Genomic DNA, 72,089 nt, shown 5'->3' on the forward strand with positions numbered 1-72,089 from the left:
TCAATTCAGAAAATTAATTCCAATTCCAATTTTCCTCATTCCTTAAAAGCATGTGTCTATGTTCCAATATCTTCATCCAGGGTCTTATATTTGTGGTAGACAGCAACGATCCTGAGAGGATAAATGATGCTACAGAGGAACTACAGAACATGGTGAGTCGTCTGTCCTTTCATTAATATTTCCACACTTTCCTATAGCAACTCTTAAGTTTGCTCTTGGCCACCGGAGAGGATAGTAGTAACAGTATAATGGGATCTTTCTGATTCCCTACGAGGAATGTAATAATACAGTAATATGACTGTTCTAATAGAGATAGGAGAGAGTGTTTACCTGTTTAATGTGACTGTTCTGATTCCCTGTGTTCTGTGTTATTGATCCTCCACACACGATGCAACATTACAGAGAAAAGTGTAATTACTCAGTCAGTACTGTGGCTGTTCTGATTCCCTGTGTTCTTTGCTGTTGACCCACAGCTTGAAGAGGACCAGTTGAGAGATGTAGTTCTGCTGGTGTTCGCCAACAAACAGGACCTTCCCAACGCCATGTCTGTCAGTGACATCACAAATAAACTGGGACTGAGGAAACTTCAACTGAATACTCCTGTAAGTATGACCATCTAGAATCTCTAAGGTTTCGCAAGCCAATTCTAACTCGCGTTAGCAAGAATGGCTGGAAGCCTATGGTATACACTAGCATGCTAGCTGTTACCATGCTAGCAGTTACCATAGACTTCCAGTCATTTAGCTAACACGAGTTAGCAATCACGCTAATGCAAATGAGCAACTTTCTTAAAACTGGCTCTGGGGAAATAAATAAAGGGCTTCATTCCCAAAATCCTGATGTATCCCTTTAAATGTCAAACATTACACCGCGCCTCAGATTGAATCACTGCCAAGATTTGCTAAATAATGCACTCTGATTGTTTGTCATCTCAGGGGTTTGTCCAGGCTACCTGTTAATGACTGACTGTTTTTCCTCTCTCCTCAGTGGTTTGTCCAGGCTACCTGTGCAACCCAGAGTTCAGGTCTGTTGGAAGGACTGGACTGGTTGGCTGACCAGCTTTCCAAGCGCTAACTTAGCTGAGTTGGCTCCGGAGTGAAGTTACCCTCGGTACAGGTCTAGGATCAGCTTCCCTCCCCCAATCATAACCTTAAGCATTAGTGGGGAAACTGACCCAAGATCAGTGTCTAGGAGTAAATTCATGCTATAACAGCTGCGCTCAGCCCTTCTTAAGAACGACCAGAACACGTTTACTCAAGGACAACCATACAATCAGAACAAAACTTAGAAGTCCCTTTCTGAAAAGTTTCCATTTAAAAATATTTTTTCTAATGTATTGCACATATTGTAACATGTAAAGTTATAAATGTTTTATATTAAAATAATTGTATCACTGCTTGAATGTAAGTAGATTCTTTATCAAACCCCTGTATTTATTTCCTGATTTCCAATTCCTCACTACCTCTAATAAAATAATGTGTTTAAATGTATCTGCAGTCGTTTTCTTTGTGGGTGTGGTCACTGTGCAGATGGAAGAGTAACAATTCAGAAACATCAAATACAAGACAATTGTTTCAGTAATTTCCCGCATCATCACTGCAGGGTCTGTGTAATGGAGACCAAGACTAAAACTCATCAGGGACATATTTGCGAACATTTTAACAATACAATATCGACATCTAAAGGTAGGACCTCACAATTGCATGGAGAATGTATGACAGCAGCATCCCTTGATTAAATAAACAGTATGTTATATAAAAAAATTAAACTACAGTATATAGCCTTAACATGAAAGTATTGATTGTAGAGTATAAGGTTGTGAGCTCTTGGATGTTCAGATACTACAATTTCAACAGCACTACACAATCCCAGTGCTTGCTGGCTTATTTTCCAAGAAACAGCATTGTGTTGAGATAGATATATCCCACTGGGCACACACTGGTTGAATCAACATGGTTTCCACATCATTTCAATTAAATTACGCTGAACCAACATGGAAAAGATGTTGAATTGACGTCTCTACACTGTGGGCTTCAATTTCACTGAGGGAGATGTAAAATTATGACTATCCAAGGATTAACCTTTACAGTGTGGGAGAATTATCTCTCAGTCCCATTTGTCTTTTTGGGGCCAATAAAGGTATTTAGTTCTGCTTTCCTGAACTAAAACCGACATGGCCTCACCACAGTGTTGTTTTGGTAATTATTATAAAGCTTACGTACGGTGCATTCGAAAAGTATTCAGACCCCTTGACTTTGTCCACATTTTGTTACGTTAGAGCCTTATTCTTAAATGTAATTTTATCCTCATCAGTCTACACCCAATACCTTATAATGACAAAGCAAAAATAGGTTTAACATTTTATACATTTGATAAAAAAATAAAAATTAATACCTTTTTGAAATAAGCATTCAGACCCTTTGCTATGAGACTCAAATTTGAGCTCAGGTGCATCCTGTTTCCATGGATCATCCTTGAGATGTTTCTACAACTTGATTGGAGTCCACCTGTGGTGAATTCAATTGATTGGACATGATTTAGAAAGGCACACACCTGTCTATATAAGGTCCCACAGTTGACAGTGCATGTCAGAGCAAAAACCAAGCCATGAGGTCGAAGGAATTGTCCGCAAAGTTCAGAGACAGGACTGTGTGGAGGCACAGATCTGGGGAAGGGTATCAAAAAATGTCTGCAGCATTGAAGAACACAGTGCCCTCCATCATTCTTAAATGGAAGAATTTTAGAACCACCAAAACTGTTCCTAGAGCTGGCCGCACGGCCAAACTGATCAATCAGGGTAGAAAGGCCTTGGTCAGGAGGTGATCAAAAATCTGATGGTCAGGGAGGTGACCAAACACCTGATGGTCACTTGACAGAGCTCCACAGTTCCTCTGTGGAGATGAGAGAACCTTCCAGTAGTACAACCATTTCTGCAGCACTCCATCAACCAGGACTTTATGGTAGAATGGCCAGACACAAACCACTCCTCAGTAAAAGGCACATGACAACCTGCTTGGAGTTTGCCAAAAGGCACCTAAAGGACTCTCAGACCATGAAAACAAGATTCTCTGGTCTGATGAAACCAAGCTTGAACTATTTTGTTGAATGCCAAGCATCAACTGTGGAGGAAACCTGGCACCATCTCTACTGTGAAGCATGGTGGTGGCAGCATCATGCTGTGGGGATGTTTTTCAGCTGCATAAATTAGAAGACATGTCAGGATTGGGGGAAAGATGAACAGTGCAAAGTAGAGAGATCCATAAGAAAACCTCATCCATAGCACTCAGGACCTCAGACTGGGGTGAAGGTTCACCTTCCTAAAGTACAACGACCCTAAGCACACAGCCAAGACAATGCAGGAGTGGCTTCGGGACAAGTCTATGAATGTCCTTGAGTGGCCCAGCCAGATTCTAGACTTGAACCCGATCGAACATCTCTGGAGAGACCTGAAAATAGCTGTCCAGCGACGCTCCCTATCCAACCTGACAGAGCTTGAGAGGATCTGCAGAGAAGAATTGGAGCCACTCTCCAAATACAGGTGTGCCAAGCTTGTAGCGTCATACTCAAGAAGACTCAATGCTGTAAACACTGCCAAAGGTGCTTCAACAAAGTACGGAGTAAAGGGTCTGAGTACCTTTTTTAAAACATTTGCTAAATCTTTAAAAAAAAAAAACGTTGTCATTGTATTATAAGGAATTACATTATATCATATTATCTCAACCTTCTAAGTGTTACAGATCGACTTTGATTATTTATTGGAAGTTTGTTTTATCCATGTTTTAAAATCTGTCAGTTTTATAGACCTAGGCAAAGGTCAACTCCCTTATCTGCTCAGAGAATAGTCTAGAAGTGACACAAATGTTTATAAAAAGATGAGTTTGTGTATGTTTTGTTTTTCTGTATAAATTAGAAATTATTCATAAAACTACTTCGAAACTTGAAAGATTACATGGTATTCTTGTCGCTTTTGACACTGTATTTTTCTTTTTCGATTCCTTGGCAGAAAAACGTCCACATTTCCTACTGTGTGTGTTTCTACAATGTTTTATTTTCACATACAATTTGGAGAAGAGCAAAAACAAGTGTAACCAACTTCATATAGCCACCCAGAAGAAAGGTACATGGACACCCACACTTCAGGTTAACTTGGTTTTCATCTGCAGTGAAATACATCAAACAGTGATGACAGGCATTGACAGGATGGTCACAGCCACAAGTTCACTGGCTTCTCACAGAACATCTCTCTCAGACTGAATGCACAGTGATCAAATAGTAAATATGTGCTATGTTCAGAAAATACCTAAAATACAGTAAGACATACCTGCAGTGAAAGGTATCAAACAGTGAAGACAGGCATTGATTGACCTGATGGTCACATCCACAAGTTCACTGGTTAGGTGGGACATATTTTATATAGGAGCAACAGTAATGATATACATGCCTTCAATGTGAAGTGACATCAATCCATAAATACATAGCACAAGTACAACCTGTTTTATATAAACCTTTTAAGGTAGTAAGAAAATAACATTCACTTAAGAAGTCTTGAATGGGCCTCCCGGGTGGCGCAGTAGTCTAAGACACTGCATCGCAGTACTATCTGTGTCACTAGAGATCCAGGTTCTGACGCAGCCGGCCGCGACCAGGAGACACATGGGGCGGCGCACAATTGGCCCAGCATCGTCCGGGTTGGGAAGTCAGGGATGTTCTTGTCCCATCGAACTCAAGCGACTCCTGTGGCGGGCCGGGTGCAATGCACACTGACACTGTTGAACGATGTTTCCTCCAACACATTGGTGCAGCTGGCTTCCGGTTAAAGTGGGCATTGTGTCAAGAAGCAGTGCAGTGCGGCTCGACTGGGTTGTGTTCAGGCGGTCGCACGGCTCTCTCCGTACGGGAGTTGTCGTGATGGGACACTGGTGTTCAAATTTGTGATGGGATCCAAATTTGGATACCACGAATTAGGGGAGAAAATGGGGTAAAAAAATGTAATAGAAATAAAAAAAATGATTGAATTACCAATAAATCAAATGCCTGCAATAGCTAGCGTGACATTACAATTCACTGACAGTGCAAGTTAGCACATCATTAACATGGCTAGCTAAGCCAGCAAACACTTGGTTAACTTGCCGAAATAGGCTTTAAATACATTAGCGACAACATAAATATATTGTAGCGACCCGCACAGACAGCTGTGTGTTATGTGTTAGGCTAGGAGGTGGTTGTGTTGTACTGACCAGTACCCGGTGTTCGCGGGGTCCGACCTGTCAATCAACCTGCTATCTGCCAATCACGGGAATGCCTGGAATGTTCTGATGCCGGGCATCCTGGTGGTTGGCGGAGTGGCGTGGAGGGGGTTGGGAGGGGGTGGAGCATTGGAAGTTAAGACCAGGTTCAGCCTTTGTTCTCTCTCTCTTACGTCTGGGTTTCACAAGAGAAGGTCACGATTGGCTTGTGGGTTATCTGTCATCTATTTGGCGTGTGCTACGGCCCAAACAGTAGCCTGTGTAAAGTTGGTGTAATAAACCGTCAATTCGTAAACTCAAGCCTCTGTCTGGACAATTGTTCATTTATGATCTAGTCAGGTCATTACAATATACATAGCCACATTGGCTATTGACTTTGTGATATAAGAAAAACGGTTTTCAAAAGACACTATTGTGTTACACTGTTTTAAACAGTTTATATGTACATAGGAATGAGACACGAACCGGCTTTCAACATATCTCTCTCAGACTGAAGAGCAGGCAGACTAAAAAATGGAAACGTTATTAACATCACACCTTTTCTGAAGTGAATGGTTTCACCCACTTTCTGCCTGAGAACAGCGGTTTTCTTCAATATTTACATTGCAGGCAGTGAGTGAGGTTGATGTAAACTCTACAATTTGACTTTGTCACACAAACCAAATTACCCCAGCCATTAACACAATTTTACTTCAGTCATCTACAAACACATAGTTTATGAGATTTGTTTTTTTTTTTTTTGCAGGTTGGCAGGTTTACAGCTTATTTCGTGCAATTCTATGCATTTTGCCATCGGGTGGGGAGAAATGTTGACCGTTTTAAAGCTAATTTCCCGCGAATCTACACATTTGGCCATGATTTATGCCATTTTGATAAGCGATTGGGTGAGAGTGATCAACAAAATAAATGAGGGACTCTGGAGATCAGCGCCCCTGGGCAGCCCAATTGATGACTTGTTTTTGTTATTCCAAAAATAAGATCCAGACCTGTGTCCTCATACTGTATGTAGCTAAACCGTGTTGACAGACAGTATAAAGATACTGGGGATTTCTATTGGAGAAGCAGTTTTAGCCTATCACGCTTGAAGGCGATGTCAGACCGACTTTGGCTAACTAAGCTCATGCGTATGAGCTACGTTAGCCAAAGTCGGTCTGACATACTGTCTGTCAACACGGTTTAGCTCCATACAGTATGAGGACACAGGTCTGGATCTTATTTTTTGGAATAACAAAAACAAGTCATCAATTGGGCTGCCCAGGGGCGCTGATCTCCAGAGTCCCTCATTTATTTTGTTGATCACTCTCACCCAATCGCTTATCAAAATGGCATAAATCACGTCATCGGGTTTAACAGTTGTTTCGTGCCGAACTGCGAATGTGGAGGCCGTTAAATCAAAGGCACTTGTTCGATATAAAATAGTTTAAGACGAAAATAATAACGTGTTAGCTTGTCACTTTTACGAGTTTGAAGTAATAACATGTTCTACTAGGACATATTTTATATAGGAGACATTGGCACCAATCTGGGCTGTGCCTTTAGATTTCGAGAAAGTATTTTTACGTGAATAAACAGGACACTAGGATCTAGATGGTTTGTCTTTATTTCATCACAGTTTATTTCTCTGTTGATTTGCTTGAATAAAGAGCATTGTGAAATTCACACACGAACACACACACACTAACACACACACACAGGAGTAGACCTCTTTCTCTCGAGAGCCGATGTCACTCACACGAAGCAACCTGGAAGCAATTTATGTTGCAGATGTAAGTAGCAAGTGCCATGATCTCAAGCAATTTTGCTGATACACGAAGCAATTCAAACGCAATTGAAATGGACTCACGAAGCAACCCAGATGCAACTGTTGCCAGCAACAACATTTGCTGTACAGGTTGCTTCGTGTGACATCGGCTTTATCTTAAGACAACATTTAGTTAACAGAGAATGAATAGCAGCATTGTAGACCAATCAGATTATATCTCTACAGATGAGAAACATTACAACTTCCTGTATTCCGAGGCCAACAAAGTGAACGTGACGTGGCTGAAACGTGTAGAGAGGAATCGTCGCAGTCAATTGACTGTTGTACCTGTGTGACCAGGCTGAAATGACAGTGCTCTGTGTTGGTGTCCCGTTACACATGTGGCTGAGTAGACTATATAAGCAGCGCAATGCAAACCAGTCGTATAAATCAGTGTGTGCTGCTGTCTACCCCTGCAGAATTGTTTGAGGAGCGAGATAGGCTGCTGCAGATTTCATTCCTTCGAATTATTTGAAAAAGCAAAACATATTTTTTTAGCAATAATGGGTGTTATGGTTTCACAACTCTTCTCTCGTTTCTTCGAGAAAAAACAGATGAGAATTCTAATGGGTAAGACTTATTTCCAATATTGTTAATGTCATTGTGTTATTATTACAATGTTGCAATGTCTGTACAATGTTACAATGTATTTGTTACAATGAGTTATAACATTTACTTTTTTTGATTGATTTGACATAGGCTTATTATTATATGAATATTATTCATATTACTTAGGTTTTAAAATGATCCATCTTGTTCCTACAGTTGGGTTAGATGCTGCAGGGAAGACCACTGTCCTGTACAAACTAAAACTTGGAGAAGTTGTCACCACTATCCCCACTATTGGTAAGCATTGATTGATATATAGGCTATATGCACTGATTGACAACGTTTGCTTCTTACATGTATTTGACCCAGCGCTGCTAGACAGAGCATAGCTGAATGTCCTTTGTGCTGATCACCATAGGGTTCAATGTGGAGACGGTTGAGTACAAGAACATCAGCTTCACGGTGTGGGATGTAGGTGGTCAGCACGTCATCAGACCTCTGTGGAAGCATTACTACCAGAACACGCAGGTAGTACTAACCCTAATACTCGCAACTAACCTGAACATCCTCAACTAACCCTAACAGCTTCAACTAACCCTAACCCTAACAGTCTCAGTTAACCCTAATACTCTCAACTAACCTGAACATCCTCAACTAACCCTAACAGCTTCAACTAACCCCAACCCTAACAGCCACACCTAACCTCAACAGCCTCAACTAAGCCTAACCCTAATAAACCTAAACTTAACAGCCTCAACTAACCCTAACAGCTTCAACTAACCCTAACCCTAACAGCCACACCTAACCTCAACAGCCTCAACTAAGCCTAACCCTAATAAACCTAAACTTAACAGCCTCAACTAACCCTAACAGCTTCAACTAACCCTAACAGCTTCAACTAACCCTAACCCTAACAGCCACACCTAACCTCAACAGCCTCAACTAAGCCTAACCCTAATAAACCTAAACTTAACAGCCTCAACTAACCCTAACAGCCTCACTTAAACACTCAGGTATCCTAACCCTAATAGCCTTAACTATGGGATCATTTCAAATCCCGTCAATTCAGAAAATTAATTCCAATTCCAATTTTCCTCATTCCTTAAAAGCATGTGTCTATGTTCCAATATCTTCATCCAGGGTCTTATATTTGTGGTAGACAGCAACGATCCTGAGAGGATAAATGATGCTACAGAGGAACTACAGAACATGGTGAGTCGTCTGTCCTTTCATTAATATTTCCACACTTTCCTATAGCAACTCTTAAGTTTGCTCTTGGCCACCGGAGAGGATAGTAGTAACAGTATAATGGGATCTTTCTGATTCCCTACGAGGAATGTAATAATACAGTAATATGACTGTTCTAATAGAGATAGGAGAGAGTGTTTACCTGTTTAATGTGACTGTTCTGATTCCCTGTGTTCTGTGTTATTGATCCTCCACACACGATGCAACATTACAGAGAAAAGTGTAATTACTCAGTCAGTACTGTGGCAGTTCTGATTCCCTGTGTTCTTTGCTGTTGACCCACAGCTTGAAGAGGACCAATTGAGAGATGTAGTTCTGCTGGTGTTTGCCAACAAACAGGACCTTCCCAACGCCATGTCTGTCAGTGACATCACAAATAAACTGGGACTGAGGAAACTTCAACTGAATACTCCTGTAAGTATGACCATCTAGAATCTCTAAGGTTTCGCAAGCCAATTCTAACTCGCGTTAGCGCAATGGCTGGAAGTCTATGGTATACACTAGCATGCTAGCTGTTACCATGCCAGCAGTTACCATAGACTTTCAGTCATTGCGCTAACAATAGTTAGTAATTGCGCTAATGCTAATGAACAACATTTTTCAAACTGCATGCATAGACACAGTTGAAGTCGGAAGTTTACATACACTTAGGTTAGAGTCATTAAAACTTGTTTTTTCAAGCACTCCACACATTTCTTGTTGACAAACTATAGTTTTGGCAAGTCAGTTAGGACATCTACTTTTTGCATGACACAAGTAATTTTTCCAACAATTGTTTACAGACAGATTATTTCACTTATAATTCACTGTATCACTATTCCTGTGTGTCAGAAGTTACATACACTAAGTTGACTGTGCCTTTAAACAGCTTGGAAAATTCCAGAAAATGTTGTCATGGCTTTAGAAGCTTCTGATAGGCTAATTGACATCATTTGAGTCAGTTGGAGGTGTACTTGTGGATGTATTTCAAGGCCTACCTTCAAACTCAGTGCCTATTTGCTTGACATCATGGGAAAACCAAAAGAAATCAGCCAAGACCTCAGAAAAAATAGTAGACCTCCACAAGTCCGGTTCATCCTTGGGAGCAATTTCCAAACGCCTGAAGGTACCATGTTCATCTGTACAAACAATAGTACGCAAGTATAAACACCATGGGACCACGCAGCCATCGTAACGCTCAGGAACGAGACGCGTTCTTTCTCCTAGAGATGAACGTACTTTGGTGCGAAAAAGTGCAAATCGATCCCAGAACAACAGCAAAGGACCTTGTGAAGATGCTGGAGGAAGCAGGTACAAATGTATCTATCTCCACAGTAAAAACGAGTCCTAAATCGACATAACCTGAAAGGCCGCTCAGCAAGGAAGCCACTGCTCCAAAACCGCCATAAAAAAGCTAGATTACAGTTTGCAACTGCACATGTGGACAAAGATCGTGATTTTTGGAGAAATATCCTCGGCTCTGATTAAACAAAAATAGAACTGTTTGGCCATAATGACCAATCATTATGTTTGGAGGAAAAAGGGAGAGGCTTGCAAGCCAAAGAACACCATCCCAACACACACGGAAACAAACACCCACAAACCAAAAGTGAAACCCAGGCTACCGAAGTATGATTCTCAATCAGGGACAACAATTGACAGCTGCCTCTGATTGAGAACCATACTAGGCCGAACTCAAAAACCAACATAGAAAAACAAACATAGACTGCCCACTCCAACTCATGCCCTGACCATACTAAAACAAAGACCAAAACAAAGGAACTTAGGTCAGAACGTGACAGCACCTCACAAAATACATGGCATTATGAAGAAGGAAAATGATGTGGATATATTTAAGCAACATCTCAATCAATCAATCAATCAATCAATCAATCAATCAATCAAATGTATTTATCAAGCCCTTCTTACGTCAACAGATGTCACAAAGTGCTCTACAGAAACCCAGCCTTAAACCCCAAACAGCAAGCAATGCAGTTGTAGAAGCACGGTGGCTCGGAAAAACTCCCTAGAAAGGCCAGAACCAAGGAAGAAACCTAGAGAGGAACCAGGCTATGAGGGGTGGCCAGTCCTCTTCTGGCTGTTCCGGGTGGAGATTATAACAGAACATAGCCAAGATGTTCAAATGTTCATAGATGACCAGCAGGGTCAAATAATAATAATCACAGTGGTTGTTGAGGGTGCCACAGGTCAGCACCTTAGGACTAAATGTCAGTTGGCTTTCCATAGCCAATCATTCAGAGTATCTCTACCGCTCCTGCTATCTCAAGAGAGTTGAAAACATCAGGTCTGGGACAGGTAGCACGTCCGGTGAACAAGTCAGGGTTCCATAGCTGAGGGCAGAACAGTTGAAACTGGAGCAGCAGCATGACCAGGTGGACTGGGGACAGCAAGGAGTCATCAGGCCAGGTAGGTCTGAGGCATGGTCCTAGGGCTCAGTCCCTCCGAGAGAGAGAAAGGAAGAAAGAGAGAAAAAAAGAGAGAGAATTAGAAAGCATACTTAAATTCACACAGGACACAGGATAAGACAGGATAAATACTCCAGATATAACAGACTGACCCTAGTCCGGACACATAAACTACTGCAGAATAAATACTGGAGGCTGAGACAGGAGGGGTCTGGAGACACTGGGCCAACAGGGCCGGACAGGGCCAAACAGGCAGGATATAACCCCACCCACTTTTCAAAGCACAGCCCCCACACCACTAGAGGGATATCTTCAACCACCAACTTACCATCCCGAGACAAGGCTGAGTATAGCCCATCTGACTCAGTTACAGCTCTGTCAGGAAGAATGGGCCAAAATTCACCCAACTTATAGTGGGAAGCTTGTGCATGGCTACCCAAAACGTTTAACCCAAGTTAAACAATTTAAAGGCAATGCTACCAAATATTATTTGAGTGTATGTACATTTCTGACCCACTGGGAATGTGATGAAAGAAATAAAAGCTGAAATAAATCATTCTCTCTTATATTATTCTGACATTTCACATTCTTAAAATAAAGTGGTGATCCTAACTGACCTTAGACAGGGAATTTTAACTAGGATTAAATGTCAGATATTGTGAAAAACTGAGTGTAAATGTATTTGGCTGAGGTGAATGTGAACTTCCGACTTCAAATGTAAATATCGTGTCCATGAGTTCATCTGTTTCTGGGGAAGTAGATAAAGGGAAATACATAAAGGGCGTCATTCCCAAAATCCTGATGTATCCCTTTAAATGTCGAATACTACAACTCGCCTCGGATTGAATCCCTGCCCAGATTTGCTAAATAATGCACTCTGGTTGTTTGTCATCTCAGTGGTTTGTCCAGGCTACCTGTTAATGACTAACTTTGTGTCCTCTCTCCTCAGTGGTTTGTCCAGGCTACCTGTGCGACCCAGGGTTCAGGCCTGTTGGAAGGACTGGACTGGTTGGCTGACCAGCTTTCCAAGCGCTAACTAGCTGAGTTGGCTCTGTAGCGATGTTACCCCTAGGTACAGGTCTAGGATCAGCTTCCCCTCCCCCGAACATAACATTAATCATTAGTGAGTTCATTAGAACGTGCGTTGAAGATGTCGTTCCCATAGCAACGATTAAAACATTCCCAAACCAGAAACCGTGGATTGATGGCAGCATTCGCGTGAAACTGAAAGCGCAAACCACAGCTTTTAATCAGGGCAAGGTGACCGGAAACATGACCGAATACAAACAGTGTAGCTATTCCCTCCACAAGGCAATCAAACAAGCTAAGCGTCAGTATAGAGACAAAGTAGAATCACAATTCAACGGCTCAGACTCAAGAGGTATGTGGCAGGGTCTACAGTCAATCACGGATTACAAAAAGAAAACCAGCCCAGTCACGGACCAGGATGCCTTGCTCCCAGGAAGACTAAATAACTGTTTTGCCCGCTTTGAGGACAATACAGTGCCACTGACACAGCCCGCAACCAAAACATGCGGACTCTCCTTCACTGCAGCAAAGGTGAGTAAAACAATTAAACGTGTTAACCCTCGCAAGGCTGCAGGCCCAGACGGCATCCCCAGCCGCGCCCTCAGAGCATGCGCAGACCAGCTGGCTGGTGTGTTTACGGACATATTCAATCAATCGCTATCCCAGTCTGCTGTTCCCACATGCTTCAAGAGGGCCACCATTGTTCCTGTTCCCAAGAAAGCTAAGGTAACTGAGCTAAACGACTACCGCCCCGTAGCACTCACTTCCCTCATCATGAAGTGCTTTGAGAGACTAGTCAAGGACCATATCACCTCCACCCTACCTGACACCCTAGACCCACTCCAATTTGCTTACCGCGCAAATAGGTCCACAGACGATGCAATCTCAACCACACTGCACACTGCCCTAACCCATCTGGACAAGAGGAATACCTATGTGAGAATGCTGTTCATCAACTACAGCTCGGCATTCAACACCATAGTACCCTCCAAGCTTGTCATCAAGCTCGAGACCCTGGGTCTCGACCCCGCCCTGTGCAACTGGGTACTGGACTTCCTGACAGGCCGCCCCCAGGTGATCCTCAACACTGGGGCCCCACAAGGGTGCGTTCTGAGCCCTCTCCTGTACTCCCTGTACACCCACGACTGCGTGGCCACGCACGCCTCCAACTCAATCATCAAGTTTGCGGACGACACAACAGTGGTAGGCTTGATTACCAACAACGACAAGACGGCCTACAGGGAGGAGGTGAGGGCCCTCGGAGTGTGGTGTCAGGAAAATAACCTCACACTCAACATCAACAAAACTAAGGAGATGATTGTGGAGGGAACAGCAGAGGGAACACCCCCCTATCCACATCGATGGAACAGTAGTGGAGAGGGTAGTAAGTTTTAAGTTCCTCGGCGTACACATCACAGACAAACTGAATTGGTCCACCCAGACAGACAGCATCGTGAAGAAGTCGCAGCAGCGCCTCTTCAACCTCAGGAGGCTGAAGAAATTTGGCTTGTCACCAAAAGCACTGACAAACTTCTACAGATGCACAATCGAGAGCATCCTGTTGGGTTGTATCACCGCCTGGTACGGCAACTGCTGGTATTGACACCTACACCACCCGATGTCACAGGAAGGCCATAAAGATCATCAAGGACAACAACCACCCGAGCCACTGCCTGTTCACCCCGCTATCGTCCAGAAGGCGAGGTCAGTACAGGTGCATCAAAGCTGGGACCGAGAGACTGAAAAACAGCTTCTATCTCAAGGCCATCAGACTGTTAAACAGCCACCACTAACATTGAGTGGCTGCTGCCAACACACTGACTCAACTCCAGCCACTTTAATAATGGGAATGGATGGGAATTGATGTAAAATATATCACTAGCCACTTTAATTAAACAATGCTACTTAATATAATGTTTACATACCCTACATTATTTATCTCATATGTATACGTATATACTGTACTCTATATCATCTACTGCATCTTTATACAATACATGTATCACTAGCCACTTTAAACTATGCCACTTTGTTTACATACTCATCTCATATGTATATACTGTACTCGATACCATCTACTGCATCTTGCCTATGCCGCTCTGTACCATCACTCATTCATATATCTTTATGTACATATTCTTTATCCCTTTACACTTATGTGTATAAGGTAGTAGTTTTGGAATTGTTAGCTAGATTACTCGTTGGTTAACACTGCATTGTCGGAACTAGAAGCACAAGCATTTCGCTACACTCGCATTAACATCTGCTAACCATGTGTATGTGACTAATAACATTTGATTTGATTTGATTTAGTGGGGGAAATGTAAAACTAACCCAAGATCAGTGTCTAGGAGCAAAGTCACTCTATAACAGCTGTGCCGAGCCCTTCTTAAGAACGATCAGGACACAACGTTTACTCAAGGACAACCATACAATCAGAACAAAACTTAGAAGTGGCTTTCTGAAAAGTTTCCATTTCCATTTTTTGGGGGTAATGCACTTCAATGTATTGCACATATTGTAACTTGGAAAGTTATATAAAATATATATATTTTAAAATATCACTGAATGACTTTAAGCAGATTCTTTATCAACACCCCTGTATTTATTTCCTGACTTCCAATACTACCTCTAATAAAATCATGGTGTGTAAATGTATCTGCAGTCGTTTTATTTGTTGGTTTTGTTTCAGTAACTTTCCTTGTTGTCTCTGAAGGGTCTGTGTAATGGAGGCAAAGACTAAAACTGAACGGGGACATATTTGCGAACATTAGAAAAAGTTTACGTTTTAACCTTTGTCTCCTTCTCAAAATGTGCATTAGCCAATTATAATCGTTGACATAGTTGCACATGATCAAACGCTATATGTTAGCTGCTTCCATCAGATAACCATGCAGATTTAGCCAGAGAGTAACAGGTAAGGAGAGAAGCCCAAAATATAGTTCCCTCCAGCAGGTGATGTTTTTCATTTTTTTCACCCACCATGTAAGGACTTTTTGTATGGCGGTCAATGAGTGTCTAGTTTAACCAAAAACTAAAATGCTTTGTGGGGTTTATTTATTTGAATAGAAGATTCATGATGGTTAAGTGGGTGTACTGATATAAGTAGGACACATGACATCCCCGCAACTTTGAGAAAAAACACTTTATATCGGAGTAAGTCTTTGAATGATTGCGTCGGAGGGGAAGGCTGCCGTCTTATCAACAATAATTTGTTTTGTACATAATGTTGCTGCTATCGTCTCTTATGACCGAAAAGAGCTTCTGGACATGAGAACTGCATTTGCTCACCTCAAACTGGATGAAAAGTTCTTCTTTAATGAGTCGGACGGGAGGGATATAATACAGACCCGACCAGGACTAGATCCCCGTTATTCGCTGGATAAGGAAATGCATATTTCGCGGAAAGAGAACAGGGTGACTTGTGAGGATCAGGCGACGAGTGGCTAATCTTCTATCCTACTAGCTGATGTTCAATCGCTGGAAAATAAGTGGGACGAACTGAAAGCAGGTTTATCCTAACAACGGGACATTGAAAACTGTAATATCTTATGTTTCACTGAGTCGTGGCTGAACAACGACATTAAGAACATACAGCTGGTGGGTTATACACGCTATCGGCATGACAAAACAGCAGCCTCTGGTAACACACGGGGCGGGGGCCTATGCATTTATGTATCCAACTGCTGGTGCACGATATCTAAGGAAGTCTTGAGGTTTTGCTTGCCTGAGGTAGAGTATCTCATCATAAGCTGTAGACCACACTATCTACCTAGAGAAGTATTTTTAGTAGCTGTCTACATACCACCACAGACCGATGCTGGCACTAAAACCACACTCAATGAGCTGTATACACCTATAAGTAAACAGGAAAACGCTCATCAAGAGGTGGCGCTCCTAGTGGAAGGGGACTTTAATGCAGGGAAACTTAAATCAGTTTTACCTAATTTCTTGTTAAACATGTTAAATATGCACCAGAGGGAAAAAAATTCTAGAAAACCTTTACTCCACACACAGAGACGCGTACAAAGCTCTCCCTCGCTCTCCATTTGGCAAATCTGACCATAATTCTCTCCTCCTGATTCCTACTTAAAAGCAAAAATTAAAGCAGGAAGCACCAGTGACTCTGTCTATAAAAAAGTGATCAGAAGAAGCAGATGCTAAACGGCAGGACTGTTTTGCTATCACAGACTGGAACATGTTCCGACATTCTTCCGATGGCATTGAGGAGTACACCACATCAGTCACTGGCTTTATCAGTGCATTTACAAGTGCATTGATGACTTCGTCCCCATAGTGACTGTACGTACATACCCCAACCAGAAGCCATGGATTACAGGCAACATTCGCATTCAGCTAAAGGGTAGAGCTGATGCTTTCAAGGAGCGGGACTCTAACCCGGAAGCTTCTAAGAAACCCCGCTATGCCCTCCGACGAACCATCAAACAGGCAAAGCATCAATACAGGACTAAGATTGAATCGTACTACACCGACTCTGACACTCATCGGATGTGGCAGGGCCTGCAAACTATTACAGACTACAAACGGAAGCACAGCCGAGAGCTGCCTAGTGATACGAGCCTACCAGATTAGCTAAATACATTTTTATGCTTACAACCGGGCAAGTAACACTGAAACATGCATGAGAGCATCAGTTGAGCCAGACGACTGTGTGATCACGCTCTCCGCAGCCAATGTGAGTAAGACCTTTAAACAGGGCCAGATGGATTACCAGGACGTGTACCACCTGGCAAGTGTCTTCACAAACATTTTCAACCTCTCGCTGTCTGAGTCTGTAATACCAACATGTTTCAAGCAGACCACCATAGTCCCTGTGACCAAGAACACTAAGGTAACATGCCTAAATGACTAGCACTCACGTCTGTAGCAATGAAATGCTTTGAAAGGCTGGTCATGGCTCACATCAACACCATTATCCCAGAAACCCTAGACTCACTCCAATTTGCATACCGCACCAACAGATCCACAGATGATGCAATCTTTATTGTACGCCGCACTGCCATTTCACACCTGGACAAAAGGAACACCTATGTGAGAATGCTATTCATTGACTACAGCTCAGCATACAATACCATAGGGCCCTCAAAGCTCATCAGTAAGCTAAGGACTACTCCTCTGTAACTGGATCCTGGACTTCCTGACTGGCCGCCCCCCAGGTGGTAAGGGTAGGTAACAACACATCCGCCATGCTGATCCTCAACACGGGGGCCCCTCAGGGGTGCGTGCTCAGTCCCCTCCTGTACTCCCTATTCACACATGACTGCACGGCCTGGCACGGCTCCAACACCATCATTAAGTTTTCCGACGACACAACAGTGGTAGGCCTGATCACCGACAACGATGAGACAGCCTATAGGGAGGAGATCAGAGACCCGACCGTGTGGTGCAAGGACAACAAACTCTCCCTCAATGTGATGAAGACAAAGGAGATGATTGTGGACTACAGGAAAAGTAGAACCGAGCACGCCTCCATTCTCATCGACAGGGCTGTAGTGGAGCAGGTTGAGAGCTTCAAGTTCCTTGGCGTCCACATCACCAACAAACTAACATGATCTATTCCCCCTCAGGAGACTGAAAAGATTTGGCATTGGTCCTCAGATCCTCAAAAGGTTTTACAGCTGCACCATCGAGAGCATCCTGACGGGTTGCATTACTGCCTGGTATGGCAGCTGCTCGGCCTCCGACTGCAGGCACTACAGAGGGTAGTGTGTACGGCCCAGTACATCACTGGGACCAAGGATCATCCAGGATCTCTATACCAGGTGGTGTCAGATGATGGCCCTAAAAATGGTCAAAGACTCCAGCCACCCAAGTCATAGACTGTTCTCTCTGCTACCGCACGGAAAGCGGCACCGGAGTGCCAAGTCTAGGTCCAAGAGGCTCCTAAATAGCTTCTACCCCCAAGCCATAAGACTCCTGAACAGCTAATCAAACGGCTACCCAGACTATTTGCATTGTGCCCTCCCTCCACACCTCTTCTAAGCTGCTGCTACTCTCTGTTATTATCTATGTATAGTCACTTTAATAACTCTACCCACATGTACATATTACCTCAATTACCTCGACAACGGTGCCCCCGCACATTGACTCTATACCGGTACCCCCTGTATATAGCCCTGCTATTGTTATTTACTGCTGCTCTTTAATTAATAATTTGTTATTCTTATCTCTTACTTTTTTTGTTATTTTCTTAAAACTGCATTGTTGTTTAAGGTCTTGTAAGTAAACATTTGATTTGATTTGACTTGTCTCGAGATGGCTATGTATATTTATGGTACGAGGCTAGTAGCATAGCATCTCTTCCTTGAATACAGGCGGTTGACATCAACAACCCTCATCAAATGTTGAAATATTATTAAAATAATGAGATGTATCCACCAATCCAAAGAAATGATAGGTTTGTGGACAATGACTCCCGTTGTTAGGGAGGAGAGATAAGTATCTTATCAGTTGATATGATGTTGTTGTTTATCTACCTTAGTTCAATGCACTTACTGTCAGTCGGTGTGGATAAGAGCGTCCGGTAAGTGACCAAAATTTTTATGTAAAAACAAACACTTGCAAAGCATGCTTGGTATTATTCATATGAGCTTCGCCCCCAAACAGGTTTTGGCCGGAGCATACCAGATCCAAATCTCAACGTAATTTTGCTTACTGGGATACATCTTTACGTAAATTAACTACACTGAAGAAAAATATAAACTCAAAATGTAAAGTGTTGGTCCCATGTTTCATGAGCTGAAATAAAATATCCCATAAATGTTCCATAGGCACAAAAAGCTTATTCCTCTCAAACTTTGTGCACAAATTTGTTTACATCCTTGTTAGTGAGAATTTCTCCTTTGCCAAAGATAATACATCCACCTGACAGGTGTGGCATATCAAGAATCTGATTCAACAGCATGATCATTACACAGATGCACCTTGTGCTGGGGAAAATAAAAGGCCAATCTAAAATGTGCGTTTTGTCACACAACACTGCCACAGATGTCTAAAGTGATGATGGAGCATGCAATTGGCATGCTAACTGCAGGAATGTCCACCAGAGCTGTTGCCAGATAATTTAATGTTAATTTATATTCCATATGCCGCCTCCAACGTCATCTTAGAGAATTTGGTAGTACGTCCAACCGTGCTCACAACCACAGACCACGTGTATGGCGTTGTGTGGGTGAGTGTTTTGCTGATGTCAACATTGTGAGCAGAGTGCCCCATGGTGGCGGTGGGGTAATGGTATTTTATCAATGGCAATTTGAATGCACAGAGATACTGGGACGAGATCCTGAGGCCCATTGTCGTGCCATTCATCTGCCACAATCACCTCATGTTTCAGCATGATAATGCACGGCCCCATGCCCCATTTGTGGTTCCCGAGTGGTGCAGAGCTAGAAGGCACTGCATCTCAGTGCTAGAGGCATCACTACAGACCCTGGTTTGGTCACTGCTTCGATCCCGGGCTGGAACACAACCGGCCATGGTCTGGAGTACCATAGGTCGGTGCACAATTGGCCCAGCATCGTTCGGGTTAGGGGAGGGTAGGCTGTCATTTTAAATAAGAATTTGGTCTTATTTCTTGGCCTGCATACTCACCAGACATATCACCCAATGAGCACGTTTGGGATGCTCAGGATGAACATGTACAATAGCGGGTTCCATTTCCTGATGATATCCATCAACTTCGCACAGTCATTGAAGAAGAGTGGGACAACATTCCACAGGTCACAATCAACAGCCTGATCAACTCTATGCAAAGGAGATGTGTTGTGCTGCATGAAGTAAATGGTGGTCAAACCAGACACTGACTGGTTTTCTGATCCACGCCCCTAACTTTATTTTTTTAAGGTATATAATAATAATAATATATGCCATTTAGCAGACGCTTTTATCCAAAGCGACTTACAGTCATGTGTGCATACATTCTACGTATGGGTGGTCCCGGGGATCGAACCCACTACCCTGGCGTTACAAGCGCCATGCTCTACCAACTGACCAACAGATGCCTATCTGTATTCTCACGTCTCGTGAAATCCATAAATTAGAGCCTAATTTATTTATTTCAATTGGCTGATATCCTACTATGAAATGTGACTCAATAAAATATTTGAAAATGTTGCATATTGCATTTATATTTTTGTTTAGTATAATATCATAGGCAGGGCTGTAGCCAAGGTTAATTTACTGCATTTCTATACTATACATTTTCCATATTGACTGACCTTCATGTCTTAAAGCAATGATGAACTGTCGTTTCTCTTTGCTTATCTGAGCTGTTCTTGCCATAATATGGACTTGGTCTTTTACTAAATAGGGCTATCTTCTGTATACCACCCCTACCTTGTCACAACACAACTGATTGGCTCAAATGCATTAAGAAGGAAAGAAATTCCCATAATTAACTTTTAACAAGGCACACTTGTTAATTGAAATGCATTTCAGGTGACTATGAAGCTGGTTGAGAGAATGCCAAGAGTAAGGAAAAGCAGTCATCAAGGGAAAGGGTGGCTACATTGAATCTAAAATCAAAACTCTATTTTGGTAACTACATGATCCCATATGTTTGATTTCTTAGTTTTGATGTCTTCACTATTATTCTATAATATGATTGGTATACATATACACTGCTCAAAAAAATAAAGGGAACACTAAAATAACGCATCCTAGATCTGAATGAATTAATTATTCTTATTAAATACTTTTGTCTTTACATAGTTGAATGTGCTGACAACAAAATCACACAAAAATTATCAATGGAAATCAAATTTATCAACCCATGGAGGTCTGGATTTGGAGTCACACTCAAAATTAAAGTGGAAAAACACACTACAGGCTGATCCAACTTTGATGTAATGTCCTAAAAAACAAGTCAAAATGAGGCTCAATAGTGTGTGTGGCCTCCACATGCCTGTATGACCTCCCTACAACGCCTGGGCATGTTCCTGATGAGGTGGTGGATAGTCTCCTGAGGGATCTCCTCCCAGACCTGGACTAAAGCATCCGCCAACTCCTGGACAGTCTGTGGTGCAACGTGGCGTTGGTGGATGGAGTGAGACATGATGTCCCAGATGTGGATTGGATTCAGGTCTAGGGAACGGGCGGGCCAGTCCATAGCATCAATGCCTTCCTCTTGCAGGAACTGCTGACACACTCCAGCCACATGAGGTCTAGCATTGTCTTGCATTAGGAGGAACCCATGGCCAACCGCACCAGCATATGGTCTCACAAGGGGTCTGAGGATCTCATCTCGGTACCTAATGGCAGTCAGGCTACCTCTGGCGAGCACATGGAGGGCTGTGCGGCCCCCCAAAGAAATGCCACCCCACAGCATATTTTTCATCCATTAAAATAACATCAAATTGATCAGAAATACAGTGTTGACATTGTTAATGTTGTAAAGGACTATTGTAGCTGGAAATGGCAATTTCTAAAAATGGAATATCTACATAGGCGTACAGAGGCCCATTATCAGCAACCATCACTCCTGTGGTCTTAGCTAATCCAAGTTGATAATTTTAAAAGGCTAATTGGTCCTTAGAAAACCTCTTTGCAATTATGTTAGCACAGCTGAAAACTGTTGTCCTGATTAAAGAAGCAATAAAACTGTTCTTCTTTAGACTAGTTGAGTATCTGAAACATCAGCAATTGTGGGTTCGATTACAGGCTCAAAATGGCCAGAAACAAAACACTTTCTTCTGAAACTCATCAGTCTATTCTTGTTCTGAGAAATGAAGGCTATTCCATGTGATAAATGCTAAGAAACAGAAGATCTCGTACAATGCTGTGTACTACTCCCTTCACAGAAGAGCACAAACTGGCTCTGACCAGAATAGAACACCGCCACTGTTACATGTGCCGAATACAACAGACCTTACAGTGAAATCCTTACTTACAAGCCCTCAACCAACAATGCAGTTTTAAGAAAAATAAGTGTTAAGTAAAAAATAGATAAGTAAAAAATGTGTTGGGGGGCACAGGTTAGTCGAGGTAATTGAGGTAATATGTGAATGTAGGTAGAGCTAAAGTGACAATGCATAGATAGCTTAGTGGTGTTGAACTCTGAGCTGTAGTCAATGAATAGCATTCTCACATAGGTGTACGTACAGTCACTGTTGGGACGACGTCATCGATGCACTTATTGATGAAGCCAGTGACTGATGTGGTGTACTCCTCAATGCTATCGGAGGAATCCTGGAACATATTCCAGTCTGTGCTAGCAAATCAGTCCTGTAGCTTAGCATCTGCTTCATCTGACCACTTTTTTATTGATCTAGTCACTGGTGCTTCCAGCTTTAGTTTTTGCTTGTAAGCAGGAATCAGGAGGATAGAATTATGGTCAGATTTGCCAAATGGGGGGCGAGGGAGAGTTTTGTATGCGTCTCTGTGTGTGGAGTAAAGGTGGTCTAGGGTTTTTCTTCCTCTGGTTGCACATTTAACATGCTTATAGAAATGAGGTAAAACTGATTTCAACTTCACTGCATTAAAGTCCCCTTCCACTAGGAGCACTACATCTGGATGAGCATTTTCCTGTTTGTTTTTGGCCGTATACAGCTCATTGAGTGCGGTCTTAGTGCTAGCATCGGTTTGTAGTGGTAAATAGAAAGCTACAAAGAATATAGATGAAAACTCTCTGGTAAATAGTGTGGTCTACAGTTTATCACGAGCAAAACCTCAAGACTTCCTTACTATTAGATTCCATGCACCAGCTGTTGTTTACAAATATATACAGACCGCCACCACTTGTCTTACCAGAGGCGGCTGTTCTATCTTGCCGATGCAGGGTAAACCCCGCCAGCTGTATGTTATTTATGCCATCGTTCAGCCACAACTCGGTGCAACATTAGATATTACAGTTTTTAATGTACAGATGGCACAGATACAATGATGAGGCCTCTTTCCATATCTATGCTATGGCCCTGCCCCCATCCTCACCATCACCATCAAGCCTGCTGTCTGGATTGACAGAGGTACAGCCTGGCGTTGCTACCCGACCACCTCGCACATCAAGTGGTGGAGTAGGAGGAATCAACCTAACCTGCCTCATGGCACTTACCTGTGTGAAGCTAGCTACAATAAGCATTAGCCACAATAATGGAATTTACGGTTTTCATTCAAAATAATAGTTCCTCATTGAAACTGATCAGAACAGATACAAATAGTGGAATAATGTTATATTTGGACTAGATAATGCTAAACAGGGTTGGAATGTTGTATAAATAAATCCAATAATTAATTAATTTGACAAAAACCATTAAAAAAACACTTTAATTGGGGAGGATGGGCTCATGGCAATGGCTGGAGCAGAATCAATGTAATAGTATCAAATACATCAAACACGTGTTTGATACCATTCAAATTGCTTCGTTCCAGCCATTATTTTGAGCTGTCCTCCCCTCAGCAGCCTCCACTGCTGTGGATGTATTAGATAATTGCATTTGGGGCCTACATATATGCACTGTACAGCCTTACCTATGAAGTTTGCACTCATGAATTGGGCATCCGCCTACTACTCAGTGACACCCAAAGATTACAATTCCAAATTAAGTAAGCAAAGAGTTGATAAGGTTGTATGGTGCATATATGTATTCCCCCATTGCAATTGTGCAGTCTAATACATTTAACAGTTTTTTTCATTGACAGTTCATTGTCAAATTAATAAATTATTGTATTTATTTGTAAGTTATATAACAACAGTCCAAACTTGTTTAGCATTATCTATTCCAAATATGGCATTATTCCACTATTTGTATCCGTTTCGATCCGTTTCAATGGGGGACTTTATTTTGAAGGCGAACAGCAAATTCCACTATTGTGGCCAATCACTCTGACTGCCACATCAGTCGCTCCTATCGTACGTCTACTTCCTAGTCTCCGACAGCCAATCGCTTGGCCGTGATTCCAACAACGTAATTTACGGGGCTCATCAGGCTAGGTTGCATCGAGCCTGCATTTACTGGGGTCCATAGAAATCTTGACAGTTTCACAGGTGAGAGAGACGTCGTGGGTTAAGCTGCTAGCTCCGGGGTTGTTTTACTTTCTCTTTCAGTTCACCGGTCCTACCATACGCTTCGAGTCTGGGGTTGCCACAGTCAAAAAACACGAACTCCAAGTCCTATCACCACGGCACCATGAGCAGAAAGAAAAAGGACTGGAAGACAGAGAAAGGTAAGAAGACTTATTTTGGGGTTGGGGACCATTACAATGAATTTGTACCATCATCTCTCTCCATGTCTCCCATGCCTTTACAGCTTGACCGTCTCACATAGACTATCTATCTGACAGTCCAGGATATCGGTGAGCACCGGCTGTTGATTATAAGGCACTTATTATAGGGCTGGCTACATACACCAGCATCCCGACATATGCGAGCCCGCGAAGCCTACAGATGTTGCGCTAAGCAGGATGCGCCTGTGCCTCTGCCTGGTACCGAACCATATAAGACAAACGCACAATTACCACACCGCTGCTGTCATAACAGTAACCCACGTTTAGTTTACACACATATATACACACGGTGCGTTTGGGGACTTTAGCAAGGCAATACAGCAGCTACTCGAGGCTTGTCTAGTAGGCCGTGTATTTCTGCAAGTTCACCTGTTAGAATGAATGACAATGGCTCTCAAGAAAGAGCCCGGCTGATAAATAAATAGGTAGGTAGGTAGCTAAGTCTATCATAGCATGAAGGGGCTATTGTAAACAGTTAGCTTATGTGTAATATGAGCCCAATGTGTTGTCTATGATACTATTTTATTATTATGAATAACATATTTTGCTACATATATAGAGAGGTAATAATAACTGTTATAGTTACAATGTTGTCAGGATTTATCATGGGCTTAAGTGTGTTTTATTTGTCTATTTTCTTCTAACCATTCTTAAACACTTTCCTCAGGTCCGGTAGATTAGCATACTGCAGTGTATATATTTATTACTCTAATTTGAACCAGGCAAGATGTAGCCCACACACAACCCACTGCCCAGTAGGCTATTACAAAACAATCGTCATTTCTAAGAATTCTGTACCATTATAAAGTGTTAGGCCTCGTCACACCATTATAAAGTGTTAGGCCTCGTCACACCATTATAAAGTGTTAGGTCTAGTCACACCATTATAAAGTGTTAGGCCTAGTCACACCATTATAAAGTGTTAGGCCTAGTCACAGCATTAAAAGTGTTAGGCCTAGTCACATCATTATAAAGTGTTAGGCCTAGTCACACCATTATGAAGTGTTAGGCCTAGTCACAGCATTATAAAGTGTTAGGCCTAGTCACAGATGCTCTCATTCTAGCTTACAATATGTTACTATAAGGCACTTTACGTTTACATTTTTGTCAGTTAGCAAGCACTCTTATTCAGAGCGACTGACAGGAGGAGCAAGTAGGATTTAGTGCTTTGCTCAAGTGGGGGCTCCCGAGTGGCGCAGTGGTCTAAGGCACTGCAGTCCCTGGTTTGAATTTAGGCTGTATCACATCCTGCTGTGATTGGGAGTCCCATAGGGCAGTGCACAATTGGCCCAGCGCCATCCAAGTCATTGAAAATAAGAATTTGTTCTTAACTGACTTGCCTAGTTAAATAAAGGCTACATTTAAAAAATAAAAAAAAGGGCACTTATGCAGATTTTTCACATAGTCGGCTTGAAGATTTCAAATCAGTGACCTTTGGTTACTGGCCAAGTGCTGTTAACCGCTAGGCTACCTGCCGCCCACCAACTGTAATCAAGGTTCTCCCCTGCTCTGTTTTGTAAGTTTGCCGTATCATATGCACTCTTAACTGGCTGTTCACCTCCACACACCGTATAAACAGGGATGGCAGGTAGAACAATCTCTGACGTAATCAAAGAGCTGAAATAACTCCCTTTTTGTTAGTAATGAATAGTAATGCAGACCAGATCTTTCAGTGTTCCCCCTCTCTTCAGTTCTCATCATATTGTATGTATAAGTTCTAAGTAGTCCGGTGAAAATTTGTTTGTGAGAGCGACAGACCTTTGTAGGGCTGTAAACCAAAGCGCACTATTGTGTTTAATTACCAGTTAAAGCTTTTCCCCTCCTTTAGTCATTCATGTAGAAAAAACTACATCAGTCTGGGGAATGGAGGAAAATGTTTACCAGTTTTAACCATATGGGGGGTGGCGGGAGGGGGTGGAGTGGCTTATGGAGTGGCTTATATAGTGACTGTAATATTCTTAGCTCAGCCTCACCTGAAATAATCAAGTCTTACTTGAAAACTTTGTTTTACAAACACAACTTCCTGCATTATATTAATGAATTCACTTTAAAAACATTTTTTTATGTATACATCACTAGCAGGTAGTAAGTATACTGCCATAAATGCAGGAAAATACATGAAGTGCTGGTAACGTGTAACAATGCTCTCATCAGACAAACATTTCCCACTAGAAATCTGGGAACCGAGTTCACCTCATCTCGCCAAACTCCTCTCTCTGGTGCTGTAACAATATTCTGAGCCTGGATGTCCAGACTGTCCTACTATGATATTCCACGCTCACTCATTTGTTTGTGTGACAATTTTTTGTTTTTGTTACTTTGTTACTTAAATTTAAATTTTTGTTCTAAAATTGACTATTATGTTCTAAAATTGAGTAGTTTGTTCAAAAATTGACTTATGTTCTAAAATTGAGTAGTTTGTTCTAAAATTTACTTATGTTCTAAAATGGAGTAGTTTGTTCTAAAATGGTCTATTTATTCTTCTCTTCAGACAGAGTGTTGAATATGTCATTGGAGGAGAGGCGTAAGGAGTACCGTCGGTCTGAATATGTACCTCTGGACCAAATCAACACCTGGAAGCAGTCTCAGAGTACAGAAGGTGAGAGATACACTCAGAGGCCTTGTTTGAATTCTTCAGAAATCCTTCCTTCCTTCCTACCTTCCTCCCTTCCTTCCTTCCTTACTTTCTTGAAGTAATCACAAGTCTGAATTGGTAGAGTATTGGTGAAAGTGACCTTACATCTATCCAATCACTAAAAAATATGTGCTTATCTCAAGGAAACAAGGAAGGAAGGATGCATTTCTAAAGTATTGGAACAGGTCCAGAGATCCCCACCAGAGCCTGAGCCTATTGATGTGGAGACTGCTGACTAATAATCACACTAAGTGATGAATCTGAACAATGAATAAGCTAGTTCACCTGAAGAGACATTCAAAGGGAACAACTTTCCAATTTCAATCTTCAACTCTAGCCTTTAAATGATTGCTTTTACTTGTAACCTCATGACATAACAGCTTAATAACACTGTCATAAGATTGACATAACCCTTCAAGGCCACCATCTTACGCTTTATGACAACCAGCAAAGCAACTTTGCCGCTCTGTGTAATGCACTCCCATTAATAGTAACAGCGTCTGCTAAATGACTAACATGTAAATATCTCTTAGCCTCTGTGTCACACTGCGGTTAGTTTTTTTTGTGGCTTCCATAAATGTAATTGGCTGCATCATTTCCAACCTCTCATATATATATTTTTGTAAATATATACAAAAGATATACAGTACCAGTCTAAAGTTTGGACACAACTACTCATTCAAGGGTTTTTCTTTATTTTTAATATTTTCTACATTGTAGAATAATAATGAAGACATCAAAACTATGAAATAGCACATATGGAATCAAGTAGTAACCAAGAAAATGTTAAACATATCAAAATATATCTTCTAAGTAGCCACCATTTGCCTTGATGACAGCTCTTGGCATTCTCTCAACCAACTTCACCTGGAATACTTTTCCAACAGTCTTGAAGGAGTTCCCACAAATGCTGAGCACTTGTTGACTGCTTTTCCTTCCTTCAATTGCGTTGAGGTCGGGTAATTGTGGAGGCCAGGTCATCTGATGCAGCACTCCATCACTCTCCTTCTTGGTCAAATAGCTTGGAGGTGTGTTGAGACATTGTCCTGTTGAAAAACAAATGATAGTCCCACTAAGCGCAAACCAGATGGGATGGCGTATTGCTGCAGAATGCTTTGGTACCCATGCTAGTTAAGCCATGCTGGTTGGGTGCCTTGAATTCTAAATAAATCACTGACCGTTTCACCAGCAAAGCACCCCCACACCATCACACCACCACCTCTATTCTTCACTGTGGGAAAAACACATGCGGAGATCATCCATTTACTACTCTGCATCTCACAAAGACACGGCGGTTGGAACAAAAAATCTCAAATTTGGACTCATCAGACCAAAGGACAGATTTCCACCGGTCTAATCTCCATTACTCGTGTTTCTTGGCCCAAGCAACTCTCTTCTTCATATTGGTGTCCTTTTGTTGTTGCAGCAATTAGACCATGAAGGCCTGATTCACGCAGTCTCCTCTGAACAGTTGATGTTGAGATGTTTCTGTGACTTGAACTCTGTGAAGCACTTATTTGGGCTGCAATTTTAGAGGCTGGTAACTCTAATGAACTTATCCTCTGCAGTCCTCATGAGAGCCAGTTTCATCATAGCGCTTGATGGTTTTTGCGAGTGCACTTTAAGAAACTTTCAAAGTTCTTGAAATGTTCTTTATTGACTGACCTTAATCTCTTAAAGTAATGATGGACTGTCGTTTCTCTTTGCTTATTTGAGCTGTTCTTGCCATAATATGGACTTGGTCTTTTACTACATAGGGCTATCTTCTGTATACCACTACTACCTTGTCGCTACACAACTGATTGGCTCAAACGCATTAAGAAAGAAATTCCACAAATGAACTTTTTACAAGGCACAGACCTGCTAATTGAAATGCATTCCAGGAGACTACCTCATGAAGTTGGTTGAGAGAATTCCAAGAGTGTGCAAAGATGTCATCAATGCAAAAGGGTGGCTACTTTGAAGAATCTCAAATCTGAAAGATATTTTGATTTGTTTAACACTTTTTTTTGTTACTACGTGATTCATAAGGGTTATTTCATAGTTTTAAAGTATTCACTATTAGTCTACAATGTATATAATAGCAAAAATAAAGAAAAACCTTGGAATTAGTAGGTGTGTCCAAACTTTTGACTGGTACTGTATATAAAAAAAAAATATATACACTACCGTTCAAAAGTTTGGGGTCAATTAGAAATGTTTTTGTTAAAAAAAAAAGAAAAGCACATTTTTTGTCCATTAAAATTACATCAAATTTATCAGAAATACAGTGTAGACATTGTTAATGTTGTAAATGACTATTGTAGCTGGAAACAGCAGATTTTTAAAACAAAGACATACAAAGACATTTCTAAGTGAGCCCAAACTTTTGAACGGTAGTGTATGTTCCTTTATTCTCCCCTAACCCTACCACCCCTCCCCTAATTGGAGTAAACTAATGGACAACAACACTTAGTCTTCTTCTTCCATCTTATACATACTATATACATTTTATGGACACAGCATATTTTACAATAGTTATCTTTTATTTGTTTTTAGTCCCATCCTTCAGCTACACTCAACCCCTCCCATCCATCAACCCTGTGATGTTTAATTCATGCGAAAAGACAACTGCCCTTCAAGGGAAACGACAAGGACAGAGGAATCAATCCAAGCCTGTAATCTTTTCAGTTTGCCCAACTCGCTTATAAAGTTAGCATTGTCTTGGAAAATAAAATGTTATCGTCGAGTTGTCAATGCCTGTGATGATTAAAGTTTTTATATCAGATTGTACAATTTATCTCTTGACTAGACTACACTTTGACACAGACTAGTTTGGCCACATAATAACGGTAATAATAATACATTACATTTGTAAGGTGCTTTTCATTACAAGAATAATCTCAAAAGTGCATAAAATAAAACATTTACTGTAGTAAAATTAATGAATACATAAATAGGATAATATAACAAAAAACTATCAAAGTCTAGGAGGGTAGGCCAGCCAGTACCTGTATAGATACATGTTATACACACACACACACACACACACACACACACACACACACACACACACACACACACACACACACACACACACACACACACACACACACACACACACACACACACACACACACACACACACACACACACACACACACACACACACACACACACCCTGCAGGCAAGTGGTACTGACTGTATTGTAGGAATCAATGTTAATTGCCCAGTCTTTATTTCCATTAGACCCATAAGATCCTGGTCAAACGTAGTGCACTATATTTGCAGTAGTGTGCCATTTTGGAACACATTCCTGATGTGATTATCATGATCTGATGCCTGACACTGAATTCACTGATGAAAGATGAATTGGTTTAGTTGTGTGTGTGTGTGTGTGTGTGTGTGTGTGTGTGTGTGTGTGTGTGTGTGTGTGTGCCACAGTGATAAAAATGTGGAAGTATTATTTTGAAGCTGTTTTGGGGGGTTTTGTAGATTCGATCTGAAATGTCAGTTGGCATATTTAGCAGAACCACAGGTGGCTGGAGGCTCATAGTAATAGCTTAAATGAATGGAATGGTATTTGATGCCATTTCATTCACTCTATTCCAGCCATTATTATGAGCCGTCCTCCCCTCACCAGCCTCCTGTGAGCAGAACACTTTTGTGAATTTGTACACATATGAATCTGCTTGAAGTTTGGTTGACTTTTTCTCATATTTTCAGTACATACCCCTACCCCAGTTGTGTGTATCTATGTATGGTGCATTTCGGAAAGTATTCAGACCCCTTGACATTTCCACATTTTGTTACTTCACAGTATTTTTCTAAAATGTATTAAATAGTATTTTCTCTCATCAATCTAGGTAGGATTCTACAAGATTGGCACATCTGTATTTGGGGAGTTTCTCCCGTTAATCTCTGCAGATCCTCTCAAGTTCTGTCAGGTTGGATGGGGAGCATAGCTGCACAGCTATTTTAAGGTCTCCAGAGATGTTGATCAGGTTGAAGTCTGGCTGGGCCACTCAAGGACATTCAGAGACTTGTCCCGAGGCCACTCCTCCTTTGTCTTGGCTGTGTGCTTAGGGTCATTGTCCTGTTGGAATTCTGAGGTCCTGAGTGCTCTGGAGCAGGTTTTCATCAAGGATCTCTCTGTACTTTACTCTGTTCATCTTTCGCTCGACCCTGACTCGTCTCCTAGTCCCTGCCGCTGAAAAACATCCACACAGAATGATGCACCGTAGGGATGGAGCGAAGTTTCCTCCAGACGTGCCACTTGGCATTCAGGCCAAAGAGTTCAATCTTGGTTTCATCAGACCAGAGAATCTTGTGTCTCATGGTCTGAGAGTCTTTTATGTGCCTTTTACTGAGGAGTGGCTTCCGTCTGGCCACTCTACCATAAGGGCCTGATTGGTGGGGTGCTGCAGAGATGGTTGTCCTTCTGGAAGGTTCTCCCATCTCCACAGAGGAACTCTGGACCTCTGTCAGAGTGATCATCGGGTTCTTGGTCACCTCCGTGACCAAGACCCTTCTCACCCGATAGCTCAGTTTGGCCGGGAGGCCAGCTCTAGGAAGAGTCTTGGTGGTACCAAACTTCTTCCATTTAAGAATGATGGAGGCCACTGTGTTCTTGGGGACCTTCAATGCTGCAGAAATGTTTTGGTACCCTTCCCCAGATCTGTGCCTCGACACAATTCTGTCTCGGAGCTCTATGGACAATTCCTTTGACCTCATGGCTTGGTTTTTGCTCTGAAATGCACTGTCAACTGTAGGACCTTCTATAGACAGGTGTGCGCCTTTCCAAATCATGTTCAATCAATTGAATTTACCACAGGTGGACTCCAATCAAGTCGTAGAAACATCTCAAGGATGATCATTGGAAACAGGATGCACCTGAGCTCAATTTCGAGTCTCATGGAAAAGGGTCTGAATACTTATGTAAAGAAGGTATCTGTTTTTTATTTTTAATACATTTGCAAACATTTTTTAAAACCTGCTTTCACTTTGTCATTATGGGGCGTTGTGTGTAGATTGTAAGTGTATTTCATCCATTTTAGAATAAGGCTTTAACGTCACAAAATGTGGAAAAAGGGAAAGGGTCTGAATACTTTACGAATGCACTGTATGTCTGTTAGTCTGTTAATGTATTTGTTTGTCTGTCTGTCTGTGTCTGTCTGTGTTTGTCTGTGTGTTTGTCTGTCTGGCTTGCTGGCAGGCTGTGTGTTTGTGCCTGTAAGTTTACTCTTTTAAACCCTCAATAATGCACTAGTCTATAGAACAACAATGATATGGCTCATTCCAGATGTACAGTATTCCACAAGGACATTGACAAGAAGAACTAAGCTAAAAAAACTAGTAATCTGTCCTTATTTCTGGTCCTGTCTTTAAGAGTACCTGTACAGTGTAGCTAATGAACAAACCCCTGCTCTTGTTGTTTCTAGTGACAGAGGAAGAGGAAGGGAAGGACCTTCTGAGAGACAAAGTATCTCTCTACAAGGGTGACATCACCATCCTCGAGGTCGATGCCATAGTTAACGCAGGTACGATGCTTTGTTATTCATTTACATTGGTTTGATGCAGGAGTTTGTCAAACTATGGCTAAATACGTTTGCACTGCTTTAATGCTGATGTTTATGAAACAAGCCATGTCTATGGTGAACAGTTGTTTCACACTACAACCTCATGACATGCAGTTTGTCTGTGTTTGTTAATGCTGATGTTTATGAAACAAGCCATGCCTATGGTGAACAGTTGTTTCACACTACAACCTCATGACATGCAGTTTGTCTGTGTTTGTTAATGCTGGTAAGGTGCTTTTAAAATGGAGTTTCACTAGTTTAATGTAGGAAGCTGTGAAACAAGCAAAACCATGTTTTTTCTGTGTCTGTTATTTCTGGTAAGGTGCTTTATAAATGAACTTTCAACAGTTCAGAGTGTGTGAAATCAGCAAAGCTGTGGTTTTTCAACATCTATAGAACGTTTTTTCACGCTACAAACTTACAACACGCAGTCAGTGTGATTTATGAGTTTGCTGCCCTCTAGTGTTGGTGGGTGTAAAGTGCTGACTCTTGTTGGATTGATTGGTGGATTGTGGGTCATAGAAACAAATATGGTGAATCATTATTGACTTTGAGGAGTTCTGTAGTAGTTCATTGTGGGGTGAGAGAAAACATCATTCCTATTTCAGGATTTGGCTGCTAAGACTTGCCTTGAGGGCCACACTTTTTGTGGGCCTGTGTGGGATACAGTGAATGATGTGAGCGTATGTTTTTAATGTAGAGGTAAGAGTAATGTGGTTACTAGTAGTCTGGTTAATTAACAGCCCATTATCTGTAGAAGCTCGCTAATTGTGTGTTCTCTTACTGGTATTTTATTCTGACAGGTGGTTTGAGAGATTAGCAGAATAGTAAGTAGTTCACTTCCTTGTCTGTTGGTATTCACACCAACCTATGGCAGAGCACCTGTGTTACTTACCATCAACTTACTGTATGGCAGAGAGCCAGAACAATATGAAACATTGTGCTAAATAGCAGAATAGGGACCCATGCATTTTTTGGTGATAGGATTGTGTTCCAATTATTGTTAGTTGTGAGGATGGTTGGTCCATCCCTTATAATGGAGCAAATTGATAGTGAACCCACCGTTATCGGCAGCGAGTACCCTCACACTGCGATCATGTCAAGCAAACATGGTTTCAGAAATAAATGTAGCCTTGTCTAGCGGTTCCCCCCAGTTTTCCCCCAGTGTTGTTTCATTGGCTACCTTTACTAATTTCCAGCGAAGGCCAAAATACGAAACCGCTGTGTTTCAATACCACGCTCTTCTACCGTCTCCCTCGGCTGAATATTTGAGTCCTTTCTAGTCCATTCTTAGTTTGAACAGTTCAGTCATTGATATTACTTTTGAAAAGCCATCGGCAGCATCATAGAGGTTTAGTGGTGATTTTAAATGTGAAGACAATATGTCTATGGAAGTGGCAGTGCACTGTAGAGAGATATTATGGTATTACTGTAGAGAGAGATTATGGTATTACTGTAGAGAGATATTATGGTATTACTGTAGAGAGATATTATGGTATTACTGTAGAGAGAGATTATGTTATTACTGTAGAGAGATATTATGGTATTACTGTAGAGAGATATTATGGTATTACTGTAGAGAGATATTATGGTATTACTGTAGAGAGAGATTATGTTATTACTGTAGAGAGATATTATGGTATTACTGTAGAGAGAGATTATGGTATTACTGTAGAGAGAGATTATGTTATTACTGTAGAGAGATATTATGGTATTACTGTAGAGAGAGATTATGTTATTACTGTAGAGAGATATTATGGTATTACTGTAGAGAGATATTATGGTATTACTGTAGAGAGAGATTATGTTATTACTGTAGAGAGATATTATGGTATTACTGTAGAGAGAGATTATGTTATTACTGTAGAGAGATATTATGGTATTACTGTAGAGAGATATTATGGTATTACTGTAGAGAGATATTATGGTATTACTGTAGAGAGAGATTATGTTATTACTGTAGAGAGATATTATGGTATTACTGTAGAGAGAGATTATGGTATTACTGTAGAGAGAGATTATGTTATTACTGTAGAGAGATATTATGGTATTACTGTAGAGAGAGATTATGTTATTACTGTAGAGAGATATTATGGTATTACTGTAGAGAGATATTATGGTATTACTGTAGAGAGAGATTATGTTATTACTGTAGAGAGATATTATGGTATTACTGTAGAGAGAGATTATGTTATTACTGTAGAGAGATATTATGGTATTACTGTAGAGAGATATTATGGTATTACTGTAGAGAGAGATTATGTTATTATTGTAGAGAGATATTATGGTATTACTGTAGAGAGAGATTATGGTATTACTGTAGAGAGAGATTATGTTATTACTGTAGAGAGATATTATGGTATTAATGTAGAGAGATATTATGGTATTACTGTAGAGAGAGATTATGTTATTACTGTAGAGAGATATTATGGTATTACTGTAGAGAGATATTATGGTATTACTGTAGAGAGAGATTATGTTATTACTGTAGAGAGAGATTATGTTATTACTGTAGAGAGAGATTGTGTTATTACTGTAGAGAGATATCATGTTATTACTGTAGAGAGATATCATGTTATTACTGTAGAGAGAAATGGTGTTATTACTGTAGAGAGAAATTGTGTTATTACTGTAGAGAGATATTGTGTTATTACTGTTGAGAGAGATTGATAGATTTGATCTCAATGGTTATTACTGTCTCCTGTGTAACCAGCTGTTTTTATGCACATTAGCATCTTGGTACATAACCTCTATTGGAGCCAGCAGCATCTGTACTCACACTCAAAAGACCCAAATACCACAGAATATTAGCATATGGGAAGTGTCGGTTTGCCTGTGTCTTTTATGTATGGATGCATACGGCCAGCTGGAATGTCTATTGTTCTATATCAGCCTAGAAAGCAGAAACATAATGCTTAGGTTACACTGTAATTGTTGCATCTAAAATATGTAGCCCCTTTCCTGCAGTCAAATTACCAAATCGCCCTCTAGTGGCCTCATGGGTTGAATGCTATAAATACTTTTTATAATTTCATAACTAATAAACATTATTTAAAAATTACCCACTAAAATCCAGTGAATTTATGTTGAATGGTTTTGTTATATTTCAGTCTTCTGTGATGTATATAAGGTGTAATATTGGGATGCAAACACAAAATGTTATATATTTTTTAAGCGCATAACCATGTGTGTGAGATGTATACTTTTGTTTCAAAGCAGATTTGTTTAAGACTACCAAGGAACACTCCGTAATTTTTAAAATTCCGTCTGAACTCATACAATTCTCTCTTGAGGCTAACCTGTGTAAACAAAGGCTAAAACATTATTTGGAATACAAACATGACTTTCTGGCTTTTCTAATTTCACTAACAATGAAAAAACTTCAGGAGAACATTTCATGTCTGTGTGACATTGTGCTGTGTGCTCTGTGTGTGTTCTCTGTGTGTATGCCCTGTGTGTGTGCTGTCTGCACAGCCAACTCAATGGTGTACATTTAACTCTGACAGTGTAAAATGTACACTATTCTCAGTGAACATATGAGTCCCACTGAACTGGTGTTAAAATAACACTTTTCAAAGCTTTAAAGATGTAACGTGTAACTCTTAACGTGTTCAAATGAACTTGATTGTGGTGTTTGCATAGCTCTACTGTAGAGTAATATGCAACACCTACAGTGTAAAACATAACACTTGATTTAGAGTAAACTGGACTCACTTTTCTTAATGCTGACACTGTTACACGTTCTCACTGTAGGAAACTAACACCTGTAGTGTTACAGTAAATCATTTTGGGGTGTTGAAGCTGACGTGCATACCTATATGACGTAAGTAGATGACGTGCATACGTATATAACGTAGGTAGATGACGTGCATACCTCTATAACGTAGGTAGATGACGTGCATACGTATATAACGTAGGTAGATGACGTGCATACGTATATAACGTAGGTAGATGTAGAGAAACTTCACTATGCCTTGGGACCAATGTCAAATTGTGTGTGTTTATGTCCCATCAAATTAAGGAATATATTTTGCAAGATTTTAAGAATATATATTTTAAAGTAGTGTCCTTTTAAAAAATAATAATACTTTGCCTTGGACCTTTTGTATTGGTACAAATATAACTAAAAACTAAAAAAAAAAAAAAAAAAAACGTGCATACCTATATAACGTAAGTAGATGACGTGCATACCTATATAACGTAAGTAGATGGCGTGCATACGTATATAACGTTTAGATGACGTGCATACCTATATAACGTAGTTAGATGACGTGCATATGTATATAACGTAAGTAGATGACGTGCATACCTATATAACGTAAGTAGATGACGTGCATACGTATATAACGTAAGTAGATGACGTGCATACGTATATAACGTAAGTAGATGACGTGCATACGTATATAACGTAAGTAGATGACGTGCATACGTATATAACGTAAGTAGATGACGTGCATACGTATATAACGTAAGTAGATGACGTGCATACCTATATAACGTAAGTAGATGACGTGCATACGTATATAACGTAAGTAGATGACGTGCATACCTATATAACGTAAGTAGATGACGTGCATACGTATATAACGTAGGTAGATGACGTGCATACGTATATAACGTAGGTAGATGACGTACATACCTATATAACGTAGGTAGATGACGTGCATACGTATATAACGTAAGTAGATGACGTGCATACGTATATAACGTAGGTAGATGACGTGCATACGTATATAACGTAAGTAGATGACGTGCATACGTATATAACGTAGGTAGATGACGTGCATACGTATATAACGTAGGTAGATGACGTGCATACGTATATAACGTAGGTAGATGACGTGCATACGTATATAACGTAGGTAGATGACGTGCATACGTATATAACGTAGGTAGATGACGTGCATACCTATATAACGTAGGTAGATGACGCTCATACGTATATAACGTAGGTAGATGACGTGCATACGTATATAACGTAGGTAGATGACGTGCATACGTATATAACGTAAGTAGATGACGTGCATACCTATATAACGTAAGTAGATGACGTGCATACCTATATAACGTAAGTAGATGACGTGCATACGTATATAACGTAAGTAGATGACGTGCATACGTATATAACGTAGGTAGATGACGTGCATACTTATATAACGTAAGTAGATGACGTGCATACGTATATAACGTAGGTAGATGACGTGCATACGTATATAACGTAGGTAGATGACGTGCATACGTATATAACGTAGGTAGATGACGTGCATACGTATATAACGTAGGTAGATGACGTGCATACGTATATAACGTAGGTAGATGACGTGCATACGTATATAACGTAGGTAGATGACGTGCATACGTATATAACGTAGGTAGATGACGTGCATACCTATATAACGTAGGTAGATGACGTGCATACGTATATAACGTAGGTAGATGACGTGCATACGTATATAACGTAGGTAGATGACGTGCATACGTATATAAAGTAGGTAGATGATGAGATGACGTATATAACGTAGGTAGACGACGTGCATACATATATAACGTAGGTAGATGACGTGCATACGTATATAACGTAGGTAGATGACGTGCATACGTATATAACGTAGGTAGACGACGTGCATACATATATAACGTAGGTAGATGACGTGCATACGTATATAACGTAGGCAGATGACGTGCATACCTATATAACGTAGGTAGATGACGTGCATACCTATATAACGTAGGTAGATGACGTGCATACCTATATAACGTAAGTAGATGAAGTGCATACGTATATAACGTAAGTAGATGACGTGCATGCGTATATAACGTAAGTAGATGACGTACATACGTATATAACATGAGTAGATGACGTGCATACGTATATAACGTAGGTAGATGACGTGCATACGTATATAACGTAAGTAGATGACGTGCATACCTATATAACGTAGGTAGATGAAGTGCATACGTATATAACGTAAGTAGATGACGTGCATACGTATATAACGTAGGTAGATGACGTGCATACGTATATAATGTAAGTAGATGACGTGCATACGTATATAACGTAAGTAGATGACGTGCATACGTATATAACGTAGGTAGATGACGTGCATACTTATATAACGTAAGTAGATGACGTGCATACGTATATAACGTAAGTAGATGACGTGCATACGTATATAACGTAGGTAGATGACGTGCATACGTATATAACGTAAGTAGATGACGTGCATACGTATATAACGTAGGTAGATGACGTGCATACGTATATAACGTAGGTAGATGACGTGCATACGTATATAACGTAGGTAGATGACGTGCATACGTATATAACGTAGGTAGATGACGTGCATACGTATATAACGTAGGTAGATGACGTGCATACCTATATAACGTAGGTAGATGACGTGCATACCTATATAACGTAGGTAGATGACGTGCATACGTATATAACGTAGGTAGATGACGTGCATACCTATATAACGTAGGTAGATGACGTGCATACGTATATAACGTAGGTAGATGACGTGCATACCTATATAACGTAGGTAGATGACGTGCATACGTATATAACGTAGGTAGATGACGTGCATACGTATATAACGTAGGTAGATGACGTGCATACGTATATAACGTAGGCAGATGACGTGCATACCTATATAACATAGGTAGATGACGTGCATACCTATATAACGTAGGTAGATGACGTGCATACGTATATAACGTAAGTAGATGACGTGCATACGTATATAACGTAGGTAGATGACGTGCATACGTATATAACGCAGGTAGATGACGTGCATACGTATATAACGTAGGTAGATGACGTGCATACTTATATAACGTAGGTAGATGACGTGCATACGTATATAACGTAAGTAGATGACGTGCATACGTATATAACGTAAGTAGATGACGTAAAAAACACTACGAAAAATACAGCGCTACACAGAACAAAAGCAGAAAAATACTAATCGCACACTTCCAACTACTAAATAAGTTCAAGTTGAGCAGTCATTTGAAAGAGTAAGAACATTTCAGCGAGACAACTCAAAAGTGAAATCCATTAATGCCAAGATTATGGAATTCATTATGCTGCTTGCTATGGGCGTCACGGCTGACATTTGGCCCAGCTATGTCAGCCCCATGGGCATGCTGAGTCTGACAGCATAGTGGGTCGACCAGGATTTTGTACTGAGGAAAGCTGTATTGCATGCTCAAGAATGTGCTGCCATTTCAATGGCATTTGAGAACATGTTTGAAACTTGGGAACATGAACACACTCCTAGCGCTATTTCAACAACTGACTGGAGAAATAAGCTCATCAACTGCGTCTGCAGCAGACGTGATACCCTCTGTCATGGCATTAAAACGCCTGATCAACAAAACTGCAGACAGACCGTGGGGTTAAAACTTACAAAAGTACCCGAGGCTGTGAACAAGAAATTCGGTTGTATTCTCTCTGAGCCTGTTTACTGTGTCGCCACCATGCTCGGTGCTAAGTACAAGGACCACTACTTCGATGCAGATAAGAAACAAGGTTTACGTGAAATGTTACATACACAGCTGGACAAGATGGAAACGGACACAGTGACAGTGCACACCGAGGAAGAGGCCACAGACAGACAGAGCTGAAACTTTACTGCTTGACATGTATGATGAAATCCTGGTTGAGAATGAAACGACTGAACAAATGAACAACGAAACAGAACAGCAAGTAAGTGAAAGAAATAGGTTTTGATTATGTTTTACTGGTAATGGGGACATACGTAAATGCCAACAACATAACATTTTGGTCAGTGTGTGTGTGTGTGTGTGTGTGTGTAACCTTTATTTAACTAGGTAAGTCAGTTAAGAACAAATTATTCTTTACAATGACGGCCTACCCCGGCCAAACGCGGACGACGCTGAGCCAATTGTGCACCGCTCTATGGCACTCCCAATCACGGCCGGATGTGATACAGCCTGGATTCAAACCAGGGACTGAAGTGACGTCTCTTCCACTGAGATGCAGTGCCTTAGACCACTGCGTCTATGTGTGTGTGTTAACTATTTAACTGTACTAGAATGCTTAAAAGGCCGCTAAAGTTTTTAAATATCGGATATCGGTAAGGTTTGTTTTTGGCAAGTAAAATATTGGATATCGGTATCGGGCAAAAATGTCATATCGGTGCATCCCTAGTTGTTTTAACACTTTATGGTTTAAATCCTAATTTGCATTTTTCCTAGGGTGCCATTTTTCTTTTTGAGGAAATTCTAGAGTCAACACCCATGACTGTATTTGTTAGTGACAGAGACATTATTGAAGTCTTTCATTTTAAACCTGTGTCTTTCACCAAGTGAGTTTCTGGGCTAATTCTATCATTCAAATTCAACTCTGACAATACATTACATGTATCCTAAGACCTTACCTATTGGCCTAGTTGATGGCCTAGTTTTACTCCAACACAGTGGTGTTAGGAAACTCCAGGTTTACATACCACATCAGACCTGCAAGTCACATTATCCTGGCTTGCAAAGTGGTGTATCCAACAGTTTGCATTTTTATTCATGCGCAACCTGCATTCAGAATGACTGTCATAAAAAACACTACCTAAATAATTTAAACCAGAACAACCATTTCAATAATGGGGGCAATAAATCTAACTGATTGGGTTAAAAAGTATGTTATCTTTCTTTGTGTAACATAAGATGAACCAATTAATTAACGTACATGCAAAAACGCAGATATTAAAAACAATCCTAAAAAGTAATCTACCTGCATAGCATGCTGGGAAAAATGATAGTGATAGGTGTAGTTTTGATGGGACTGTTTTACTCTCAATAACAATACCTGTGGTTATTAACACCAGCAATGGGGTTATTTTACACCACTGAGTGTTCATTTCACTCTTACAGAATTAATTTAACTTCTGAATCCACACAGAAAAATCTAAACTGGTGTGTGTGTGTGTAACATAGTGCTGCTTTCCACAGCTCCTCCTCAGCTTTTATCAGGACTTCAGGGTGATTTAAATATCCTATTACAGTTAAATTATTAGGATCATTGAGTTTCTAATTCTTCCTTAATTATGTTTAGACAGAGGTCGGACAGCAGGTGCTCAATATGTCACCTGGGGTAGTGAGCTGTCGGGAGAGAGAGAGAGCAGGGCAGGAGGGGGCTGTGTGTATCTGTTTGTAGAGTTGGAGGGTGGACATTAATGGACTAGCTCCCTGTCTGATCAGGCAGATGGCACTATGTAACCTGCTGTTAAGAGTAGTGTCTACATGGAGGGGGGCAAATGTCTACCACCACCATACTGGATATCTGGGCACAGCCCCCAATCCTATCCTACCTCCCTGCCAGCTACAGTATGTCCTTGTTTTTCATTTTTTCCCCCTTTTGCTTTGCCTCTTGTCGTCATTAATCAGGATCCGTTCACTTTTCTGTTTCATCCCTCCTCTAAGTTTCTGGACTTTCATTCCTAGCCCAGTCAGTGACTCATCTTGTTAAAGCTGTCTACAAACACTGAAGCCTTGATTAAACTGAGATTAAACTGGCTGCTGCTTTAATGCTGAGTCCAGGAATGAGAGGCTTTTATAGTGTGTGTGCGTGTGCGTGTGCGTGTGCGTGTGTGTGTGCATTGCGAAGAAAGAGTGTGTGTGTAGGAGTCAAATAAGATCTGCTCCTTGAGTAAAGTGAGATCCAGGAGTGGATCCCCCCATACAGGGACTGGTGGTCATCTCTTATAGCAGCCAGACCTCCCATACATGGACTGGTGGTAGTCTCTTTTAGCAGCAGCCAGACCTCCCATACAGGGACTGGTGGTAGTCTCTTTTAGCAGCAGCCAGACCTCCCATACAGGGACTGGTGGTAGTCTCTTTTAGCAGCAGCCAGACGTCCCATAGAGGGACTGGTGCTAGTCTCTTTTAGCAGCAGCCAGACCTCCCATACAGGGACTGGTGGAAGTCTCTTTTAGCAGCAGCCAGACCTCCCAGTACAGAGACTGGTGGAACTCTCTTATAGCAGCCATAACCCCCCATACAGGGACTGGTGGTCGTCTCTTATAGCAGCCAGACCCCCCCATACAGGGACTGGTGGTCGTCTCTTATAGCAGCCAGACCTCCCGTACAGGGACTGGTGGTAGTCTCTTATAGCAGCCAGACCCCCCCATACAGGGACTGGTGGTAGTCTCTTATAGCAGCCAGACCCCCCCATACAGGGACTGGTGGTAGTCTCTTATAGCAGCCAGACCCCCCCATACAGGGACTGGTGGTAGTCTCTTATAGCAGCCAGACCCCCTCCATACAGGGACTGGTGGTAGTCTCTTACAGCAGCCAGACCCCCCCATACAGAGACTGGTGGTAGTCCCTTATAGCAGCAGGACCCCCCCATACAGGGACTGATGGTAGTCTCTTATAGCAGCCAGTCCTCCCATACAGGGAATGGAGGTAGTCTCTTATAGCAGCAGCCAGACCTCCCCGTACAGGGACTGATGGTAGTCTCTTATAGCAGCCAGACCTCCCATACAGGGAGTGGAGGTAGTCTCTTATAGCAGCAGCCAGACCTCCCCGTACAGGGACTGGTGGTAGTCTCTTATAGCAGCCATAACCCCCACCCCATGACAGGGACTGGTGGTAGTCTCTTATAGCAGCCAGACCCCCCCCATACAGGGACTGGTGGTTGTCCCTTATAGCAGCCAGACCCCCTCCATACAGGGACTGGTGGTTGTCCCTTATAGCAGCCAGACCCCCCCCACACAGGGACTGGTGGTAGTCTCTTATAGCAGCCAGTCCTCCCATACAGGGAATGGAGGTAGTCTCTTATAGCAGCAGCCAGACCTCCCCGTACAGGGACTGGTGGTAGTCTCTTACAGCAGCCAGACCTCCCGTACAGAGACTGGAGGTCGTCTCTTATAGCAGCCATACCCCCCATATAGGGACTGGTGGTAGTCTCTTATTGCAGCCAGACCTCCCGTACAGAGACTGGAGGTAGTCTCTTATTGCAGCCAGACCTCCCGTACAGAGACTGGAGGTTGTCTCTTATAGCAGCCATACCCCCCGTATAGGGACTGGTGGTAGTCTCTTCTAGCAGCCAGACCTCCCTGTACAGGGACTGGTGGTAGTATCTTATAGCAGCCATACCCCCCGTATAGGGACTGGTGGTAGTCTCTATAGCAGCCAGACCTCCCGTACAGAGACTGGAGGTAGTCTCTTATAGCAGCCAGACCTCCCGTACAGAGAATGGAGGTTGTCTCTTATAGCAGCCATACCCCCCGTATAGGGACTGGTGGTAGTCTCTATAGCAGCCAGACCTCCCGTACAGAGACTGGAGGTAGTCTCTTATAGCAGCCAGACCTCCCGTACAGAGACTGGAGGTAGTCTCTTATAGCAGCCAGACCTCCCGTACAGAGACTGGAGGTTGTCTCTTATAGCAGCCAGACCTCCCGTACAGAGACTGGTTTTTCAACCATGATGCCATTTTGTTTATCTTACCATTCATTTTGCATTCAACACACTATCACACAATGTACTGCTAAGTAGTTCATTAAATGCAGTGAGAGATGGGAGTTGGGATGAGGCTTGATTTGTCTCAGCTATTGATCCGCAGGGTGTGACTGACTGTGTTTGTGTGTGTGTTTCTGTTCCTCTGTGTCTCTGTGTGTGTGTGTCTGTGTTTCTCATAGACCAGTGTACATAATTCTGTTATTAGTGAGTATCGACCAGGAATGGCCCAGGCGTGCTTTGAAAAACAGGTGGAGCTGTTGTATGTCTTAATCTCACCGAGATTCGATAAATCTATTGGGTAATTTCACTGATTGTTAATCCGATGCATTTAGAAGGATTATCTGCAGTAATCTTAGTTGGATTAAGTGTCTAGCTGCCAGGAAAGAAAAAGAAAAACAGTGCAGATGACTTTGTGACTTCGTTCTGCATTTCAGGGGTCCCCATATCGCACACTAATCCCTATGGGCCCTGGTCAAAAGTAGTGCACTATATAGGGACTAGGGTGCCACTTGGGACAGTCCCAGGATGATGGCATGAGGCTCAGTCAGGATTTATTGCTAATCCTTGTTATTTTCTTTTTAAAACACAATTTAATGTACAATCATTTCCCTCCCCCTCACTGTCCGTCTGTCACAAGGAAGAAATAGAGTACCATCTCAACTAAACTTCTAAACTTCATTGCTACTCTACTGAACACAATGAGGCCATAAAGATAGCTGAGAAAGTGTGATTTGCGTGTGTGCGTGCGTGTATGTGTGTGCTTATGACTGTGTGGTGTGTGAAGGGGGAAAAAGTGTATATAATGATGACTGGTGTAATTATAGGAGAAGATTTAAGCAATAAGATACGAGGGGGTGTGGTATATGAGCATTATAAGGGCTGTTCTTATGCGCGACGCAACGTGGAGTGCCTGGACACATGCCTTTGCCGTGGTATATACCACAAACCCCCGAGGTGCCTTATTGCTATTATAAACTGGTTACCAACATAATTAGAGCAGTAAAAATAAATGTTTTGTCATACCCATGGTATACGGTCTGATATACCACATCTTTCAGCCAATCAGCATTCAGGGCTGGAACCACCCAGTTTATAAAAACCTTTATCCTCCCATCCCTCTATTCTTGCATGTGTCTGTATTCGATTGTCAATTTAATGTGTAAGGCATCTGCTTATGAGGCCAATCAAACATTCTAGAGGGTCTCAGCTAAGACGAGCGCTAGCCCAGCAGAACTGGGTTCACATACTATTTGACATCTTTCAAGTACATTTGTTTATTCTGCCTGGAGTAGTAGGTGGATGAGGTATTGCTCTTTTGTGACAATTCTATTGGTTCCATACTTCCATTGCACCAGGCAAGCTCAATTAAGCCCAGAACAAGTATTTTAAAATAATTTTGAATAGTATTTGAACCCATGTCTGGAGTGCCCGCCACAGAGGTTATGGTTATTGGTATGCTGTGGTATGCAGCGAAGCCATTCACATTCATATCCACATAGCAGGTATTAGAGATTTGATTAGAGTATTTGTGAGGTATAATACAACCATCCACATTCTGAATCTGTCTGTTTGTGGTGTGCAGGATGGTTCAAACAGTAGCCTACACTTTGTTTTATTATTGTGGTTGTTTTAAAGTCGTTTTTTCCCAGACTGCACTACACATTTCCAATTGAGACAATAAAGCGAATGATTGATTGAAAATACAATGTTTCAAAGAAACCTGTATGGAATTGGTATAGGCAGCTATAAAACAATATTTTTTCATTGAACAATATCGTTGGAAGGACCTTTTTAGTCTTTGTTATCATTACTTGAATTAATTAAACTATGTTTGTTAGTGAAATCCTGAGTCGTTTCACACAGTGGAAATTAAATTCCCACATACAGATATAGGATCTCAATTTGATCTCCCTGCAATGCAGGACATTTAAAACATTTAGTGTATTTGAGGTTTAAAATGGCTTCTGAAGTTTTTAATTTCAGACTTGATTTTCCCTTACGAAAAATGTATCAACCCATAACAAAATGTCAATTTATTATAATCCACAAAATATTTCAAATGTCCTGTTGCTGCAGGACTTTTTTCCTGCTGTAGCAAACTGGCTCAAATTAAGATCCTACATCTGTAGCAATTAATTATGTAGCACTGTGTGTGTGTGTGTGTGTGTGTGTGTGTGTGTGTGTGTGTGTGTGTGTGTGTGTGTGTGTGTGTGTGTGTGTGTGTGTGTGTGTGTGTGTGTGTGTGTGTCTCCCATAGCGTCAGCTCGGTTCTTAGCAGGCAAAATTAGTTTTCAAATCACTTTCTGGATGACCAGTTATTGTTTAATTGAAAAAAATGTGTTGTCACCTTTGTTAATTGTGCTAGTAACTGACAACAGTGGTAATAGGCGTTGAAATGTAAATTGCTCTGCTTCTGCTGTTATTATTATTCCCACAACAAGGGTTCCACTAGAATGAAAAAAATCCATAAAAAAAAGAAAAAAAGTTGGGAATGGAATGGATTTACAAAGTTTGTGTTAATTTTTGTATAGCTTTATGTTGATGAGGGCTCTTTTAGTGACAGTTGTTTTGCTAATGGAGGCCTACTTTCTGACAGGGCACTGTGTGCGTGTGGTTGTGGGTGCGTGCGTACTGTGTAGCATTGGCTAATGGTGTTTAATGTTCAAAGCACATTACATGTCTCCCTGAGTCACCCAGTCTTAATGGAGGAAATAGAGGCTACTTCCCAAATGGGACCCTATTTCCTATTTAGTGCACTACTTTTGACAGGAGACCATAGGGCCCAGGTCAAAAGGTAGGACTCTACATAGCGAATAGGGTGCTGTTTGAAACACAGCCAGAGAACTTCTATACTAATCTGAAGATGGCATCACTGAGTTCTGTACTTGGCAGAGAGGAGATGCAGAGTGAAAAAAGGACATTTAGAATATTCTCAGCTTTCTGAGTGCTCTGCCTCTTGTCTGTAGACAAACTCCTAAAAAGAAAAGAGGCTTATTGAATGATGATTTGCTTCCACTCCGTCATGGTTCATCATTATGTAATAACTTTTGAAAGTGTGATATGTAGCCTAATGTTTAAAAGGAGTAGAGTTTGATATGTCCTCGCTATGTGAATAAACAAAACATTTTCTTACAGTGATTCTTAGACTCCAGTGCTGTATGGCTCAGACCCTTCCCTATTTTTGCAGGAGGGGAATGGGCTCTAGCCTGGTTGGATACAGCTTACATGAGTCATTTCATATGAAACCAGGACAAACATTTGGGGGATTTTCACCAAATGTAATCCATCGAATGGCTCTTTAGAGGAAGGATTGTTGACGGATATTTGACATTTCATCAAAGTAATTCAACAAAGTTGGTATATTTATGACATTTTGGCCTTACCCAGGCTCCATAAAGTTTAATCTGTGGATGGTACAAAGCAAAAATTGGTGTCATATGAAGCTTTACAGCTTGCTCTGTAGTAAGAGTAGTATTTTCATTTCCAAAACATAATATGCTCTACGGCAGGGATGGATAAGTTATCATGACAGGCCTAGTTGCTTGCGGTTCTGCGTATGCACATTCTAACCCCACTCCCCCCACACACACATTGCTAGCAAAACATTTTAGTGGCCCCATTTAGTGACAGTGGAGTTTTAAAGTTAATTAGAGTATGGCATGTGGTGTAGAGAAAATATTTTTTTAAAGCAAGTTTGATGCAATTATACACATTTTACCATGGGGCGGAGAGAAGATTTTGCAATTTGATCTCCTCGTGGAGTGCATTGTAATCGGCCATGATCGGTGTCCAAAAATGCAGATTACCAATTTGTTATTGAAAACTTGAAATTGTCCCTAATTAATCGGCCATTCTGATTACCTCTAATATATATATATATTTTGGAATGGCCGATTAATTAGGGACAATTTCAAGTTTTCATAACAATCGGTAATCAGAATTTTTCTTTGACACCAAAGTATGTTCATCTCTAGGAGACAGAACCCGTCTCTTTCCTAAGCGGTATGACGGCTGCGTGGTTTATACTTGTGTGCTATTATTTGTACAGATGAACATGGTATCTACAGGCGTTTGGAAATTGCTCCCAAGGATGAACCAGACTTGTGGGAGGTCTACAATTTGTTTTCTGAGGTCTTGGCTGATTTCTTTTGATTTTCCCATGATGTCAAGCAAAAAGGCACAGAGTTTGAAGGTAGGCCTTGAAATACATCCACAGGTACACCTCCAATTGACTCAAATGATGTCAATTAGCCTATCAGAAGCTTCTAAAGCCATGACATCATTTTCTGGAATTTACCCAGCTGTTTAATGGCTCAGTCAACTTAGTCTATGTAATCTTCTGACCCACAGGAATTGTGATACAAGTGAAATAATCTGTCTGTAAACAATTGTTGGAAAAATGACTTGTGTCATGCACAAAGTAGATGTCCTAACTAGAGGTCGACCGATTAATCGGAATGGGCGATTAATTATGGACGATTTTCAAGTTTTCATAACAACCGGAAATCTGTATTTTTGGACGCCGATTCTGCAGATTTTTATTTTTTATTTATTTATTTTTTATTATATATATTTTTTACACCTTTATTTAACTAGGCAAGTCAGTTAAGAACACATTCTTATTTTCAATGATGGCCGAGGAAGGGTGGGTTAACTGCCTTGTTCAGGGGCAGAATGACAGATTTTTACCTTGTCAGCTCAGGGATTCCAAATCAAATCAAATTTTATTTGTCACCTACACATGGTCAGCAGATGTTAATGCGAGTGTAGCGAAATGGTTGTGCTTCTAGTTCCGACAATGCAGTAATAACCAACAAGTAATCTAACCTAACAATTTCACAACAGCTACCTTATACACACAAGTGTAAAGGGATGATGAATATCTACATAAAGATATATGAATGAGTGATGGTACAGAACGACATAAACAAGATGCAGTAGATGGTATCGAGTACAGTATATACATATGAGATGAGTAACGTAGGGTATGTAAACATTATATTAAGTGGCATTGTTTAAAGTGGCCAGTAATACATTTTTTACATGTATGGCAGCAGCCACTCAATGTTAGTGGTGGCTGTTTAACAGTCTCATGGTCTTGAGATAGAAGCTGTTTTTCAGTCTCTTGGTCCCTGCTTTGATGCACCTGTACTGACCTCGCCTTCTGGATGATAGCGGGGTGAACAGGCAGTGGCTCGGGTGGTTGTTGTCTTTGATGATCTTTATGGGCTTCCTGTGACATCGGGTGGTGTAGGTGTCCTGGAGGGCAGGTAGTTTGCCCCCGTTGATGAGTTGTGCAGACCTCACTACCCTCTGGAGAGCCTTACGGTTGTGGGCGGAGCAGTTGCCGTATCAAGCGGTGATACAGCCCGACAGGATGCTCTCGATTGTGCATCTGTAGAAGTTTGTGAGTGCTTTTGGTGACAAATTTCTTCAGCCTTCTGAGGTTGAAGAGGTGCGGCTGTGCCTTCTTCACCACGCTGTTGTCACGCCTTGACCTTAGTTATCTTTGTTTTCTTTCTATTTTTGGTTAGGTCATGGTGTGACATGGGTGATTATATGTTTTTGTCCTGTCTAGGGGTTTTGTATGTTTATGGTTGCCTAGATTGGTTCTCAATTAGAGTCAGATGTTTATCGTTGTCTCTGATTGGGAACCATATTTAGGCAGCCATATGCTTTGGGTATTTTGTGGGTGATTGTTTCCTGTGTCAGTGTTTGTGCCACACAGAACTGTTTCGTTTATATTCACTTTGTTATTTTGTATTCTGTCGTGTTCAGTTTATACTAATAACACATGGACACTCACCACACTGCGTATTGGTCCGATCCTTGCTACTCCTCTTCAGACGAAGAGGACAAAATCCGTTACAGCTGTCTGTGTGGGTGGACCAATTCAGTTTGCCGTGATGTGTACGCCGAGAAACTTAACACTTTCTACCTTACTCCACTACTGTCCCGTTGATGTGGATAGGGGGTGCTCCCTCTGCTGTTTCCTGAAGTCCACAATCATCTCCTTTGTTTTGTTGACATTGAGTGTGAGGTTATTTTCCTGACACCACACTCCGAGGGCCCTCACCTCCTCCCTGTAGGCCGTCTCGTCATTGTTGGTAATCAAGCCTACCACTGTAGTGTCGTCTGCAAACTTGATGATTGAGTTGGAGGCGTGGGTGAACAGGGAGTACAGGAGAGGGCTCAAAACGCACCCTTGTGGGGCCCCAGTGTTGTGGGGTGGAGATGTTGTTACCTACCCTCACCACCTGGGAGCGGCTAGTCAGGAAGTCCAGTACCCAGTTGCACAGGGCGGGGTCGAGACCCAGGGTCTCGAGCTTGATGACGAGTTTGGAGGGTACTATGGTGTTATATGCTGAGTTGTAGTCGATGAACAGCATTCTCACATAGGTGTTCCTCTTGTCCAGATGGGTTAGGGCAGTGTGCAGTGTGGTTGAGATTGCATCGTCTGTGGACCTATTTGGGCGGTAAGCAAATTGGAGTGGGTCTAGGGTGTCAGGTAGGGTGGAGGTGATATGGTCCTTGCCTAGTATCTCAAAGCACTTCATGATGACGGAAGTGAGTGCTACGGGGCAATAGTAGTTTAGCTCAGTTACCTTAGCTTTCTTGGGAACAGGAACAATGGTGGCCCTCTTGAAGCATGTGGGAACAGCAGACTGGAATAAGGATTGATTGAATATATCCGTAAACACACCAGCCAGCTGGTCTGCGCATGCTCTGAGGACGTGGCGTGGGATGCCGTCTGGGCCTGCAGCCTTGCGAGGGTTAACACGTTTAAATGTTTTAGTCACATCGGCTGCAGTGAAGGAGAATCCGCAGGTTTTGGTCGTGGGCCGTGTCAGTGGCACTGTATTGTCCTCAAAGCAAGCAAAGAAGTTGTTTAGTCTGTCTGGGAGCAAGATATCCTGGTCCCCGACAGGGCTGGTTTTCTTTTTGTAATCTGTGATTGACTGTAGACCCTGCCACATACCTCTTGTGTCTGAGCCGTTGAATTGCGACTCTACTTACATTTACATTTAAGTCATTTAGCAGACGCTCTTATCCAGAGCGACTTACAAATTGGGCTTCTATACTGATGCTTAGCTTGTTTGATTTCCTTGCGGAGGGAATAGCTACACTGTTTGTATTTGGTCATGTTTCCAGTAACATTGCCCTGGTTAAAAGCAGTAGTTTGCGCTTTCAGTTTCGTGCGAGTGCTGCCATCAATTCACGGTTTCTGGTTGGGGAATGTTTTAATAGTTGCTGTGTACGACATCACCAATGCACTTGCTAATGAACTCACTCACCGAATCAGCATATTCGTCAATGTTGTTATTTGACGCAATGCGGACCATATCCCAATCGAAGCAATCTTGAAGCGTGCAATCAGATTGGTCGGACCAGCGTTGAACAGACCTGAGAGAGGGCGCTTCCTGTTTTAGTTTCTGTCTATCGGCTGGAAGCAACAAAATGGAGTCGTGGTCAGCTTTTCCGAAAGGAGGGCGGGGCCTTATATGCGTTGCGGAAGTTAGAATAACAATGATCCAGGGTTTTACCAGCCCTGGTAGCCCAATTGATATGCTGATAGAATTTAGGGAGTCTTGTTTTCAGATTAGCCTTGTTAAAATCCCCAGCTACAATGAATGCAGCCTTAGGATATGTGGTTTCCAATTTACATAGAGTTAAATAAAGTTCGTTCAGGGCCATTGATGTGTCTGCTTGGAGGGGAATATATGCGGCTTTGATTATAATAGAAGAGAATTCTCTTAGTAGATAATGCGGTCGACATTTGATTGTGAGGAATTCTAAGTCAGGTGAACAGAAGGACTTGAGTTCTTGTGTGTTATGATCACACCACGTCTCGTTAATCATAATGCATACCCCCCCGCCCCTCTTCCTACCAGAAAGATGCTTGTTTCTGTCGGCACGATGCGTGAAGAAACCAGCTGGCGGTACCGACTCCGATAGCGTGTCTCGAGTGAGCCATGTTTCCGTGAAGCAAAGAACGTTACAGTCTCTTATGTCTCTCTGGAATGCTACCCTTGCTGGGATTTCATCAACCTTGTTGTCAAGAGACTGGACATTGGCGAGTAGTATACTAGTATGTATGGTAGGGAGTGGTCTGCGATGAGCCCGTCTCTGGAGCCTGACCAGAAGACCGCTTCGTCTGCCTCTTTTACGGCGTCGTTGTATTGGTTCGCCGGCTGGGATCCGATCCATTGTCCTGGGTGAAAGGCAAAACACAGGATCCGCTTCGGGAAAGTCGTATTCCTGGTCGTAATGATGGTGAGTTGATGTTGCTCTTATATCCAGTAGTTCCTCCTGACTGTATGTAATAAAACCTAAGATTACCTGGGGTACCAATGTCATAAATAACACGTAAAAAACAAAATACTGCATAGTTTCCTAGGAACGCAAAGCGAGGCAGCCATCTCTGTTGGCGCCGGAAGTAATCTTACAACATTACGATTAACTAGTCCAACGCTCTAACCATCTGCCTCACGAGGAGCCTGCCTGTTACGCGAATGCAGTAAGGAGCCAAGGTAAGTTGCTAGCTAGCATTAAACTTATCTTATAAAAAACAATCAATCATAATCACTAGTTATAACTACACATGGTTGATGATATTACTAGTTTATCTAGCGTGTACTGCGTTGCATATAATCGATGCAGTGCGCATTCGCGAAAAAGGACTGTCGTTGCTCCAACGTGTACCCAACCATAAACATCAATGCCTTTCTTAAAATCAATACACAGAAGTATATATTTTGAAACCTGCATATTTAGCTAAAAGAAATCCAGGTTAGAAGGCAGTATTAACCAGGTGAAATTTTGTCACTTCTCTTGCGTTCATTGCACGCACAGTCAGGGTATATACAACAGTTTGGGCCGCCTGGCTCATTGCGAACTAATTTTCCAGAAATGTACGTAATTGTGACATAACATTGAAGGTTGTGCAATGGAACAGCAATATTTAGACTTATGGATGCCACCCGTTAGATAATATACGGAACGGTTCCGTATTTCACTGAAAGAATTAACGTTCTGTTTTCGAAATGATAGTTTCCGGATTCGACCAGATTAATGACCTAAGGCTCGTATTTCTGTATGTTATTATGTTATAATTAAGTATATGATTTGATAGAGCAGTCTGACTTAGCGGTAGTACGCACCAGCAGGCTCGTAAGCATTCATTCAAACAGCACTTTAGTGCGTTTTGCCAGCAGCTCTTCGCAATGCTTCAAGCTCAATGCGCTGTTTATGACTTCAAGCCTATCAACTCCCGAGATTAGGCTGGTGTAACGGTTGTGAAATGGCTAGCTAGTTAGCGGGGTGTGCGCTAATAGCGTTTCAAACGTCACTCGCTCTGAGACTTGGAGTGGTTGTTTCCCTTGCTCTGCATGGGTAACGCTGCTTCGAGGGTGGCTGTTGTCGATGTGTTCCTGGTTCGAGCCCAGGTAGGGGTGAGGAGAGGGATGGAGGCTATACTGTTACACTGGCAATACTAAAGTGTCTGTAAGAACATCCAATAGTCAAAGGTATATGAAATACAAATCGTATAGAGAGAAATAGTCCTATTATTCCTATAATAACTACAACCTAAAACTTCTTACCTGGGAATATCGAAGAGGAAATTAAGTTCATGTATATATAATTTGTAATACAGAAGAATATACATAACTGATTTATATTATCTTGTTTGATATTGTAAATTTAATTGTTAAAAGGAACGACCAGCTTTCATATGTTCTCATGTTCTGAGCAAGGAACTTAAACGTTTCTTACATGGCACATATTGCACTTTTACTTTCTTCTCCAACAGTTTGTTTTTGCATATTTAAACCAAATTGAACATGTTTCATTATTTACTTGAGGCTAAAGTGATTGTATTGATGTATTATATTAAGTTAAAATAAGTGTTCATTCACTATTGTTGTAATTGTCATTATTAAAAATAATTTAAAAAAGAAATCGGCCAATTAATCGGTATCACGGGTTTTTTTTGTGGGGGGGTCCTCCAATAATCGGTATCGGCCTAGAAAAATCATAATTGGTCGACCTCTCGTCCTAACCGACTTGCCAAAACTATAGTTTGTTAACAAGAAATTTGTGGAGTGCTTGAAAAACAAGTTTTAATGACTCCAACCTGTGTGTTCTGATCGCTTCTGGTGTGGGTGAACAAAATCAACGTGCGCGCGTCTGGTTTTGTCAGCATGTAAGGCCAAAATGCCATAAATATGCCAGCTTTGATGAATTCTTTCTCAATTATGCTTTTAGATACAAATGTCAAATATATGTAAACAATCCTTCCTCCAAAGGACCATTGTATGGATCACATTTTGTGAAAATCGGCATCTTTCATTTGGAATCACTCTTCTGTCAAAGTGATGTCAAACTACCACGTGAGTTTGAGAATTGAGTAGTTATTTATGATTTGTCTCGACTCACGTTTAAAGTCGGCTGCAATGTCAAACGCGCCCAATCGCTCTGTTTTGATCGAAGTAATTGATGCCTAAGCAGCATTTATTTCTGGTCCTGAAGAGAGAGAAAAAAATGCTGGGATGTTCTTTTCTGCACTTTTGAACCAATCCAATACATGTGGAGGAGGAGTTAAGAGGAGCGTTGCCTTGTTAACATCTTAATAATATAATAATAATATAAAGCAGAAGTCACATCACAGGCTCTGTTTCCATTTCCCCTGAGTTCAGAGAGTGTGATGTCACTTTGACATAAACTGTATCTCTTCTAGCCTCCAGTGATATAGCCCAGACTATGTCCAGTAAGTACTGTCAGAGCCTGGACATGCTGCCCAGTGGACACTGCCACCTTAACCCCCAGAGGCCCCATGCAGAGGATTCTAAATGGTCTGAGTGGTCAGTCTATCGGTCTCTACACATTCTCTTCCTCACACCCTGGCTGAGCAATGTCTTTGTCTTTGTCTTTGACCATGACTGACTGCCAAATGCCAATCAGTCAAGCATTTCATGGTAAAGTCTACACCATTTGTATTTGCCGCATGTGACAAATAAAATGTGATTGTTTTTGTCTCTTTCTCTCTCTCTTCCTCTCTCTTTCTCTCTCTTTCTTTCTCTCGCTCTCTCGCTCTCTCTCTCGCTCTCGCTCGCTTTTTTGGCATGGGAAACCTATGTTTACATAGGTGAAATAGATTACAAACAAAAGTGGAATAAACAATAAAAAATGTACAGTAAACATTACACTCACAAAAGTTCCAAAATAATAAAGATATTTAAAATGTCATATGTGTTGTAAAGATGTGCAAATAGTTAAAGTACAAAAGGGATATTAAATAAACATAAATATGGGTTGTATTTACAATGGTGTTTGTTCTTCAATGGTTTCCCTTTTCTTGTGGCATCGGGTCACAAATCTTGCTGCTGTGACAGCACACTGGTATTTCACCCAATAGATATGGGAGTTTATCAAAATTGGATTTGTTTTTGAGGTCTTTATGGATCTGTGTAATCTCAGGGTGGAGGGGATGGACAGAGGCTGGGTAACTTCTAATGCTAACTTGTGATTGTTGCACCAGGAATGAGAATACATGCCCCTGGCAAGGAGAAGTGTCTGCTCTATTGAACAGTAAAATGACTGCCCTTGCTCACTGGGAGGAGGAGAGGAGGGAGGAGGAGAAGAGGGAGGAGGAGAGGAGAATTCTGCTCTGAAAAACACCAGTTAATAATATCAGCCTCCAGGAGGGAGAGGCAGTACAGGGATACAGGGATGGGGTTATCCTTGCCTGCCGTTTGAGCCTTTATGTGCAGGGAAGCGAACACATTCACAAGCTATTCTGTCCTGGTATAGACTTCGTCCTGCTCAGTGCTCACTCTAGAGCTGGGTGATATGGACCAAAATCCATATCACAGTAAGTTGACTGAATTACCATAACGATAAATGAAACGATACGTTTACCACATTAATGTGTAGAAGTTCATGTTTTATATTACCCTTAAAACTACTACTACTACTTTGAATGTTGTAGCTATCAGTTGTTCCGTTAGCAAAATCCCATATTAACAGGCGTATCTATTTTCAAACATCACATTCCTCGAGAAAAGGCTGCTTCTCATTATTATCAACATCTGTAAAATGTCCTCGATAAATGTTCGGTCGGTGGTGTTAGGACATTAAATGGTGGGACCCTTCGGTGTTAAGCATCCCAGCTCTAGCTAATACAAACATCAGGAAATAGGCCTCGATGTAACGGTTCTCTTGTGGTGAAGGAGAGTCGGACCAAAATGCAGCGTGTAGATTGCGATCCATGTTTAATAAACAAACGTAAAACACAAAACAATAACAAACACTAGAAAACAAAGAACGTAACGAAAACCGAAACAGCCTATACTTGTGTAAACTAACACAGAGACAGGAACAAGGACACTCAGGACAATCACCCACGAAACACACAAAGAATATGGCTGCCTAAATATGGTTCCCAATCAGAGACAACGATAAACACCTGCCTCTGATTGAGAACCACTTCAGACAGCCATAGACTTAACTAGAACACCCCACGAAGCTACAATCCCAATACCAACACACCACATACAAAAACCCCATGCCACACCCTGGCCTGACCAAATAAATGAAGATAAACACAAAATACCTCGACCAGGGCGTGACACTCGAGGTTGACACCGTTTTAGTATTGATTTACACTGAAGGCTTTATCTTTTGATCAATTATTGTTATTTGGATAATGTCATTGTAAAGCTAGTGCCAATATAATCGTTTCCCCTGTTCATACCACAGACCCTATCAGGAGAATGTAGTCAGGGATTCCTTGCTGGGAGTGAAAAGCTATGCATCTCTAGTGGTGTATGACTCTGTGGAGTGTCTGGGAGGAAGATGCTAGACACACCCACGTACCAGTGGAGGCTGCTGAGGGGAGCATGTCGTTGATATCGTTCCACTCCAGCCAGTACCACAAGCCCGTCCTCCCCAATTAAGGTGCCACCAACCTCCTGTGGCACACACACACCCCAACTTGAGTCTGTAGAGAGGGAAATTGATGAATGTCCAACTAAGGCTGGCCAGTGTTCATGAAGAGGACAGGGAGAGGGCTGGCTAGTGTTCATGAAGAGGACAGGGAGAGGGCTGGCCACTGTTCATGAAGAGGACAGGGGTAGGGCTGGCCAGTGTTCATGAAGAGGACAGGGAGAGGGCTGGACTGTGTTCATGAAGAGGACAGGGGGAGGGCTGGCCAGTGTTCATGAAGAGGACAGGGAGAGGGCTGGACTGTGTTCATGAAGAGGACAAGGAGAGGGCTGGCTAGTGTTCATGAAGAGGACAGGGGGAGGGCTGGACTGTATTCATGAAGAGGACAGGGAGAGGGCTGGACTGTGTTCATGAAGAGGACAGGGGGAGGGCTGGCCACTGTTCATGAAGAGGACAGGGAGTGGGCTGGCCAGTGTTCAAGAAGAGGACAGGGAGAGGGCTGGCTAGTGTTCATGAAGAGGACAGGGAGAGGGCTGGCCAGTGTTCATGAAGAGGACAGGGAGAGGGCTGGCTAGTGTTCATGAAGAGGACAGGGGGAGGGCTGGACTGTATTCATGAAGAGGACAGGGAGAGGGCTGGACTGTGTTCATGAAGAGGACAGGGGGAGGGCTGGCCACTGTTCATGAAGAGGACAGGGAGTGGGCTGGCCAGTGTTCAAGAAGAGGACAGGGAGAGGGCTGGCTAGTGTTCATGAAGAGGACAGGGAGAGGGCTGGCCACTGTTCATGAAGAGGACAGGGGGAGGGCTGGCTAGTGTTCATGAAGAGGACAGGGAGAGGGCTGGCCACTGTTCATGAAGAGGACAGGGGTAGGGCTGGCCAGTGTTCATGAAGAGGACAGGGGAGGGCTGGCCAGTGTTCATGAAGAGGACAGGGAGAGGGCTGGACTGTGTTCATGAAGAGGACAGGGGTAGGGCTGGCCAGTGTTCATGAAGAGGACAGGGAGAGGGCTGGACTGTGTTCATGAAGAGGACAGGGGAGGGCTGGCCAGTGTTCATGAAGAGGACAGGGAGAGGGCTGGACTGTGTTCATGAAGAGGACAAGGAGAGGGCTGGCCTGTGTTCATGAAGAGGACAGGGAGAGGGCTGGCCAGTGTTCATGAAGAGGACAGGGAGAGGGCTGGCTAGTGTTCATGAAGAGGACAGGGGGAGGGCTGGACTGTATTCATGAAGAGGACAGGGAGAGGGCTGGACTGTGTTCATGAAGAGGACAGGGGGAGGGCTGGCCACTGTTCATGAAGAGGACAGGGAGTGGGCTGGCCAGTGTTCAAGAAGAGGACAGGGAGAGGGCTGGCTAGTGTTCATGAAGAGGACAGGGAGAGGGCTGGCCACTGTTCATGAAGAGGACAGGGGGAGGGCTGGCTAGTGTTCATGAAGAGGACAGGGAGAGGGCTGGCCACTGTTCATGAAGAGGACAGGGGGAGGGCTGGCCAGTGTTCATGAAGAGGACAGGGGGAGGGCTGGCCAGTGTTCATGAAGAGGACAGGGAGAGGGCTGGACTGTGTTCATGAAGAGGACAGGGAGAGGGCTGGACTGTGTTCATGAAGAGGACAGGGAGAGGGCTGGACTGTGTTCATGAAGAGGACAGGGAGAGGGCTGGACTGTGTTCATGAAGAGGACAGGGAGACAGAGGCTGGACTGTGTTCATGAAGAGGACAGGGGAGGGCTGGCCAGTGTTCATGAAGAGGACAGGGAGAGTTCAAAGAAGAGGACAGGGAGAAGGCTGGCCTGTGTTCATGAAGAGGACAGGGGGAGGGCTGGCCAGTGTTCATGAAGAGGACAGGGAGAGGGCTGGACTGTGTTCATGAAGAAGACAGGAAGAGGGCTGGCCTGTGTTCATGAAGAGGACAGGGAGAGGGCTGGCCAGTGTTCATGAAGAGGACAGGGGTAGGGCTGGCCAGTGTTCATGAAGAGGACAGGGAGAGGGCTGGCCAGTGTTCATGAAGAGGACAGGGAGAGGGCTGGCCTGTGTTCATGAAGAGGACAGGGAGAGGGCTGGCCAGTGTTCATGAAGAGGACAGGGAGAGGGCTGGCTAGTGTTCATGAAGAGGACGAGAGAGGGCTGGCTAGTGTTCATGAAGAGGACGGGGGAGGGCTGGCCAGTGTTCATGAAGAGGACAGGGAGAGGGCTGGCCTGTGTTCATGAACAGGACAGGGGGAGGGCTGGACTGTGTTCATGAAGAGGACAGGGGGAGGGCTGGCCTGTGTTCATGAAGAGGACAGGGAGAGGGCTGGCTAGTGTTCATGAAGAGGACAGGGAGAGGGCTGGCCTGTGTTCATGAAGAGGACGGGGGAGGGCTGGCTAGTGTTCATGAAGAGGACAGGGAGAGGGCTGGACTGTGTTCATGAAGAGGAGGGCTGGACTGTGTTCATGAAGAGGACAGGGAGAGGGCTGGACTGTGGGAGAGGGCTGGACTGTGTTCATGAAGAGGACAGGGAGAGGGCTGGACTGTGTTCATGAAGAGGACAGGGGGAGGGCTGGCCTGTGTTCATGAAGAGGACAGGGAGAGGGCTGGCCAGTGTTCATGAAGAGGACAGGGAGAGGGCTGGACTGTGTTCATGAAGAGGACAGGGGAGGGCTGGCCAGTGTTCATGAAGAGGACAGGGAGAGGGCTGGACTGTGTTCATGAAGAGGACAGGGAGAGGGCTGGCCAGTGTTCATGAAGAGGACAGGGAGAGGGCTGGACTGTGTTCATGAAGAGGACAGGGGGAGGGCTGGACTGTGTTCATGAAGAGGACAGGGAGAGGGCTGGCCAGTGTTCATGAAGAGGACGAGGGGGGGGGGGGCAGTGTTCGTGAAGAGGACAGGGGGTAGGACAGGGAGAGGGCTGGCCAGTGTTCAGGAAGAGGCTGGTCCCTCCGTTCCTTTCTTCTCTCCCCCATCTGACAGCCAGTCCCCATCCATCAGGGCTTTGAATAATTGGGAGGTTTCTCAGAGTCAGTGTCAGACAGGGACATGGTATAGTTAAAGGAAGTACTCTCTCTATCCACACAATTCCAGCTCTGAATTGCAAATCTACTCCTAGCCAAGGTCCACACATGTTATTTTTTTGACCTAGCTCCTACACCTCGGGCCTAGACTGTAGGGTGTATAGGATAAGACTGGATAGATACAGTAACAGGCATTATTGTGGGAATGTGGGGGAATGATGGACCCTCTCCATCTCTATGTAGACCTAGTTCTGAATCCTATAGTCCTTAGCACTCATCTACCCCTAGCCCCTACATACTAGGCACTACACAGTAGTTCAAAGAACATGATGTTCTGAATCCCCAATCAACCCTACACCCCTCGGCACTCCTCGAGATCATCTGAGGTGATTGGATACAAACTGTGTAAGCTTTATGCTAATTGCCTTCTGATTGGCGAGGTGGAAATGTTACCATGTTGCTCCCAGCTATCCAATCCTCTCAGATCTACAGAAGTGGCTTGGGGTCCATTTCAGACTAGCTTTTCTCCCAACACCTCTCTACTCTTGCTACTCTCCCATTGTATATGAAGACCTTTCAGCTTGGATTTTTAAAATGTATTTTATTTAACTAGGCAAACCAGTTAAGAACTAATTCTTATTTACAATGACGGAAAGATCATCTAGGTGAGTGTGGATACAAACTGTGTCAGACCTTTACACCAGTAGAATGGGAGAGTGGTCCAACATCAGACCATACTAGTAGAATGGAGTGGTGGGGTCATTTCAGACATCAGACCATACTAGTAGAATGGAGATTTTGGTCTCAAACATCAGACCATACTAGTAGAATGGAGAGTGGTCTCAACATCAGACCATACTAGTAGAATTGAGAGTGGTCTCAACATCAGACCCCACCAGTAGAATGGAGAGTGGTCTCAACATTAGACCATACGAGTAGAATGTAGAGTGGTCTCAACATCAGACCATACTAGTAGAATGGAGAGTGGTCTCAACATCAGACCACACCAGTAGAATTAAGAGTGGTCTCAACATCAGACCATACTAGTAGAATGGAGAGTGGTCTCAACATCAGACCACACCAGTAGAATGGAGAGTGGTCTCAACATCAGACCACACCAGTAGAATGGAGAGTGGTCTCAACATCAGACCATACTAGTAGAATGGAGAGTGGTCTCAACATCAGACCACACCAGTAGAATGGAGAGTGGTCTCAACATCAGACCATACTAGTAGAATGGAGAGTGGTCTCAACATCAGACCACACCAGTAGAATGGAGAGTGGTCTCAACATCAGACCATACTAGTAGAATGGAGAGTGGTCTCAACATCAGACCACACCAGTAGAATTGAGAGTGGTCTCAACATCAGACCATACTAGTAAAATGGAGAGTGGTCTCAACATCAGACCACACCAGTAGAATGGAGAGTGGTCTCAACATCAGACCACACCAGTAGAATGGAGAGTGGTCTCAACATCAGACCATACTAGTAGAATGGAGAGTGGTCTCAACATCAGACCACACCAGTAGAATGGAGAGTGGTCTCAACATCAGACCATACTAGTAGAATTGAGAGTGGTCTCAACAGCAGACCATACTAGTAGAATGGGGAGTGGTCTCAACATCAGACCATACTAGTAGAATGGAGAGTGGTCTCAACATCAGACCACACCAGTAGAATGGAGAGTGGTCTAAACATCAGAACATATCATATATTTTTGACATTTTAAAGCTAATGTTCTGTAATTATACACATTTTGTAACGACTTATGCAGTGTTAATATGATATCTGAATGGTAATGACTAACAAAATCAATGGGGGCCCCCTGGAGGTTAGGGCCACTGGGCACGTGCCCTGCGTGCCCGGTCGGTATTCGGCCATGATTACTTACTACAAGTTTAGATAGCTGATTAGAGTAACTACCAATCAAAAAAATTGTTGGCTGAAATGGCTAATTGAATGATTGTCAGTGACTCTGACATAAGAGAAAACTGCTGATGGCTGACCCATTTGCGAAATTGCATCTGGTTAATTCCACTATTCTTACTCTCAATAGTAAGTTGAGACCATGACTGAGTTCCCGAAAATAAATCCAAAATAAAGTTGTTTTGGGGTCTGAGCCCCCTAGTGGCCAGGGGCCCTAAACTACCACTTATGTTGCTTATATCTGGAGCCGGCCCTGCTAGTTGTTTTTGTTCACTCCTACAATATGTTCATTGATTCTGTTCAATATCGCGACACTGCCTCCCTCTCCACCCGGATGCTGTGGGCTGTGTAGTGGGTTTTATTTGAGATGAGGTTAGCTCTCGGAGAGTCTCTCTCTCTCTCTCTGTGTTGAGTGAAACACAAGGCAGAGTGCTGTCTGAGTGGATGGACGGCTATGCTCTGAAACAATGACTCACATCCAGCCACTATACAAACTGTGAGTGCGTGTGTGTGTGTAGGTGTGTGTTTATATGTGTCTGTATGTGTTTCTGTGCGTGTGTATGTGGGTGGTGTGTGTATGTGGGTGAGTAGTGTGTTAGTGTGTGTGAGAGAGACTTCTCTCAACTACCCAACTAGTCCTGTGTCACTAGCAGTAGAGTGAAAGGTGTCCTATCAGACAGACAGGAAAACGAACAGACCCTAAGTACTGAACATGTTACAAGCATTTCGCTACACTCGATTTAACATCTGCTAATCATGTGTATGTGACAAATAACATTTTATTTGATTTGAACCCACACAGTCTGCCAGTAGTCTGTGTGATCACCTGCAGGGGGCACTGTGTCTCCATGGCTAAATGTACATCTACATGCCTAAAGAATAAGGACAGAGATGAGAACAGGTTTAGCTGTGGCTGCAGAGGAGAGATGAGAGAGCTGCATGACTGGTGCATTTTAAACTGTTATATCTCTCTCTCCCATTCTCTCTCTAGCTCTTCTCTCACTGTCCAGATGCTTCTTTTGCATTGTCTGGGTGACCACTGAGAATCAATATGTGTTGCTCTCACTTCATGCTGTCTGCCTTATTCTTGTTCTTCAATGTCTGTTCTTGTCTCTGGTCTTGAAACCAAAACCCTAGGGTTTGAGGAGCGTTAGGCAGACTTGAGGCTCTAGAATTATAGAGACAGTTCAGGGAAAAGAGGGAGTCATGTTTGCTCTGTGTAGGCTGAGAGAGAGGGAGAGGCCTTTAGAATGAACTGGTGCTGAAAGAAAGAGAAGGATATTGTGGATGCAAAATATATTTTTCTTTCCCTCAATTCCCTCGTTCTTGGCAGCAAGCTATGTGGATGATGTAACCCTTTGTTAAAACATGAGAAAGCAAAGCCAGCCATCACCAGGAAGAGGCTGGAGGAGTCAGTGTGCTCGTATGTCTGTGTGACATAGTGCTGTGTGTGTGTGAGGTTGCAGAAATGCTGATGAGGTACTTGGGTTACTGGCCTGCCGAGGCAAGGTTTTCTGTAATGTCTTCCCAGCTCGTCGAGGTAATGGCTAACACATTGCTACAAATAGGTCACATTTATAAACCACTGGCAGTGCAGATGTATGATTGGGAGAAGAGGTTATTTACTTGGAAGTTTACAATTTACATGTGTCCCAAATAGCACACTATTCCCTGTAATAGACTACTTTTTAACAGGGCCCACATGTCACAATAGTGCACTATATAGGGAATAGGGTGCCATTTGGGACACACTGTGGTTTGATGTCTTATGATTCTCCTTCTCTACACAGCCATTCCAGAGGATTTGATGCACTGTTGAAAATGAAATCTTAGGCAAATCTAATTGTTAGTAAAAGTAGTCGGGCGAGCGTCGTCAGGCTAAAATAAAATGACAGATAATGTGATTGCAGTGAGTGCTGCTGAGTGTGCAGTAATTTGACAGTTGGTTCATAACTTCATTACAACTCTCATCCGTTATCATTCAAGTAATGATACCTAATATTAATATAAGAATAAGATATGTCACCGAGTAGACGCTTTATTCAAAGTGAACTACAGTCATGCGTGCATACATTTTATGTATTGGTGACCCCAGTGGGAATCGGACCCACAACCTTTGGTGTTGCAAGCGCCATCCTCCACTGACTGAGACACATTATTCTACTACTGGTTTTGTTTGACTTCTACATTCCAACATCCTACATCGCAACATTCTACATTCCAACATTCTACATCGCAACATTCTACATTCCAACATCCTACATCGCAACAGCCTACATTCCAACATCCTACATTCCAACGTCCTACATCGCAACATTCTACATTCCAACATTCTACATTCCAACATCCTACATCGCAACATTCTACATTCCAACATTATACATTCCAACAGCCTACATCGCAACATTCTACATTCCAACATTGTACATTCCAACAGCCTACATCGCAACATTCTACATTCCAACATTCTACATTCCAACAGCCTACATCGCAACATTCTACATTCCAACATTCTACATTCCAACATCCTACATCGCAACATTCTACATTCCAACATTCTACATTCCAACAGCCTACATCGCAACATTCTACATTCCAACATTCTACATTCCAACAGCCTACATCGCAACATCCTACAGCCCAACATTACACATTCCAACATCCTACATCCCAACATCCTACATTAACCTGATACCACACATCACAACAATCTCCGGTTGCTTAATCATGAGCTAGTCTACATGATATGGTTCTCTGTTTGGTTGGCATCTTACCAACAACCTTGTCTTCAAGATCCCACATGTAGTAGCTCAGTTGGTAGCGCATGGTTTGTGTTTTCCATTCCCGGTACCACCCATAAGTAAAATGTATGCACACATGACTGTACGTTGCTTTAGCAAAAAGCGACTGCTAAATGGCATATAATATTATTGTTATTATTATTACGTCATACACACATATAACTACAAGGAATGTAAATAACCCAGTTATAATCAAGTAAACAAACTAGGATCAGCGATGACCTCCAGAGTCCCAAAGTTCCACAAAATGGAATGACACCCACCCTACATATTGGGAATTTAGCTCCTTCACCACAAAGGCTGTATGGCCTTCCTCTTATCAGCAATATAATCTCATTTGCGTGTGTGTGTGTGTCTGTGCTATAAGATTCTATTAAAGAGATTAAATTGTTTCCATAGCCAACTGCACCATCAAAGATAGACAGAAACAGCAGCCGGGCAGCCCCCGCACCCGAGAAGGGCTCAGGCGCTCGGCTAAAGTCACTTATTTGTGTATTTCATCATCCTAATAGCCGTAGCCATCATCCCATTACAGGCTTGGAGCAGACGGCCGGTGGGTGGGGGGGAGAGGTTAAACTAATGCTGTTGGTTAAAGGTCACTACTTTTAATTCAGGTTTCACTATGTGCATCCCAAATGGCACCCTATTCCCTATGTAGGGCACTGGTCAAAAGTTCTGCACTAAATATGGAATAGACTGCCATTTGGGATGCAGACGCTGCTCTCCTCTCCTCCCCATCGTTCAACCTACATCACAACAAATCATCAGCTTGTCTATATAAACAGCCCTCTGAACTCCACCATATGTCTGTCTCTCTCTCTTTCTGTCCGTCTCGCTCTCTTTCTCTGTCTGTCCTCTCTCTCTCTCTCTCGATTTCACGCTATTTTGCTCTCTCTCTCTTAAGCCATGTTCACATTGGCAGTTTAAAGGGACTCCAATCCTATTTATTTGCATATCCGATTCCAGTCTGTTCTTTTTCCTGCAGTCTGAACAGACAAAAACACATGGAATAGGATATTTCAAGACACATTTCAAAACCCCTTCGTAGGTGGTTTGAAGTCAGATACAAATCTGATTCCTGGCCATGTGACTTGTCTGAATGGTAAAATCTGATTTATTTGCCCGCAAGTGGTTTTTAGACTGTTATTCGGCATATCTTGTTGCTTGCTACCTACTCTGTTGACAGTTTGATAAGAATGTGTGGTAGCTAACTAACTAGCTTGTTAATTCTTTACAAACACATGAGTGAATGTCCTAGAAAGCTAAACAGATTCTGCTGTTGCTAGCTAGTTGACAGCTGTGACTAGCTAGGTGACAGCTGTGGCTAGCTAGTTGACAGCTGTGGCTAGCTAGTTGTCTGTTGTGGCTAGCTAGTTGTCTACTGTGGCTAGCTAGTTGACAGCTGTGGCTAGCTAGTTGACAGCTGTGGCTAGCTAGTTGACTGGTGTGGCTAGCTAGTTGACTGGTGTGGCTAGCTAGTTGACAGCTGTGGCTAGCTAGTTGACAGCTGTGGCTAGCTAGTTGACTGGTGTGGCTAGCTAGTTGACTGGTGTGGCTAGCTAGTTGACAGCTGTGGCTAGCTAGTTGACAGCTGTGGCTAGCTAGTTGTCTGCTGTGGCTAGCTAGTTGACAGCTGTGGCTAGCTAGTTGACTGGTGTGGCTAGCTAGTTGACTGGTGTGGCTAGCTAGTTGACAGCTGTGGCTAGCTAGTTGTCTGCTGTGGCTAGCTAGTTGACTGGTGTGGCTAGCTAGTTGACAGCTGTGGCTAGCTAGTTGACAGCTGTGGCTAGCTAGTTGTCTGCTGTGGCTAGCTAGTTGACAGCTGTGGCTAGCTAGTTGACTGGTGTGGCTAGCCAAAAAGGATTTGTTCTGAAAGTTGGATCATCTTATCATTTAAGGCTTTAAAAGTCTTCTTACACTATGATTTTGAACATTCAAAGCAACTGGGAAACATCCATGACAGGCATTGTTGTCACCTTAATTTCTGAGTGATAGGAAGCACGAGCACCACCACCAATCAGCCGACACCACTGCAAACATGATAACTAGAGTAGCCTTGTCAGCAAATTACTGCTGTCTGAAAACACACAAATCCGATTTGGTCCCTTGTAACTTGCTGTTTGTACAGTCAGTAGTCCAAAACGGATTTGAAAAACAAAACTGATTTGAGCGTTAAGGCCTGCAGTGTGAACAAGACTTTACAATCTTGCTCCATCTCTTTCTTTCTTTCTCTCCTCTCTAATTTATTTCTCTGTCTCCATTTCTCCCTCCCTCCCTCCAATCTGCCCCCCCTTTTTTGTATCTCCCTGCTTTCCTCGCTTTAACATTCTCTCTCTCTAAGATGGATCTAAAACCCATCCTTTGATACACACCACATTTCTGGGGCATCCCAGATTGAATACCCCACATTCTTCCAGGCACAATTAATTGAATTAATTAGCCAGTGCTGATTCGTTAACAATTAAACCCTGAAAGTGAATACTGCTTGTAAATAATGCCTCTTTAAACCCAATTGTCCCTCCCCCTCCTTCTCCCTTCAGCCTAGAAAACAGGCCAATTTGGAGAAATTAATTTAATTTAAACAATCCTTCTCCCCTCCTTGCTGCCAAAGACTCCAATTACCCAACATAGTAGAAGTTATTAGGTCATACTTTAAGTTAAACGGAGGGTGAATTGAGAAAACCAATATACCAACATAGCAGGCTGCTATTTCAACTAAAACACTTGCCTATTTTCACCCAGAGAATCCAGAACAAAGGACATTAAAGGTGTAATCTATGATCTGGGAAATGTATCAATCGTCATTACAATGATTTATCCCCAAACTTAGTAATTCCTCATGATCTTAGCACAGTCTTAAGAGAGAACATGTTGATGACAGTGACAGGTTATACCCTACAACTGGTCAATCAATCAATCAATCAATCAATCAATCAATCAATCAATCAATCAATCAAATGTATATAATAAAGACCTTTTTACATCAACAGTTGTCACAAAGTGCTTTACAGATACCCAGCCGAAAACTCCAAAGAGCAAGCAATGCAGAGGCAGAAGCACAGTGGCTATGAAAAACTTCCTAGAAGGCAGAATTGTAGGAAGAAACGTGGAGAGGAACCAGACTCCAAGGGGTGGCCAGTTATCTTCTGGCTGGTACAGCTTACAGTACTAGTCAAAAGTTTGGACACTCCTACTCATTCAAGGGTTTTTATTTATTTTTTACTATTTTCTACATTGTAGAATAATAGTGAATACATCAAAACTATGTAAATACACATATGGAATTATGTAGTAACTAAAAAAGTGTTAAACAAATCAAAATCTAATTTTGATTCTTCAAAGTAGCCACCCTTTGCCTTGATGACAGCTTTGCACACTCTTGGCATTCTCTCAACCAGCTTAACCTGGAATGCTTTTCCAACAGCCTTGAAGGAGTTCCCACATATTCTGAGCAAATGTTGGCAGCTTTTTCTTCACTCTGCAGTCCAACTCATCCCAAACCATCTAATTTGGGTTGAGGTCGGGTGATTGTGGAGGCCAGGTCATCTGATGCAACACTCCATCACTGTCCTTTGTGGTGAAATAGCCCTAACACAGCCTGGAGGTGTGTTGGGTTCATTGTCCTGTTGAAAACAAATGATATGTCCCACTAAGTGTAAACCAGAAGGTATGACGTATCGCTGCAGAATACAGTGGTAGCCTTGCTGGTTGTGTGCCTTGAATTCTAAATAAATCACAGACAGTTTCACCAGCAAAGCACCCCCACACCATCACTCCTCCTCCATGCTTCACTGTGGGAACCACACATGCGGAGATCAAATGTTCACCTAGTCTAGTAGTTGTAACCAAAAATCGCACATTTGGACTCATCAGATGTCCACCGGTCTAATGTCATTGCTTGTGTTTCTTGGCCCAAGCAAATCTCTTCTTCTTATTGGTGTCCTTTAGTAGTGGTTTCTTTGCAGCAATTAGACCATGAAGGCCGCAGTCTCCTCTGAACAGTTGATATTTAGATGTGTCTGTTACTTGAACTCTGTGAAGCATTTATTTGGGCTGCAATTTCTGAGGCTGGTAACTCTAATGAATTTGTCCTCTGCAGCAGAGGTAACTCTGGGTCCTCCTTTTCTGTGGCGGTCCTCATGAGAGCCAGTTTCATCATAGCGCTTGATGGTTTTTGTAACTGCACTTGAAGAAACTTGAAAAGTTATTGAAATGTTCCATACTGACATAATGTCTTAAAGTAACAATGGACTGTCATTTATCTTTGTTTATTTGAGCTGTTCTTGCCATAAAATGGACTCGGTTTTTTACCAAATAGGGCTATCTTCTGTATACCAACTGATTGGCTCAAACGCATTAAGGAAAGGAATTCCACAAGTTAACTTTTAACAAGGCACACCTGTTAATTGAAATGCATTCCAGGTGACTACCTCCATGAAGCTGGTTGAGAGAATGCCAAGAGTGTGCAAAGCTGTTATCAAGGCAAAGGGTGGCTACTTTGAAGAATCTCAAATCTAAAATGTATTTTGATTTGTTAAACACTTTTTTTTGGTTACTACATGATTCCATATGTGTTATTTCATAGTTTGGATGTCTTCACTTTTATTGTACAATGCAGAAAATAGTAAAAATAAAGAGAAACCCTTGAATGAGTAGGTCTGTCTAAACTTTTGACTGTTACTGTGTATCTTACAACTGGTACTGGTCTCTACTACAGCCAAGCCAACACACTGGTTTAAGCCAAGATAAAACAACACTACAACTCTGTGCTTCACTTTACTTTCCTCATAGCTTACAAGAGCCATCCAGCTGAGATAGTCTTCAGCGGGGCTTTGGCCTGGTTAGGTAGTCTACAGCGGGGCTTTGGCCTGGTGAGGTAGTCTACAGCGGGGCTTTGGCCTGGTGAGGTAGTCTACAGCGGGGCTTTGGCCTGGTGAGGTAGTCTACAGCGGGGCTTTGGTCTGGTGAGGTAGTCTACAGCGGGGCTTTGGCCTGGTGAGGTAGTCTACAGCGGGGCTTTGGCCTGGTGAGGTAGTCTACAGGGGACTTTGGCCTGGTGAGGTAGTCTACAGGGGACTTTGGCCTGGTGAGGTAGTCTACAGCGGGGCTTTGGCCTGGTGAGGTAGTCTACAGCGGGGCTTTGGCCTGGTGAGGTAGTCTACAGCGGGGCTTTGGCCTGGTGAGGTAGTCTACAGCGGGGCTTTGACCTGGTGAGGTAGTCTACAGCGGGGCTTTGGCCTGGTGAGGTAGTCTTCAGCGGGGCTTTGGCCTGGTGAGGTAGTCTACAGCGGGGCTTTGGCCTGGTGAGGTAGTCTACAGCGGGGCTTTGGCCTGGTGAGGTAGTCTACAGCGGGGCTTTGGCCTGGTGAGGTAGTCTACAGCGGGGCTTTGGCCTGGTGAGGTAGTCTACAGGGGACTTTGGCCTGGTGAGGTAGTCTACAGGGGACTTTGGCCTGGTGAGGTAGTCTACAGTGGGGCTTTGGCCTGGTGAGGTAGTCTACAGCGGGGCTTTGGCCTGGTGAGGTAGTCTACAGCGGGGCTTTGGCCTGGTGAGGTAGTCTACAGCGGGGCTTTGGCCTGGTGAGGTAGTCTACAGCGGGGCTTTGGCCTGGTGAGGTAGTCTACAGGGGGGCTTTGGCCTGGTGAGGTGGTCTACAGCGGGGCTTTGGCCTGGTTAGGTAGTCTACAGCGGGGATTTGGCCTGGTGAGGTAGTCTACAGCGGGGCTTTGGCCTGGTGAGGTAGTCTACAGCGGGGCTTTGGCCTGGTGAGGTAGTCTACAGGGGGGCTTTGGCCTGGTGAGGTAGTCTACAGCGGGTGTTTGGCCTGGTGAGGTAGTCTACAGCGGGGCGTTGGCCTGGTGAGGTAGTCTACAGGGGGGCTTTGGCCTGGTGAGGTAGTCTACAGCGGGGCTTTGGCCTGGTGAGGTAGTCTACAGCGGGGATTTGGCCTGGTGAGGTAGTCTACAGGGGGGCTTTGGTCTGGTGAGGTAGTCTACAGCGGGGCTTTGGCCTGGTGAGGTAGTCTACAGGGGGGCTTTGGCCTGGTGAGGTAGTCTACAGCGGGGCTTTGGCCTGGTGAGGTAGTCTACAGGGGGGATTTGGCCTGGTGAGGTAGTCTACAGCTGGGATTTGGCCTGGTGAGGTAGTCTACAGGGGGCCTTTGGCCTGGTGAGGTAGTCTACAGCGGGGATTTGGCCTGGTGAGGTAGTCTACAGGGGGGCTTTGGTCTGGTGAGGTAGTCTACAGCGGGGCTTTGGCCTGGCATCGTCTGGTAAAGGTAATGTAACATCCCAAGTGGGTGGGCTTCCAAGTGGGTGGGCCTATGCCCTCCCAGGCTGCGCCTTTCACCCAATCGTGAAATCGTGTTGCGATATAGGATGGAGTTAATGTATAATGTTGGGATATAGCCTAGCTAATGTAGAATGTTGGGATGTAGGATATAGTTCATGTAGAATGTTGGGATGTAAGACGTAGTTAAAGTATAATCTTGGGATATAGCTTAGCTAATGCAGAATGTTGGGATGTAGTTAAAGTAGAATGTTGGGATATAGCCTAGCTAGTGCAGAATGTTTGGATATAGCTTAGCTAATGCAGAATGTTGGGATGTAGCCTAACTAATGTAGAATGTTGGGACGTAGTTAAAGTAGAATGTTGGGATATAGCCTAGCTAGTGCAGAATGTTTGGATATAGCTTAGCTAATGCAGAATGTTGGGATGTAGCCTAACTAATGTAGAATGTTGGGATATAGCCTAGCTAGTGCAGAATGTTTGGATATAGCTTAGCTAATGCAGAATGTTGGGATGTAGCCTAACTAATGTAGAATGTTGGGACGTAGTTAAAGTAGAATGTTGGGATATAGCCTAGCTAGTGCAGAATGTTTGGATATAGCTTAGCTAATGCAGAATGTTGGGATGTAGCCTAACTAATGTAGAATGTTGGGATATAGCTTAGCTAATGTAGAATGTTGGGATATAGCTTAGCTAGTGCAGAATGTTTGGATATAGCTTAGTAATGCAGAATGTTGGGATGTAGCCTAACTAATGTAGAATGTTGGGATGTAGTTAAAGTAGAATGTTGGGATATAGCCTAGCTAATGTAGAATGTTGGGATATAGCCTAGCTAATGTAGAATGTTGGGATATAGCCTAGCTAATGTAGAATGTTGGGATGTAGTTAAAGTAGAATGTTGGGATATAGCTTAGCTAATGTAGAATGTTGGGATATAGCTTAGCTA

The 72,089-nt window shown here is 42.6% G+C and overlaps 3 protein-coding genes across 4 annotated transcripts in view; all 3 read left to right on the plus strand.

Moving 5' to 3' along the window:
• LOC127910051 (ADP-ribosylation factor 4-like) overlaps nt 1–1,490 on the plus strand; it is a 3,537-nt gene extending 2,047 nt beyond the window's left edge. For both annotated transcript variants that reach the window (XM_052473025.1, XM_052473031.1), the window contains exons 4-6: nt 81–152; nt 474–602; nt 988–1,490. In XM_052473025.1, the coding sequence (XP_052328985.1) occupies nt 81–152; nt 474–602; nt 988–1,074 (288 nt within the window). In that variant the 3' untranslated portion in view covers nt 1,075–1,490. The remainder of the gene's footprint in view (nt 1–80; nt 153–473; nt 603–987) is intronic.
• A 5,767-nt stretch (nt 1,491–7,257) lies between these two features.
• LOC118371472 (ADP-ribosylation factor 4-like) lies at nt 7,258–12,348 on the plus strand. Its single transcript, XM_035756913.2, has 6 exons — nt 7,258–7,617; nt 7,813–7,893; nt 8,015–8,124; nt 8,737–8,808; nt 9,130–9,258; nt 12,199–12,348. The coding sequence occupies exons 1-6, from the start codon at nt 7,551–7,553 to the stop codon at nt 12,283–12,285; spliced, it is 546 nt and encodes a 181-aa protein (XP_035612806.1). The 5' UTR covers nt 7,258–7,550; the 3' UTR covers nt 12,286–12,348.
• Nucleotides 12,349–24,214: 11,866 nt separating this feature from the next.
• LOC118371473 (ADP-ribose glycohydrolase MACROD2-like) lies at nt 24,215–55,287 on the plus strand. Its single transcript, XM_035756914.2, has 4 exons — nt 24,215–24,458; nt 27,010–27,117; nt 32,574–32,672; nt 54,931–55,287. The coding sequence occupies exons 1-4, from the start codon at nt 24,422–24,424 to the stop codon at nt 55,134–55,136; spliced, it is 450 nt and encodes a 149-aa protein (XP_035612807.1). The 5' UTR covers nt 24,215–24,421; the 3' UTR covers nt 55,137–55,287.
• The last annotated feature ends 16,802 nt before the right edge of the window (nt 55,288–72,089 follow it).

Source organism: Oncorhynchus keta, chromosome 2 (assembly GCF_023373465.1).
Source record: "Oncorhynchus keta strain PuntledgeMale-10-30-2019 chromosome 2, Oket_V2, whole genome shotgun sequence".
NCBI lineage: Eukaryota > Metazoa > Chordata > Actinopteri > Salmoniformes > Salmonidae > Oncorhynchus > Oncorhynchus keta.

Coding starts and splice junctions, on each gene's coding strand:
- LOC118371472 (XM_035756913.2), top strand. CDS start 7,551: ATGGGTGTTATGGTTTCACAACTCTTCTCTCGTTTCTTCGAGAAAAAA. Junction 7,894..8,014: donor CACCACTATCCCCACTATTG/GTAAGCATTGAT, acceptor TGATCACCATAG/GGTTCAATGTGGAGACGGTT. Junction 9,259..12,198: donor AACTTCAACTGAATACTCCT/GTAAGTATGACC, acceptor CTCTCTCCTCAG/TGGTTTGTCCAGGCTACCTG.
- LOC118371473 (XM_035756914.2), top strand. CDS start 24,422: ATGAGCAGAAAGAAAAAGGACTGGAAGACAGAGAAAG. Junction 24,459..27,009: donor GGACTGGAAGACAGAGAAAG/GTAAGAAGACTT, acceptor TCTTCTCTTCAG/ACAGAGTGTTGAATATGTCA. Junction 32,673..54,930: donor CGATGCCATAGTTAACGCAG/GTACGATGCTTT, acceptor TATCTCTTCTAG/CCTCCAGTGATATAGCCCAG.